General features: G+C 39.4%; 10 protein-coding genes and 1 non-coding gene across 15 annotated transcripts in view; 10 read left to right on the top strand and 1 right to left on the bottom strand.

Annotated features, from left to right (window-relative positions):
* Positions 1–244: 244 nt before the first annotated feature.
* LOC148719193 (uncharacterized) lies at positions 245–2,712 on the top strand. The gene is made up of 5 exons (XM_088740528.1): positions 245–328; positions 760–834; positions 1,611–2,010; positions 2,372–2,465; positions 2,580–2,712. Exons 2-4 carry the CDS (start codon positions 765–767, stop codon positions 2,421–2,423), a joined length of 522 nt encoding a protein of 173 aa, XP_088596654.1. The 5' UTR covers positions 245–328; positions 760–764; the 3' UTR covers positions 2,424–2,465; positions 2,580–2,712.
* A 1,443-nt stretch (positions 2,713–4,155) lies between these two features.
* Positions 4,156–6,243, top strand: LOC148719192 (uncharacterized). Its single transcript, XM_088740530.1, has 3 exons — positions 4,156–4,239; positions 4,599–4,673; positions 5,756–6,243. The coding sequence occupies exons 2-3, from the start codon at positions 4,604–4,606 to the stop codon at positions 6,172–6,174; spliced, it is 489 nt and encodes a 162-aa protein (XP_088596656.1). The 5' UTR covers positions 4,156–4,239; positions 4,599–4,603; the 3' UTR covers positions 6,175–6,243.
* A 572-nt stretch (positions 6,244–6,815) lies between these two features.
* Positions 6,816–8,417, top strand: LOC148719191 (uncharacterized). The gene is made up of 3 exons (XM_088740536.1): positions 6,816–6,950; positions 7,057–7,149; positions 7,792–8,417. The coding sequence occupies exons 2-3, from the start codon at positions 7,071–7,073 to the stop codon at positions 8,088–8,090; spliced, it is 378 nt and encodes a 125-aa protein (XP_088596662.1). The 5' UTR covers positions 6,816–6,950; positions 7,057–7,070; the 3' UTR covers positions 8,091–8,417.
* Positions 8,418–9,427: 1,010 nt separating this feature from the next.
* LOC148719190 (uncharacterized) lies at positions 9,428–13,868 on the top strand. The gene is made up of 5 exons (XM_088740075.1): positions 9,428–9,481; positions 9,845–9,916; positions 10,529–10,854; positions 12,400–12,514; positions 13,503–13,868. Exons 2-5 carry the CDS (start codon positions 9,853–9,855, stop codon positions 13,682–13,684), a joined length of 687 nt encoding a protein of 228 aa, XP_088596201.1. The 5' UTR covers positions 9,428–9,481; positions 9,845–9,852; the 3' UTR covers positions 13,685–13,868.
* Positions 13,869–15,696: 1,828 nt separating this feature from the next.
* On the top strand, positions 15,697–20,367 carry LOC111340964 (uncharacterized). 2 transcript variants are annotated; one of them, XM_022947889.2, is made up of 7 exons: positions 15,697–15,847; positions 16,087–16,169; positions 17,013–17,033; positions 17,573–17,632; positions 17,957–18,004; positions 18,391–18,405; positions 19,399–20,367. In XM_022947889.2, exons 2-7 carry the CDS (start codon positions 16,091–16,093, stop codon positions 19,935–19,937), a joined length of 762 nt encoding a protein of 253 aa, XP_022803624.2. In that variant the 5' UTR covers positions 15,697–15,847; positions 16,087–16,090; the 3' UTR covers positions 19,938–20,367. The 2 variants fall into 2 exon arrangements, with proteins under 2 accessions (XP_022803624.2, XP_022803623.2); XM_022947888.2 differs by having other exon boundaries at positions 15,698–15,847; positions 17,013–17,075.
* A 1,539-nt stretch (positions 20,368–21,906) lies between these two features.
* On the top strand, positions 21,907–27,408 carry LOC111340972 (uncharacterized). Its single transcript, XM_022947899.2, has 7 exons — positions 21,907–22,198; positions 23,590–23,682; positions 24,095–24,151; positions 25,294–25,344; positions 25,704–26,018; positions 26,349–26,593; positions 26,857–27,408. Exons 1-7 carry the CDS (start codon positions 22,078–22,080, stop codon positions 27,265–27,267), a joined length of 1,293 nt encoding a protein of 430 aa, XP_022803634.2. The 5' UTR covers positions 21,907–22,077; the 3' UTR covers positions 27,268–27,408.
* Positions 27,409–29,100: 1,692 nt separating this feature from the next.
* On the top strand, positions 29,101–37,368 carry LOC111340966 (uncharacterized). Its single transcript, XM_088741177.1, has 8 exons — positions 29,101–29,374; positions 30,924–30,980; positions 31,116–31,172; positions 32,951–33,001; positions 33,564–33,671; positions 33,942–34,787; positions 35,171–35,688; positions 36,254–37,368. Exons 1-8 carry the CDS (start codon positions 29,266–29,268, stop codon positions 36,872–36,874), a joined length of 2,367 nt encoding a protein of 788 aa, XP_088597303.1. The 5' UTR covers positions 29,101–29,265; the 3' UTR covers positions 36,875–37,368.
* On the bottom strand, positions 33,390–33,462 carry Trnat-cgu (transfer RNA threonine (anticodon CGU)). The gene has a single exon. It is a non-coding gene; the product is annotated as a tRNA-Thr (tRNA).
* A 3,757-nt stretch (positions 37,369–41,125) lies between the features above and the next one.
* LOC111340974 (uncharacterized) lies at positions 41,126–47,039 on the top strand. The gene is made up of 8 exons (XM_022947902.2): positions 41,126–41,276; positions 41,681–41,765; positions 43,004–43,105; positions 44,168–44,233; positions 44,491–44,589; positions 44,902–44,949; positions 45,047–45,109; positions 45,390–47,039. Exons 2-8 carry the CDS (start codon positions 41,681–41,683, stop codon positions 46,076–46,078), a joined length of 1,152 nt encoding a protein of 383 aa, XP_022803637.2. The 5' UTR covers positions 41,126–41,276; the 3' UTR covers positions 46,079–47,039.
* A 1,124-nt stretch (positions 47,040–48,163) lies between these two features.
* Positions 48,164–54,221, top strand: LOC111340975 (uncharacterized). Of its 3 annotated transcripts, none has more exons than XM_088740283.1 (7): positions 48,164–48,308; positions 48,999–49,099; positions 49,407–49,427; positions 49,543–49,632; positions 50,007–50,063; positions 53,252–53,323; positions 53,605–54,221. In XM_088740283.1, exons 2-7 carry the CDS (start codon positions 49,012–49,014, stop codon positions 54,000–54,002), a joined length of 726 nt encoding a protein of 241 aa, XP_088596409.1. In that variant the 5' UTR covers positions 48,164–48,308; positions 48,999–49,011; the 3' UTR covers positions 54,003–54,221. The 3 variants fall into 3 exon arrangements, with proteins under 3 accessions (XP_088596409.1, XP_022803638.1, XP_088596411.1); XM_022947903.2 differs by having other exon boundaries at positions 48,206–48,308; positions 49,002–49,099; XM_088740285.1 differs by lacking the exon at positions 48,164–48,308 and adding an exon at positions 48,504–48,689.
* Positions 54,222–55,551: 1,330 nt separating this feature from the next.
* LOC111340965 (uncharacterized) overlaps positions 55,552–60,948 on the top strand; it is a 5,402-nt gene continuing 5 nt past the window's right edge. The window contains exons 1-6 of one of the 2 annotated variants that reach the window (XM_022947891.2): positions 55,552–55,699; positions 55,879–55,985; positions 57,288–57,386; positions 57,957–58,894; positions 59,048–59,126; positions 59,809–60,948. The exon at positions 59,809–60,948 is cut by the window's right edge and continues 5 nt beyond it. In XM_022947891.2, coding sequence (XP_022803626.2) covers positions 55,898–55,985; positions 57,288–57,386; positions 57,957–58,894; positions 59,048–59,126; positions 59,809–60,311 — 1,707 coding nt within the window. In that variant the 5' untranslated portion in view covers positions 55,552–55,699; positions 55,879–55,897 and the 3' untranslated portion in view covers positions 60,312–60,948. Of the gene's footprint in view, positions 55,700–55,878; positions 55,986–57,287; positions 57,720–57,956; positions 58,895–59,047; positions 59,127–59,808 lie in introns of both variants that reach the window. The other variant, XM_022947890.2, reaches the window with a different exon arrangement.

Here is a 60,948-nt window from a genome sequence, read left to right as displayed (position 1 = left end):
TCACATTTCCGTACTTAGATTTTTACAAACAAAACTATGACACTATCCATAATATCTAAAACAAAAATAAAATGGCGTACAATGGACTCAAGTCAAGCGTGAGAAAGTGGGCTTTACACATGACTATTCAAACCACTGCCCATCTAAGTGACACCAAATGACTTGTTTTACAACCTAACGTCACCCGCTAGTTATGAAGTGGTTGACCAATCAGAGCTCAACACCGACAAGTTAGCTATTTAAAATTAATCACTTTCATTTCGGTAAATACGACGAGCACAACAAAGAAAGTCACACTTTACTCGACTTTACAGGATTGGAAAAATCGGTGAGTCCTACTTTAATATGTTACATTGTTTTTAACCATAATATTCGTACGTTTGCTGAGAATTTTAAAAGATGTTTTCTATTAGGAAGACTAAGCTGTTTAAGAGTAGTCACAACATAAATGTTTTGTCTACGTTGTCTTATTGACTTTTTTTTAACAAGACCGCAATTCCATTTGATCTATGTTGTCTTATTGGTTGTTTTTTTTTTTTAAACAAGACCGTGGTTCCATTTGATCTATAAAATGATCGAATTCCCGAGATCGATTACGCTAAATCCAGCACTTTCAAAGTACAAAATGCTCCTTGTCGACCTTCTTTGATGCCTTTTAGATCTGCACCTCCGTGGCTCTTTTTACAAAATTTTTACCCCAAATCTATGAGAAATAGCTAGGGATACAGTCTTACTCCACATATTTTTTCATTATCCTAGGTAAGATGAATTCCAAGATAATATTTTTACTTGCCCTTGCCTTCGTGTGCTATGCACATGCTAGGTCGACAAAAGGTATGAGGTTTGATAGTTTACTTTGTTAAGTTTGAAATAGGTCAAACGTTTAACACATGATAGTTTTGATCAAAAACAATTAAGATGTTTATGTTAAGATAATTAACTTCTACCAAACTTTTCAAAGTCGAAGTCATCTTCTTTTGCAACATATTTTCGACCCAGGAATCACGAGTACGTAAGATTAAGTAAATAATTCCATTACTTTTCGGCAAACTGATTAATCTATTTCTGGACCTTCGTCTGAGATGATTGTCTGAGAAAAGTCACTTAATGAACACAACGTGCATCAGGTGGTATAGAATCGAAAAAGTCTAGGTCTATTAGCAAATGCAATCATAAATATTATTTAAGTTCGTTTCGCGTTGGTTTGATGAAGCTTTTTCGACCCCATGGTCTAAGCCAACGACGATTAATAATTTTGATGCAGTTGGTATAATTCATGATGACAAATTTTAGGAAAAAACTCCAACTTTAGAAAACGTTCACCAATCTCGGCACGATTTAATTTATCAAGATCATGACCATATTTCTTTAGCATCATAGACCATTTTTTCATCTTCTTTCGACGATTTAGAATATAAAATTAGTTGATACCCGCCTGTCATATGGAAAAGGTGTTAGCAGGTGGTGCTTTATTTAACACCCTCTTTGAATTGCGTCTATTGATTTCCATCTGTCTTTCCGAAACGAGTCAGTGAGTTAGAAAGGCAAGGTTAATTTTTCACGGTGCCTGGGTGAAAGGTAAATATTTTTTGTTTTCTATATTTTAACAGGCTCAAAACGTTGTTGCCCTTGTTGTCCACCTCCTCCTCCACCACCACCACCAGTTCAACAGGTCGCCGGACCTCAGGGACCACCCGGACAATCCGGATGTTCTGGTCCCCCAGGAGCCCCCGGATGCCCAGGATGGAAAGGATGCCCAGGACCTGTCGGACTCCCAGGACCTCCAGGTGCCCCTGGACCCCTCGGACCAGTTGGACCAATGGGACCTAAAGGATGCTCTGGAAGCCCAGGTCTGCCCGGTTGCCCTGGACTTAAAGGATGCCCAGGATGTGCCGGTCCACCAGGACCCCCAGGTGCTCCCGGACCTCAGGGACTTCCCGGAGCTGCTGCCCCTGTCCCATGCCCACCCCCACCACCTCCTCCATGCTGCCCTGCTCCCGCATGCTGCAAGTAAATGGCCTTCTTTTATTTGAAGGAAAAACGATCGTACATGAACTTTTAATAAACTTCACTTTTTAAATCATAACAAAAACTGTCAGTGCTTATTTCACCTTTTGGCAGACAACAACATTTCTAAAATTATGTCATCACTTGAAAGCCAACTATACCTCGGCTACCATGAAATGGAATGATAAGTGTGTGTGAGTTTCCCCCCCCCCCCCCCCGACAGAGATAAATATTGGACATGAACAAAATATATATCGTGCTGCTTTTTCCATTGAATCACGTTATGATCCGTTTGAGTGCAAAGAAATAGTCCATATTTCGCTCCAGAAAATTGAGTAACGCTTATTTTCATTTATTTCGTGAGGCACAAGAAGACACCAAAGGGGCTTGGGAAAAAACATCATTTGCGCAAGTAAACCAAGAGAAGCAACGACTAGGACAATTTCATTCAATAAAAGGTTGAACTTTCTTTAAGCTGTTGAATTATGAGATGAGCAAGTTTCCTTTTTCTTTTCCCTTTTTGCGAGCATAAACTCTTGGACTAACGGGCTTTTTTTTGTTTTACCTTTCAGTGTTTTACTAAAACACAGTTGAACAGCAGATGCATGCTGTAGAGCTTGAATTCTGGCGAAAAAACGCTGCAGAAAAAGATGTAAATCACGATGTCTGAACACAGTTGATAAATAAAAATAAATGAGACTTCGAGTTCGTCGTAATAAAAATCGATATGACAGCATTCATTAGTCAAAGGACTCAAAATTTACTTTGCTTCTAGATTCATATGCATACGAAAGTGCATCTCATATCTTTAATTTTCATAGCTCTTTGGCGTTTCAACATCGCCGTTGCAGGTATTTTCTTTCGCCTTAATGCATCGATTGTGTCACATTTCACCCCTGCAAGATGATCTAAAAGGGCATTCGAAAATTAGCAGGCTACATTGGAGACTTATTTTTCAAGTCAAGTCCACCTGTAGGTTTCATTAATAAGGCACCTGTGAAGTACGCCTTCGCCAACAAGCAATGATTTCTCTTCGCTGTGGACAGGGTCGGCTGAGTTCCGTTAATTCAGATTATCTTCCTCTGGTTTATGTTAGTGTAACCGCTGGACAAGACATGACAATACACAAATGCAACGGAACTAAAAAGAGCTTAGGCATTAAGTACTTTGCCATCGCAAAGATACTAAAGGACTTGACCAATTTTGGTAGTGACAAGACATTGTTATGATTTCGCTTTCAGTGAGTAATAAGCTTTTGTTTTGATTAGACATACAACGTAACTTGGATATGGAAGCCTACTCAGAGTTACGTACGAATGATTCCCCTTTTTCTCATCAAGTAACAGCTATGAGCCGGATAAAGATCATTCCCTTCCCAAAATATTTCCTGTGTTATAAGAAACAAATTATGAATTGATCAAGTTATATTACTTATTAATTGGTCCTTAAGTTCCTTTCAAAAATCAACGTTGGCGTTAAGATCTTCCCCTCATTGCTTAGTAAACCTCATTCAAAATATTAAATCATGAGCCATTGAAAAGCAGAATATCGAATCGGTGTCAAGATAAAAGTACCCAACGCAATTCACGTACTATTCTCTCCACCCCCTTCACCCTTGCGATTGAGAGCCGTCTTCTTAGAATTTTTATAACCGCACTTTCTAAAGTAGGTGCCTTAAGCGTTATCCAAAAGGAATGTAGAGATACGTGTTTGTGATTTTCTGACCATTATGCTTTACCTCACGAGGGGCTCTAATATTTACTTCAGTACTCCAGTTCAGAATTTATTCTGACTTGGGGTTGGATGGAGAAGTTATGGCTTAGAAATTTCCCAAAAGTATCCCTTTAAGTAGAAAGAAACATTTCTTGTAGCACATCGACCCAAGGTCTCATCGGAACCTTTCTACAGTCCTTACATGATTGGCTAAAAGACAAAATTCATGAATTTGCTAAACTAAACAGTTTGAATATTTCATCATCTGTAATTGATCCACAAGTTTATTCACTCGAAAATATGTTCAGTGCATTAACTACTATGGCAACCAAAATATTTCATCCTAGGAGTGACCTCTTGAGCCAATCAAAATTTTGTTAATTTTTTCGGTAATTGCTATTACGTAATCAAATTAAAGCAACAGCAAATACTTTTAACTCACCGAGGAAGTACTGATACAAGTCGCTGTTTACGTCGAAGCCAGTTGTTGTTCAGCCTTGGCAGGAGAAAGAGAAGCCGGTGAGTAAAATCTTTATATTTTTCTCTGTCTGACTACTTTTTCTATTACATTCAAATGAAATGTCTTAAGCAACAAAGAGAAGTATTCGGGATACACTTTTTCTTTCCTTTTAAAGTGTGCGATTTTCGAAACTAATCAACATGCTTATTTTCCTTCACCATAACACTGATCTGCAGTACGTTCGATTTCCCTTTATAGTCTACCAGCCTTCCACCACTATTCAAAACACTTTTTGTTGTTTGGTACAATTTTGAATGTGGGCATTCTTACTTTTTTTTGTCACCATTGAGTCTAAGAACAATTTCGATTTGGGAAGGGTTGTATCCCATACAAACAACAAATGGTTTTCTTTTTGCAGGTAAGATGAATTGCAAGTTACTGACTGTTTTAGTCGTTGCAGTAGTGGGCTGCGCACAAGCAAGATCAACTAAAAGTAGGAGTTCTATTTTTGAGTGTGTATTTCACGTTGTCAGCATGTTCTTGAAAGAAAACCATTAATCTGAAAAAAAAAACAGCCACTAGACAGGAACTGGAAAGCAATAATGACATTTTAGCAACAATAAGTTTACTATTAAAGGAAGAATATCTTAAAAAGCTTTCAAAATAGACATTAAGCTTCTCGAAATATTTACCAAGCAACAGGCTGTTGAACAAACTTATAACCGTCATATCTATGTGATGACGTTGACATGTGCCAATGTCGGATTCTCTTTTTTTTCAATATACTTCTGCTGATTTTAAACCAAAATTTTAACTTTCCTTCAACCCACATTTCCTACACTGGAATGAAAACAATCGCAATGCTTACATTAAATGTTTTCAAATTTTCCTTATCTAATATCAAAAATTCAAAAATCACTTGAAACTGATAAGGAAAACGTTCAAGGTTTCAGCTATCTTTTGGTATAATTGTTCCTGTGATTATAGAGATGCGTATGCTCTGATGGGTCGAGGATTGGGTCATATCTCGCCTAAGTATAACTGCTTCGGTGATTATAGAGATGAGCACGCTCTGATTGGTCTGATTGCGTCATATCTCGCTATAGTCACCTCGCGCGAGGTGATTATAGCAAGGGCGCTAAATTTCAAAATGGCTCAAAGGATAGATATGAAACTATTGCTGATTGAATTTAATGATCTTGTTAAGTTCTAGCGGAGACTGGCTGCTTATTTATCTCAATAGAAGTGTTCAAAACAATCGCAACGGAATGGTGTCAACAACAAAACGAATTTACGACAGCATTCGAAAGCACCTGTGCAATTTGATCAAAACCGGCTATTTACATCGACTTTGTCCTAAGGACTATTCAACAATATTCACTTCGCCCTGGGCGAATAACTATTAACTAATACGTCAGGGCTATCCATTTTGTTTTCCCTCGAATACAATCCAATTTTAAGTACGTACTCGGTCGAGAAAGATTTACTGTTGAAAACAAAATGGTCTTCACCAATTCTAATAACCACTGCCAAGCATCAGGCGAAAAGCTAATTCTCCAACCGATATTTTATCAGGCGCAAAAAGCTGTTGCCCGTGTTGTCCTCCCCCTCCACCGCCAATGATGCCACAGCTGCCGGCGCAAAGCGGATGTCGTGAGCCACCACGAGGTATCGGATGTGCACCACCCATGCAAGCCCCCTGCCCTCCTGGACCACCAATGGCAATGCCCCCAGCACTTCCAAGGCCCCCGTGCATGCCAGGCCCAGTGGCAGAACCAGTGGCACAACCGATGGGACTACCACTACAATTACCTATGGGACGAGCTGGTGGTTGTGCTGAGACTGGTAGTCTAGGATGTAACAGTCTCCCTCCTGCATCACCCCCATGCCCACCTCCACCTCGTGCACCACCAGCACCATGCCCACCCCCTCGTTCTTCTTCAAAATGCTGCCCTGCCCCGGCATGCTGCAAAAAATCGCTTCGATTACATTAACTTTATGTCACAAATCAATAATGTATCACGTATTTGACTTCTTGAAATAAATATAACATTTAAGCCAGACCAGGATTGGAATACTTAGAAGACTTAATCTTTGACCATTATTTTGGGGTTTCTACAACACTTAGCGCCATACTCTGGGGCCGGAACCAAAAAGGGTATAATCCTGACCGAAACACTAGGTACACTGGTAAATACAGTGGCAATTCCTCGCATTCCCCTTTTCCTTGAAAATGGACAACATTGGGTGTCCGGAATCAACTATTTTCTAAAGATCATGCATAGAATATCAACTTGCGCATTGCCCTATGGGATTTTGGGGAAAATCTTGGCGAATTTGTTTTTCCATTAGGAGAATATGAACGAGCTTACTCATTATACACGAGAAGGCCCACGGGAAGAGGAGCGTTCCCAAACGTTTAGGAAGAATTATTTCATTCGTATCTGCTGAATACATGACTCAAAACTAGTTGAAGTAGTGACTTAATCTAAGAGAGAGGGAAGTGAAAAATTGTGATTGTTTTTAAGTTAGGGAAGGGGTTGGTTCGCAGTTGCTTAGATACCGACATTGATACGGGAAGTTAATAAAAGCTTAAACGATGAGCTCTAAAGGACACCAGTTATGTTTATGCACAGAGGTGTTCAACAGATAGCGTCAGACTTTTCAATTTTCACTGACAGGTAAAACAATGCAAGGTGGTTGAAAAGGGTTATTTCACCTCTGTTAGCAAAACACATAGACTAAAGGAAGTTGGCAAACTTCCAGAAAGGTAAAACTATGATAATATACCGAGGCATTTCTTGAACTATTCTACTTTTTCTCTCTGCAGCTATCCCAAGGTAGCACTAATTATTGTTTCATCTTTCTTTGAACAGGCCGCTTAATCAAAATGGATATTAAAATTGTAGCTTTGGTGGTCCTGATATCAGTGGTTTGTGTTTCTGAAGCAAAACCCTATGAAGAATTCCGTAAGTTTTTTTTTTATTTTAAAAGAAGCACAATCGAGTCCAACTTCAAAGATATCGAAGATCCAGCAGTATCTTTCATCTCTTTCTTTCATGATATATCTTCTATCAAAGACGGTTTAGAAGGAATTCAAAATTACCTGTCACCTCTAGTGAATCTCACACTCAACCAGCTGATAAGAAAGAAACTTTATGTAAAATCAAAAATTGGTAGTTTTGAAGTCTCCAATTTTTAGGTAAAAACTTAACAAAGAGCAAAGATGTGTCCATTGCCTTGTGAGGTTCGGTAAGTCTTACTAATTGTCACTCATACTTAACAAAAACACCCGTTTGTAGCAATCATCGCGGGTTAAACTATTTTTCAGCTTTTCATTCAAAGTGGAGATGATTATATCAAAGTAGTCTGACCTTTTCCTCTATGTTCCCATTAGTCTCTAACTGCGAGAATGGTCTTCCTAATAAAATGCACCTCCAGATTCTGCAAAAGAAGAAAGCTGCTTTCGAATCAAACTTACTTTTCTCTGTCGTTCTACAGATTCTTACGCTTGGTTTAAATAAGTTTTTAAGTCAATCTGGATTGTATCTTTGTTTAACAAATTTACTTCTAAACCATAAAATTACGATACGTTCATTGCATTTTTTCAGTCAACAAAGTCTTAAGAAGTGCACCATTGTCTTGTTCTCGATCCTGTTGTGAAAAATGTTGCACAAACGTCTGCAGAAGAGGTTGTATATTTTCGTGTTGTGCAGCCCGTCCACTTGGCCCGTACCCACCTCCACCTGCACCGCCTCCCCCCTACCCAGCCCCGACACCACAGCTCATCCCAGGACCACCTGGATTCGAAGGAATTTGTGGATTGCCGGGACCAAATGGACCTAGGGGATGCCCTGGTTGCGTTGGACCACCTGGACCACCCGGACCACCGGGGCCCCCAGGACGCTAAGTCCTCAATATCGGAGGTCTGAATTCTACCAAGAACAACAGACCTGATTGAATGCCGATGGAATCACATATCACGGTCTTCTCGAAAAAAAAAGGGACTTCGTTTATTTTTTTTAAGTCGTTTCGTCGTTGCTTTCTGGGTTATAGTAATGTTTCATTTCCAGAATTTGTAATCATCGAACACCTGGTCGCCTGCTTAAGAAAAGACGTTCCTCATCAAGAAGCGCATTTCATAAATCTTTAGCCTGATATCTTGTTTCACCAAAATGGTGAGCAATATCGTGGATATCGTTCTTATAAAGACAACTCAATAAAACTTTGAAATTCGTTTTAGTGCAGTGATGTCTGTTTACCTATCTTGATTTTTTTGTTGTTTTTTTTGTTACTCTTTGCTATTTTGATTCCACGAGAGAAAATTTGGTGGGAAGAGCTTAAATTTCTAAGTTTTGTTTTTGGCCGTTATTTCAAAAAGCATAAGAGATCCCCTGTGATGATGATAAGACTAAATTCCCTAAACAGCTTACAAATCATGAAATAATTTTTAAAAAATGCGGTATTAAGTGAAAGAGAGAGTACTTTGACCAATATAATTTTAGAAAGTGCAAACCCGATTATCTTTCTATATAGCATTATAATTCCCCCCCTATATTTGCACGCAGAAAAGTGATCAAAACAAAAAAACGGTTCACAACCAACTTTCGTCAAATTCTAGTTAGCTAATAGTAAGGTCTACAAGCTCGCAAATGTTTAAAAGAGATAAAGTATTGTGGAGACAATAATCATTTTGACCCGAACGAAAACAAACTGACACAACCAACTGAAAGCGTACACGTAAGGGATCAAATGAAATATAACAACAACTCAGACGAAGCAACAGCTACGTTCACATCCGAACCCTCGCCGAGTCGATGGACTCGGAAGACTCAACCTCAGATAGAAATTCTGACTTGTCTATCAGATGCTTGGAACAACATCTACATGCATCATAGGTGCAAACAAATACCGGTGAGGCTTCGCATCAGTGTTTATATGACAAACTTGAAAAAGGCTCACAAGAGCATCTCATTACCTTACAAATATTGCCGTTATATCACTTATGCCCCTGAGAAAAGAAACCCTGCTTCAAAACAGATTTTCTCGTTGTCTTATTAACTACACCCCCACGTCTCAGCGGATTCAAAAAGAAGTTTATTAAAAATTGTGGAAAACCTGCTCTTTATCAAAATTTTGTTAACAATTTTCACTTCATAAACCTGCTGCACAAGAATGTAATCAAAACACGTAATAATAGAAAAATTTGATAACTCACCGCCGATTAAACTCATTAAATAGTAATAGAGGACTTCTTTGAAGGTTGCTTGCCTCTTCGTGATCGTTGGATAAGAACGCCAGGTAAGAAGTGACATTCTTCTCTAAACAGAAATACAGTAAAGATTGATTATTCTCGCCGAGGGCATGAAATTTATTTCACAAAAATACAACTATACGACTACAAAAGTAGCTTGGTACTGTCGTACATTGTCGTTCATTCACATGCCGACTTTCGTCAAAAGACATTTCAATTGCATTTTCAATGTGTAGATTATTTTTTTTCTTTGAGGATTATACCTAGACATCAAATACAAATTTAGCAAGGGATATAATTAAAAATATACAAATGGCTAAATGAGGGGCTGATTGAAATTAGGAGTTGGGACTGAAAGGTTGATTTCACATGGGTGCATCTAACGGCTCCTAATTTGTCTCTTCTTTCAGAACAAATCATGGATTATCGGCTGGCTGTACTGTTCACCCTGGGCCTGGCCTACACCGCCTCGTCAATGCACAGTAAGTACAAATACTTTTTGTATCGATTTGGTGCGAAAACTTGCGATAAAACTCAGATACCAACCTAAGTAACTTTAAACGATACCATAAAAAGTAGAGTAAGCTAGCAACTGAGATTAAAGAATGTCATGACGTAAAAACCGAATGTAAACTCCTCGGAATTTGATTTGATTTGGGCTCCCTAGGTGTTACCAAAAGTGTTCGTTACTTTTTCATATTTAAAAATGTCTATCTATACCACGGGACTACATTAAACACAACCAATTGCCTTGAGATAGCATGTAATTTCAGAGGATATCGCTAGCTCCCTCTCCTTCTAGGAAAATTTGCGTTCTGAGGTCCACGCAAATTAAAGTCTCAAATTCTCATATCATCTCACCAAATAATTTGCCATCTTACCAAAAATAACTAACTGGCTTACTAACCGACTGACTGGTCTGAATGACAAATCGATCATTTCACTTATTGACTGACCGACTGATTGGCTTACTGACTGACTGACTAACTGACTGACTGACTGACTGAATGGCAATCGAATTGTCAAACGACCCTTGACATTTTAGCAATTGAAATACCGTGTAAGCTAATTAGAATGAAACGCTTGGTTCACAGCAAAGCGTGCAGCTTTCCCATGCGGAGGTGGCTGTCTTCCACAGTGTGCCCCAAACTGTCTTGCAGACTGCTGCGGCAGTCCTCCACCAGCACCACCCGACCCACCTCTCCCAGCAGTTTCAGACATGATGAAACCTCAGCCAGCACCTATCGTTGGACCACAAGGACATCCTGGGTCACAGGGATCCCCAGGAGTTATGGGACCTGTAGGACCTCCAGGAATCAGTGGAGTTGCCGGACCTCCGGGACCACCCGGACCACCAGGACCTCCTGCCCCCCCTGCTCCACCTGCTCCTGCGTGTTGTGCAGTGCCGCCCCCAGGGAAGTAAATCTGATCGGGAATCGTGTATTGTTGTGGCGTATAACTATTACAACTCTTTTTTATTCTGTCCATGTACCACCTTACCAACTCGACATGATTTTCAGTCAAGAATTGTCATTTTTCTTTTGAGGTGATGTAACGGGTTTATGCACACCATTTTGTTTATATTTTAAGTGCACGTCTAATATTTACAATTTTAACAAGAATAGTACTATTAATAATGGTGATAATAATGGTGTAATACAATAATCAAATCAAAACAAATCTTTTTATCTCATTACTATGTTGTTTTGCGAGAGAAGTGCTGCACGGCTTGGTTAAAGTGAAGTTAGTAGTATAAAAGTTAATTCGAAAAAGGAACATTTTCCAACAAATATCATTTACATTATCTTGTAACATTGACTGGTGCAATGGATTTGTACTAAAGTGATGAAACAAATGCAAGAGCTAATAAAAAGTTTTAACAAATCAATTACAGTAGCCTTGAAACATTTGTTTCATAATCATTTTGTCTCTTGCACTTTGAATACTTTCCGTTCTTTTTCACAAGACACTTTTTCGCGTTTAAGAACGTTCCATTAACTCAAAAAATTAAACTTGGCAATGTACGCTAGTCAAGAATTGCATTATTTTTCTCTGCTTTAATAGACTTTGAGTATTGTGTTATTACCTATAACATATCACATTTGTTATATTCTCAAAGTTAAGAAAGAGCTTTCTCAGGCTCTTTGCTCCCACAAATTCTCCAGTCTATTGCTTTCGCGCTCGAGGACTGATTGACGTAGCGTGAATGATCTCTTCGAGTCCTTGAGCTTCAATCGCTCGCGCTAAGAAAATTTGTATCGCTACATCTTACAAGGGTGCCCTAATTTACTCCAATGAGTCGAAGAAAGAGCCAGTCTGTCTTCTCAACCGCAAAGTCCATTTGGTCAACTCAAGCGAAAATCAAACATGACAGAAGTAGAATTCAAACACCCGCAAAAAACTAAAACTGTGTTCACCAGTCGTTCCGCTTCAATGTTTTTCATTGTGGAGCAATTCGCATAAAACGCGCCTACAATCAATATGCCACCTTCAGTCCATTAAGGAAACTACATTTTAACTCTGCAAGTATTTCCCTTTTAGTTAAGAATGCAAAGAAAATCAAAGCAGGAAGTTACTCGCAATCAGCCCCGTTTCCCACTACCGCGCAAGTTGTTCCACTCTTGCGCATGAGCGCGCTGTCGGGTCGCCTGATAAACGTAAGCTCTCAAATATGTTTTGAATTACGTGCTTGAGAGGCTGAGATCACACAATAAAATCACTGAACTACAAAGCGTTAAGCAGTTTGTTTTGAAGGAGGGACTAGAAGGTAAGTCTGGTCATTGTTTGAAGCCGTGATTGTAATTATATACGCCACTGATGAAGTAGTTAAGCTAGAAAAGTTATCAATGAAAGCAGACCGCAAAAAGCCGTTTACATAGGATGCAAAGCCATGACTTAAATGACAAGAAGAAAATTTTTTCTAAGTAGAGTACGGATCAGTGATTCTGTCATACGTTTGTTCAAGTCATTTACAATTAATTTCGAGTTTGTTTTTGTTTACTTGAGACTAAACATGGACATCCGTGTTCTGTTGTTGATTGCCATTGGACTGGTGCTCTGTGCCGCTGATCCAATCAAGAGTAAGTAAAAAAAACTTATTAGCTTAGCTTACTGCCTTCTTCACAACAAAGCCCACTTGACTCTAAGAGAGTGCATTTTTCATGTGATGATTTTGATGTAACATTCCAGGGAAAAACTCGAACAACACAACCCTGGTCATTTTCGCTCACCATTTGTGCGTAACGAAGTTGCTATAGTTATATTTGCTCTCTAGAATCCAATGAAATCACTACGACTGTTTTGATAACTTGCTTTCTGCACTAAGAGATAGAGATAGAAGCTATTAAAAGTCCTTTTTTCCTCCCAAAATGACATTTCTTCTCAAAATTCAGATAGCTACGGGAACATCTCGTACTCAGAATTGTGCGATGTTTGGTTGTCCCATGAGTGCCGGAATGACTTCCTGTCAATTTGAACAGGGTGAAGAACGCTTGGTATAAAGAAAAGAAAATGTATTCGCAATATGTGGCCTTCCAAAGGCACTAGTTTAGATTGAAAGTGTTTTAATATGCTTTTGCAATTACCAGAATATTTTCTTTCTCTCTTTTGTTATCATTACTACTCGTCTGCCCTTTTCCTGCGAGAATTGTTCTTCTATGAATAACAGAAATATGCTACAAGAGGAAATATCTAAGTCACTTGTTGTCATATCCAAGAAATAACTCTCGGATTAGTCGAACAGGCACATACAGAACCTCTGGATATGAAGATTTGAGCAACAAAGTCATCCATACTCTGAGATGGAGTGATTATGACTGGATCAAGGGAAACTTGCAGAAATATCTTTGTTTAAATACTTCCAAGAAGTGATTAACAAGTGGCTTCCTCTGTAATCTCAACACTTAAAAATATCCAGAAATCAGGAACTGAAAGTAGATAAACTCTTACGTGTAAACGAGGGGGAGAGAAGTCGTCTTAATGAGACAATGAGTTTACTATCAGTTGAGGGGAGGAGGGGTAATTCCTAATGAGATCTAAAGCTAAAAGTTGATTTTGTTGACATTCCAGCCAAAAGGGATGCGCAATACAATTACATGTATCCAGGTTCCGAGGGATCCCAGGGCCCCCAAGGCCCTATTGGTAACGCGGGAAGACGGGGACCAACCGGAGATCCCGGCCCACCCGGCCCACCCGGACCACCCGGACCACCCGGACCCCCCGCTCCACCAGGTCCCGCCGGAAGAAGATAAATGAACTAGAATTAACTAAACGTGAATTAACCAAAATGAAACGTGCAAGAAATTTTGTAATTCTCTGCAATTCATTTAATGCTCGTCAGTTCATTTTGAAAAGAATAAACTGATTTGGGAGCCGCAAAAACAGCCATGTGAAATTTCAAGAAAAAAAATTGAATAAAAAAAACCATACTGCAAACTCTTGATCTCTTGGTACTTGATTTAACGAAATTATATTTTTTATGGTAACGGTAAAGCTTTGTTTTGTTCTGCTGTACCATTATAAAATTATAACATTTAATTGTCCGAAATCACACGGAAGGAAGGACCTTTGCTCTTGTTGCGTATGTATATTTTATGTGACTACGACTACTTCGTTAGCAAAAACATAGGTATTTTCCAGTTCTTTGCGACTTTACGTAAATTTATTTTCCTGGGCTGCCTGGTTTCTTGATTTCTGTCGATGTTGTTGTTTTTTGTTTGTTTGTTTGTTTGTTTTTTTTTGCTGGAAATCTTGAGATACCTAGCTTACACACGGTGTGCTTGCAGTTCTTTCCCTAGATCATCTTGTGATACCCGTATGAAAAAATACTGATTGAACGCTCTCAACCATAATAGAAACTGTCCACAATTGCATAATACCAACCAGTTTACTCAGACTAGAGTGAGATTACGACCATGTTCTATTTCCCGCCTTCACAAAAAGATACGAAAATGTTGAGATGTTTATCATTGTTTTTTTTTTTATGATAACAGAATGTGAAAGCTCAGATTATTTAGCCAATGCATTAAGAATATAACTATGATTTAAACATCGTTCGTTGAAAAAATTAAGCATGAAATGCTTATGTGAACACAGCTGCGCAAAGTTTCTCTAAATACTTCCCGAGTTAAGTCGTTCGAATTGCGATGTACTAATTCATATTTTAGGTTAGTTTTCTAAGGTAATCAAATAGGCCAATCAGATAAGAGGAAAATTTCACGCAAGCTACCTGAAGCGATTGACTGAATCACGATTGGTCTTAGTTTTGAGTCTGATTAGCTGAGAAAGTTGTGCGAGTTTTCTGGAACAATCACATCAAAGAAAATCAAAATCAAAGGAATCTCAGGTTACATTCGACAAACAATCGAAATTGCTCTAACGGACTCGATATCTTTTAAAAAGTTTTTCTGGCCCGGTAAAGAGATTTTGAAGGCAGCAAGGTTTTAAGTCATTTTGTACTCATAGAGCGAGCATGCAGTTTCTCTGAAAATAAAAATTAGTGTAGCCTGAATCTATATGAGCCTTATAGTATACGTTTCCACTGCTGTTAATACCGGTAAGAAATACCCACCAGCTAAACACCTCACGGGGTAAAATGTTTGCTTGGCAGTCTCCGGTTGCGAGCGGTCGATGAATCTATTTTATGGCCAGAATAGCCTACTGATTTTCCAAAACCCTCACTTCAGAAAAGACTAATTAGGATGCAAGAAGGAAGCTTTTACTTTGGCAAGTCTCAAAACAGCCCAGTTAAAAAATAATCTCGAAAATAAACAAGATATAAAATTAGAGTACCAAATCGAAGGCAATTTATTATTAATGGTCGAGAATCAACAATTGTCCTCCAGAGAGAAAGTGAATTTAGATATAGGTTTTCACGCATGCCATTATTAAGTCTCTGAAAGGCTTTTAACTGAATTAACTTGCGCTTAGTTTTAATTTCAAATCGCGGTAAGAAAACGAAAACGAAAATGAGAGGCCTTTCAGGCTTTTGTCACCAGTGCTGCCATACTTGCTCGACGTTATCTAATATTATCAACACCTTGGCAGACGTTGTTAGATCCACTTCCAACTATAATTCCGTCGTTTTTCTAGATTTCAACCCTTTCTACCTCTTCAATTCATTATCATGGGTGATTTATTTAATTCACCCGGAACGGCATTTGGCCTTCACTTGTTCGCGTCTCAATGTCAAAACTGATTGACGTTTTAGACCTTGCCTGGTTTCTATAAAAAATTGAACGGTTCAAAAGCTAAAGAACAATGGTTTGAACCGGTACCGTGAGGGGCAGGTCAATAACCCTTGCTTATTCTTACATCATGAGTAGATAACGAGGATTATTCCCTTCTATTTCCCCCTGTGGTAAAATAACAACAAACAGCATTTTCTCTTGGGAGGAAAAGGTTATCGGGAGAAGGTAAATACATGAAATTTAAGTGATCGAGTCCCTTTAATTCGCCTAAAGCGAGTTTATTGGGGGTTGTAATCTGTGACGCATTGGAAAGCACTTAAATTTTCTGGTTCGCCCAAGTTGTGCTCAGCTCTTCAAGTTGGTGAACCAGAACACTTCCGAGCCAAAACAGATACGGATTGCAAGTAGGTTTGAATTGAATTATTCCTCAAACAATAACGAGTTCTTTCTTTTATATCCTCCAGGAGAATGGGGATAAGATTCTTTGTAATTGTAGTCCTTTTTGGACTAATAACACTTTCTACATTAGACGCTAAGTCACTGAAAGGTAAGCGAATCTTTTCTAAAAATATTTCATGATTGTTTCAGTTGATATCAAAGAAAGCGTTCGCAAATTTCTGAAGTATCTTCTTTCTCTTTGAGATATATCTGGGAGCAAAGAATTCTGTAAATGCACTTCAGCGTCTGCAAAGTGTGCAATCTAAACTTGAACCACTTTTGAAGACCACGGCTGGATTACCTAAACAATTTAATATTTTATCGAATGCAATGTTTCACTCTTGATCAACTTAATAAGAGAGGTTTTTCAGCGTCGATCTCACCGATAGTGTTATGAATTTTAACACTGAATGTTTTTTAAGATTGTAGTTTAGTGTATAACACTGCAAAAGTTCGAGAAAAAGATCGTTGAATCAAGCTATTTATAATAAAATGTAAACCATCTTCGTTACAACCACTTTTACTTTAAATTTGGGAAATGGTTACTGAAGAGTAATTAATAGAAGATTTTAAACTTGCACGCTTGTCTACTTCTAAGTTTAGTCAAGTTTAGTTAAGGGGTTTTGATCTCTTCACGAGTATCTGATGATGAGGGTAAAAACATCCGAAGAAGACTGTCTGTTATCTGCGTCACTAATGACTTAACGAGCAAGGTTACTCGATACTCACAAAGCTCTTCACACAATGGCTATCGCAATTTCCCACAAGTCATTGGTGAAAAAGCTTACTTCCTCTGGGAAACAAAACATGGCCGATCCAAAATTAAGTAACGATTTATTCCGCGCACCTAACGATGGCATTTATTAAAGGAATAACGTATAAAAGTTATGGTTACATTGCTAACCTACTTTAATTTTGAAATAATTTTTTTCTCTTCTCTCCCCTATGCAAGGACACAAGAAATCCAAGCACGGTAAGCTCCTTAAAGCTCTCATTCATACGGAGCCCGCCAAAGGTAATCAATAAACACTCATTTGCATGCTCACTTTGCATGTAAATTGGACACCTTATGTAACGGCTGGTGCGGATGTACTATGGTTAACGTTACTAAGAAAATATAAGAACGGCAATTCCCTGATTCTTTACTCACTTTAGACCGCTGAAGCATTGCAGTGGTTCTATAACGGTTCGGGGATGCTTCCAAAATTTTTAAAAAAGAACACGACTATAATTGGAACACCTCACCAGATCACGAATGCACCTCTCAATTTTTATTGAAACGATTTAAGGCAGCCTGAATAATAAACTAAACGCTAATAATTACCTCCTAGATTATGTTTGCGTTATTATCCTGTACACCTAAACGGTCAAAGAAATCAAAATCACACTACTTTCAATAAGAGTGGCTTCCTTAGGAAATTCGCGATAGTTTCTGACTTTTTTCGATGCTTGCCAGAGAAAGACTATTTGTCTAATTTGCAGAATGTCGTAATTTATTCTTATTTGTCACAGACGAAGACAAAAAGAAGAATGATGAACCTGCTCCCGAAGAAGCCTCCGGAAGTGCTGCTGGTAAGTGGGTGGCCTTTGCACATTCAGGGCTTCAGCCTGTTATAGCATTTTTTTCACGTAGGCAATACGCATACCTAACGATAACATCTATGATCGGAAAATGGTCTCCACCAACACATTTTCGCCTAGAATGAACACCTGGCGAGCACGTCTTTGCACATCCGCCATTGCCTTGGAAAAATTAAAACCATGACAACGTTGGATAGAAAGTAAAACAATGCTCAATGCATCAGTCATGTTTTCGTTTACGCCACGCTCACCATTAGAGCTGCATTGTGTCTGTAATCAAGCTTAAACATTTTTCTCGTTTAAACGTAATTATAGGTGCATCTGCAGCCGGAAGTGGAGAAGAATCCGGCTCCGCCGAAGAAGGTAGGATTGTTTTTTTTTTCTCAGAATATCGTCCAGATAACTTTCTGCTTTATTGAAATACTACAAATCAAGGTAATCTGATGATCGCCATGAAGCAAAGCGGCAAATTGTTGAAATTACTTTGTTCAATTCTCGTCTGTCCTAAGAGACAAAAACATGAAATTGATCGTTAAGTTTCTAGCAAAGTGTTAGTTCCAACTGATTTTCGAGTGGATTTGAAGTACTCTTGGTGTGCAAAGGGGATTCTAGTTTTTGTTTTTAACTATTTCGGCTGGTGCTAGTTGATCCTGCAACTGGATTCACTTTCATTATATGAGTTGGTCCTTTTTTCTTGCAACAGCCTTTTGCAGAGATCTAATTTCGTTTTCCTTATTCTTTTCTGACAGCTCCCCCAACTGAAGGTGAAGGACCACCCCCTCTTATAGTCCCCACCCCTGCCCCTGAGCCCCGAATCTGCCCTGGTAACTGCCCCCAAGTGTGCGCACCAGCCTGTATGGAGAACTGTTGCCAAGCACCCCTGCCCCCACCATGCACACCACCTGCTCCCTGCCCCGCTCCCATGCCGGTACCAATGCCTGCCCCTTGTCCCTCAGTTTGCGCACCATTGAACCTCCCCTCTTGTTGCCAAGCTCCACCCCCTCCACCTCCACCCCCTCCCCCACCCCCACCTCCACCCGGCCCTCCAGTTGTTCTTTGTGGAACTACTTGTGTCGATGGATGCGGACCCACTTGCCCACCACAATGCTGCAAGCACCACAAGAGAGGACAACTAAAGAGAACGTCGCACAAACACTGAGACCTAATCCATAATCTCTCAGCTGTAAATAGAATTATGATGATACTCCTTGAATGTCCAGGGAATCACATAGCTGATTTAGAAATCGTTCCAAGAATGCTATAGTTAATATATCAATTGAACTTTGATAATCTGTGATTTTTCAACGAAAATGTAATTTAAATTTAGCCTGGTTTTCGGTTAGGACTGATTTTATAACGTGATTTGAAGGAATAAATTTGCTCTGAATAATGTTTCGACACAACTTTCTTGAGAATTCCATGTTCCTTTTCTTGAACTATAGGCAAGGCTTCCCATCTTTAACTTCTGGCTCAATTTTCTAAGCTTGCATGTTTGACAACTTATAGAAAGGAAAGAGAAAGCCCATTGTGAAAAGAAAATTAACCCAATTATTATTTTCTGCCACCGAGTTAAAGCTCGGGAGCCTTGATGCTTTTTAATTTTCATTAAAGTTCACACTTTTGGGTAGAATATATCTACCGCAAGTGCGATCTCTTTATACAAATCACTGTTTGGCAAAAACAAAATATAGGAAACCTAAAGTCTGATAGTTGTCAAAAATGTAAGCTAATCTTTTTTCTTTACTTTTCTTTCATAGCTGAGCCAACTCCGACGCCTAAACTACCATATAAGGTTGTAGGTCCTTTAGGAGGTCACCCACATCCGGGTCCTCCAGCTGCATACAATCCGTGTCCGCAGCCTCGATACTGTGACCCCGCCAGGTGCAAAGATCCAATTGGATGTGCTCCATCATGCTCTGAGACCTGCTGTGCCGATGTTCTTATTCCGCCACCTACCCCACCCGTCGGTTCTGGGGTAGGCCCATGCCCTGATACATGTGCGCCGACATATCAACCTTCGTGTTGCATGGGTGCTTCACCCCCTATGGCACCTCAGCCATTCCCTCAGCCCGTATATCCCCCTATGGGACCACAACCAGGATTTGCACCCCCAGCTGGTTATGGTCAACCTGCAGTCATGCCGCCGCCTCCACCCGGTGCATGTGGACAGGGCTGCTTAGCCACAAATTGTGCCCCACCCTGCCCCCCACAGTGCTGTCGAAGAAAGAAGTCAGTGATTCACCACCACGACCGCAAGACGAGATCTTTAACGTCGCGCTTTGCAATGTGCCACTAGTATCTCAAAAATAGATTACATAGAATTATCTTCAAGTCCTAACCAAACAGGGCAGACATCGTGGAAGACGAGGCAAGCATGTTTTAATATGCTTTTAGTAATCACTCAGAAACAAAAAGGCGTAAACACCCGTCTTTCCTAAAACATCTTCCCTGGCTAACTCTAAGATTTGGCTCAATGGAATAGCTAGAGAAGGCTATCAAAAAAATTAGAATTTAAGAAAAGAAAAGCCAGACATAAAGACACTTCAGAATTACTGTGGCTTTTGTTCATATTGATTATGTCCATTTCCAGTGTAAGTTTCTTGAGTGTTGGTAAAACGAAGGAAAATTTCTTTGTTGGGGTAGTACAAGTTATTCCCTCGTCATGGCCCATATAAAGATATCTCAAGTTGTGGTATTAAAGCGCCCAATAAACATCTATTTCTTAACATTAGTGTAGATTTATTGGGTCTTCCAGACTTTCTTTAAAGTCAAGAAGATTTATTTCTTCCTCTCCCCTTTTTCGAAGAATAAAAACGAGTTCATATTTCAGAAACTTGTATTGTAGTTCCTACTATAAAAGAAAAACTTGAAATGTAGATCTTAACAATAGACTAGCACATGAGTTGCAAAGCACTTAACTTACTACGGGTAGATTGAGTAATTTAAGCGACAGTTACAGTCAAATATCATCCCTTATCCTAAACTATTATTAGGCGCGGCCTCATATGCGATTGGTGTTGTTGCAGTTGACTTGGTGGCTCAGGAATGCCTAGAGAAATTATGGATATTGAATTACCCATCGAGAAAAAGCCGGTTTTACATTTTAGACTGGATATAAAGCAAAGACTGCAAGGGTATCATCATCTGCTGTCAAGGGGATTTATAGCTTTGACTTTGAATTGAGGAAATGTACGATTTATTCAAAAATTTCGATCGTATACAACCACTCTTTAAGCTAAATATTTTCATTTATTGAAATCCTCATTTCTATCACCACTGTTCGGATATCTTACTTCATCTTCACCCAAAAAATTGAATTCTGCAGATTTTTGTCTTCGTCAGCGATGACCTTCTGAGGATTTGAAAAACTTCTTTACTAAATAGAAATGCAGCATCCCCTATGAACCTCTGCGACTCTCAGCTTATTTACCTTGGTGCAAATTAAAACTTACCCCCAAAAAGTGGCCATCTACCTCATCTTAAATCCTAGCTGTAACTACATGGTCTCTCTATGGTCAACTTCGCTTTTAGATACATTGTCTGCCGGTGTTACGAAACTTTTAAGTCTTCAGCGGGCTGGAAAAATGAGGAAATTTAAAGCAGAGATCTACTCAACCAAGAGACCATTGACACCTCTCGAGGGAGTATAACGCTCCCAAATTTTACATAAGTTAAAAAATTTTGTAAGTTTACAATTCTTGGAAACTCACAGAATTTCGCTTATCTGTTGTTAAGAAGATTTAAGTGTCGCAGGCAGGTAAAATGAAGATATCTCAAAAGTACATTCAAACTGGCCGGTACCCGCTTCACTTGCATTTACCTTACAACCGAGAGAATCGCAAAAAAGTCTCCTCGCCCCTCAAAATTTTCCAACTGTTTTGGCGTGTCTTGAATTAACGTGATCTCGGGTAGTGAAGGATAATAAAAATTATGCTGGCGATTCCCAATCAATTATATAAAGTTTTTCTTCTACAGCTTTTTCCGCTCAAATCTCGCACTCTAGGCGACACCTCGATTAATGCCTGCAACTGAATGTTAGAAATTCTTGATCAATATCTGATATAATGCAATAGGAACGTTCGAGACTGTGTCCTATATACATCGCCAAGGCACGAGCCAAGACATAGTATTTGGCAGAGGTCAATAATTTACTTATTGACTAGCAAGTTTGCTTCTTTTGAGTCAACTGTGTGTTCTCATTGGATAACAAGAACTTGCGACATAACGGGTATCTTCGAACAAATTTGGTAGTTAATTATTCATGAAGAAGACCTTTGTGGTAGAGCAATTGAAGTGTCTTTGTTTGATTTTGAAAAAAACGCTTCAACATATTTCTGACATGATTATCTAAACCTTGAAAAGATTTGTTTCTTCCATAGCCATACCAAAATCAAATTGCTTCTTTGTCGTTTTATTTAAAAGTAAAAGAGGCCAGAATGAAAAGATCTGTTCTTTATTTGCTGGTTGTGCTCTGTTGTTCAAGCTTTGCACTGAGTGCCCTTGTGGAGGACTCTGATTTTATAGACGAAAGAGGAAAAGCGCTGAAATACTTGAAGGGTGAGTAAAACTGTACTTTATCTCTTCCCTAGCACTCTTTACGCCTTGTCATTTTTAATAAGGATGAAACACGATTGCTCTGTCAGTGGTAGAAAACACAAACTTGCTCTTGTGGAGTCATTTCACCTGCAGGTCAATGAGGCAATCCGAGTAACCGCGGGGCACTATTCTCCTTCTAAACAGAAGAGCGTTCTTTCTTGTTTTGCATCGTCAAATTAGGGGAAAAAATTCAGCAAAAGCAAGAAGTCAGTAAATAAAAGCACTACTTAGAACAATGTCAAGTAATCAAAGCAAATAAGTCGTTTTATTGACGTGAACGTCTCCAACAATTACAGCCCGCCATATGATTGTGCTTCACCAATTGTTCTTAATCCGTTGTCTTCCATCTCAATTTAAAGTTATGTGGTGGACATATTTAGAACTTTGGCGCTATGAAATGTCCGCCAATCAAAATGTGTGGAAGTTGTAAGTTTAAGGTGTGAGTTGATTATCGATCATTGTCAACAATATGAAAATAAATCCTTAACGATTCCCCATGGATCGTACCACGATTAAACAAGTGTATGCCAAAACGTACCTGAGTAACCTAGAACACCAGTTAACTATCATGATGCGAAGTGTTGGATTCATAACACTTGGCTTCTGAAGACTCAGAATGCCTGTAGTGATCGCATGATTTTATTTCTACATTTAAGCAAGTTTTCGCCACCCAACATTATAAGGTAAGCACCAATTTAGCGCTTGAGTCCAGTGAGAGTTATTCAGGTTAGAGCCCTCTGCGGGTCATTGCATTATGTTCATGGGCAGATACTTTACTCCTTGCGTTAAAATCAAATAGAGGTTTTGCACAGCAGCCATGTTGGATGGCAGGAACAATAGATTATTTTTCCCATGGGAAAAAAATTCTTTCTCATGCAAAATATTTTCATTGTTCCTGCCATCCAACATGGCTGCTGTGCAAAACCTCTATAGTCATGAAACTTAGCGAATTGATAGGGGCTTCCTACAAGTATTACCATTACATTTAAGTGGATGAACAACTTTCCAGATAAATCAACGGCTAAAGTCATGCTTCACAAACAGATACGCTCTAGCACTAATATGCAACCAGATTCGCAAGATTCAATATGCTGTCGGCCAACTTTGGAAATTGACGCAAAACAAGCAAAAGTCAGATATTTTGCCATCAACTGACTCGAGCTGACTTTGCTTTGTTTGAAAGAGCAAATTATTGAGCATGAATTGAAAATGGCGATTTGAAGAGATTCTGCGCCATTTACCAACGAGGGTTCTGAAATTGACAGATTCATAAAAGCCAACTTGCTTTCTGCCTATTTTACTTTAAATCAGCTGTCTCACTAGTGATTAATTCTTCATTTTATTTCGTGCAGTGGTCCCTGGCTCAAGAAGAAACAAAGTAGAATACCATGACATAGAACAAGAGGCAGGGAAAGCTGTTCTTAAATTGCTTGACGCCAAAATAGGTACGTCTGTGTTGATACAACACCTATTTCGGCTCACCTGCTCGTATCAGAGACCAACGGCGCTTGCAACCTCTGCAGTCTGCGCTGATATGCATTTTGTTCAAAACCTAACAACTATTCACGAAACTGGAGGCGGCTAGTGGTGGATATTTACCAAACTAGCCACCGACACTGAAGGGTATATACTAAAACAGTGAGATAGTATTATAGCTCAAAAAGATGAATTTAACTCATTCATGCAGGCAACAATTTCAATATTTTCAAGCGCAAATCCAGCACGCGTTGGAGGTGAATAGCAAAGATATTCGGAGTTTGAGTAGCCAATCAGAGCGCGCCATCGACACTATCCACTGTTTTAGTATAAACAACGGAACTACTAATCATTGTAACTTTTATATCTCGCCATCTCTAGGAAAGAAGGTTAATGACGCCGCAAAAGAGGTCACAGATTTCCTAAACGACGCAGTTGGTGAGAATTAAACACGCTTTTCATTTGTTACTTGATTTCAGTCACTTTGTAAGGACACGCGCCTCACACATTCCCACGGCTATTACACGACGAGTTGACCCTTTGACCCTAAGAGAGACTAGCATGTAGTATATTCTTACGCTATCACCCCTGATTCAAATATCAAGCTCAAGAAACTCTTGACTGTTAAAAACATTTTCCTTGAAAGCACCCTAGGAAATGTATAGAGAACAGTATGGAGAATATGGACACTGATGTTAGGGTGCACAAGGTTAAGTTTTGTAAGGAAGTTAATAGGCACGTAGTCAATGAGTAAAACAAGTACTTTCGTGTTCTGTGCTAGTTAGCCTCATTCACAACTGCTTCACGCAGCAAAATCTTCATGTTATTCTTGACATATATCTTATTAACCAAGCGCGAGGGCCGTACTGGAGAATATCGGCCCGAGGTCTTGACAGTACAGACCGAGCGCAGCGAGGTCCGTACAAAAAAGACCGAGGGCCGATATTCTTCCTTTACGGTCCCGAGCAAGCTTGGTTAATAAGAGATTTATTATACGACTGAAGTTCAAAGGGACACAAGTGCGGTATCATTTGGGACCATTTGGGACAATGCCCGGTCCAATACTTAGAGAATATTGGACCGGCAATAGAGCATTTTGATTGGTTGATTTTAGTTATTGGCCCTCTGACTGCCCGAGTCGTGTAATAAAAGGTATTAACATGCACAGTAGCATCTGTTTCTTAACACGCAAGCGTATTTAATGTCGTGCGTGTGGCAAAACCCATTTCTCGCGAGAATTAAAATTTTAAAAAATGTCAGTCGAATCTTACCTTGAACTTCAGTCAAATAAGACATAACTCCGTCATAAGTTATCTGACACAAATAATATTTTGTGCCAAAAGGACACAAAATATTATTTGTGTCAAAACACCCTCATACGAAGCGTCGCTATCATTTTATATTTGTCCAGACTTTCGTGAGTCTACTTAGAAAACGCTTTTAAGCCAGACTCAGGAGACTCAAGAAACAACTCCTCCTTTTTTCGAAGTGAAAACCACAGGGTTCGATATAAGTTTAACTGACTGATGTATCAACGTTCTGGTCTAACACTTTACCCAAAATGGTGATCATGTCCACAGGTCATCATGCCCAACAAAGGACCAAAGATATACAATCCGACAAGCAAAAAGGTAACGAAAATATCAATATGCCTAATATCATATTAATGAAAATGAAAAACCTGCCGCAAAAATATTTACTCACAAACTTACTTCTTAAATGCTCTTCAAATTAAATTACTCACAAAATTCTTAAATTACTCACAAACTTACTTCTTCAAATGCTCTCACTAATTTCCTTGCCTCGCAAGTTGAAGATTGATGGTTTGACTGTCGGCATTTTTCTATTTTAAAATTCATGGTTGAGGTTCTGTGGTTGGAATTATCAGTATGTTATCTCTTTACACCTTCGAAGAAAAATGTTTTAGGTGAAAATATACTGTTATCTTGTTATCAACATATTTTTTGTGCGTGTGCATCCTCATAAACAGAAATGTCGCTTCTTCACCTTGGGGCCAAGAAAGTTCTTGACAACAAAGATGAGGACAACAAGCCTAAAAAGAATAAGGATGGTTCCTTTCTTGTGCATTTTAAAGTCCCATATATTGTGACACCTGTCAATGAGAAGAAGAAAACTAAACCAAAGAAGTATCATCACAAACACGCGAAAAAGCCGCATTTGAAGAAATACCACCACCGCATTTTGCATCACGGACATCATCACCACCACCATCATCACCAGGCTCACGTAGCAGATGCAAGCAAACTTGCGCCACAAACTCCACAAGTCCCGTACAATCCACAAGGTGAGAGAGCGATGTTAGCACCGAGTGTTCAAAACAATTTTGATTATAATGGTTGCATGGTTTCACTCGTTGCATGGCAGCAATCACTGCATGCTTGCATATTAGCCAATCTTCCATGATTACATGGATGAATTAATGCAAAGTTCCTGGTTGCATTGTTGTATGGTTGCATGATTGCTTTGATTCATGTTTGCAGTTAAACGTTAAATCTTTGAAATGAGATCGTTGTAAGACTGAAAAGCACCATGTTGCAACAAAAAGGTGTCTCAGAGGTCTATGTCACTCGGTAACATCACCAAAACCTACAAATATATTTTTATTCCCTAACAGCACCTCAGACGCCACCCCCGCAACCCAACTACAATGCTATCGATTTAAGCTTTAACGGATATAACTGGACTTACCAGTATAGTAATGACACCAGCTCGGACATGGTCCCCTGTCAGGGAAACTGCATGGATCCTTGCACAACACAATGTTCCATGAGGCAAGATTGCTGCTGCTGTGATCCCAACATGATGGCTCAGACCCAGGCCCAAGCACCCGTTCCGCCTGCTGCCCCAGTGTACCCTCCTGTAAGTACCCTGAAGAAAAACAAGCACGAAGAGCTCACGCAAGCTCACTGTTTTTTTTGTTTTTGTTTTGTTTTGTTTTGGTCTTTTTGGTTTTTGGTCATATTACGGTAATCCTTGGTTTTGACTGGCTAATGCCGACGTTAAAAGGTACATCGTATTTGGCGCGTTATGACGAGTAGAGTTTTAGCTACGAAAGACAAGAGAAACATTGCAAAGTAGCTGTTAAAAAATGATAAGATAAAAAGTACTAAATCACTTTTTAGGTTCAGCCAATGGACCCTATGGCTCCACCTCCTTTCCAGCCTCCTCCTATGCCAGCGTTCCCCCAATCGCAGTGTCCCTCGGCGTGCAAAAGAAACTGTTTTACTTACTGTCCGCGTGATTGCTGCGGAGTAGCAGGAAAAAGAGACAAGGTTACAAAGAAAGGAGCATCTGACAGCGAAGGGAAAACCATCGACCAAGCGGAGAGTGAGCGGGATGACGAAGCGAGTGGTGACGAGAGAGTATCTGAAGAAGAGACCGAACGACAGCATAAGGTAGAGGATGATATCAAACGTATAGAGGAGAAAAATGATGAACAAGGAGACAGTGGAAAGGGAAAAGAACAAGCAGATAACAAAGAAACCTTAGAAGGAAGCTCGGAGAGCAAAGATGACAACGAAAATGACGATTAAGTTTCGAAAATGGTGGCCATACATAAAATGATTTTGTCAGGAGTGACTCGACTTCATGTACTTGAGAGTCGTCAAATTTTCGGAAAGGATCAGAACGAGCAATGTTTAAAACAGTTTAAACATACTTTTTTCGTTCCGTAAACTTTACATTCTTCGTTTATAACCCCAAACTTGAAACACTTCTCTAAGCGGCGTCTAAGGTTGTTCCCGTACGACAGATAATTAGACATGCACTGGCTTTTATAAAGCGTTAAGCATTTATCGATGATGATATTTCTTTCAAAGTGTATAAGAATCTCTCAAAATACCTGGACCGATAAGATATTTATATGAGAAGTACCTCAGTAAAAGAATTTATTATTTCATAACGATCCTCTACTTTCAACCATAGTTGGTTTTTAAGGTATTTGAAAAACTTAAAACCTACAGTGCGCTCAATGCCTCCAGATCAATGCATTACTGACTGTATAGATTATCCTTCAAAGGAGAAAGTTCCCATAGTAACGTGACCCTGTAATAGTCTATGAGAGAGGTGTGGATGTTGATAAAATAGCTAAAATGAAAATGAAGAATATGTTCAAATAGGGAAATATAAAAGAGGATGTGTGTTTTGATCCATTTGTATAAAGATACTTATTTGACTTAATTAAACATTAAAAAGGACATTTATTTCTCTCAGTTATTTCAGTTTTCTCGAATACTTTTCTAGGCAGCATCAAAAACTTGGAAAGAGGACTTTCAAAGTAATCACAAAGAATAACGTTACTTCTCTATCGTGTCACAAAATTGTGTTTTAGCTGGAACCTTACAAGTTTTACTGAATGCTGTACGCACAGGTTTGTTGAGATTTATAAATATTCTCAATTTGAACGTACTTCAATGGTACGATTCTGGTTGACTTATGTTGAATAACTTTCCCTCGCAAACTGGATCAAATGTTTTGATTATGATACGCGGTAAGCTTTCACACACGTTAATGAGTCCATTTTCAACCGAGGAGGGGAGGAGAAGGCAATCGATATTTTTCATTTCTAAATTTTAGGGAAAAGGTTACATTTTAGAAAAAGACAAAATCGATGACAAAAAAATGAGCGGTTTAATCGTCGACATGAGGTCAAAAAGTGCAAAAAGAATATCACATTTCGGGTAAAACTAATGCACGAAACCTTAAACAGCAAAACATCTCCCGGTTAAAGAAAGCCGAGCTATAGCGATTCTTTTCGCGTTCGCAGAAACTGACCTAACCTACCATCTTTGTAACGAAACAGATCAATGAAAAGGAGATGATGTTCTGTTGGTCTATTTTGGCAGTTATTTACCAGTCTGACATCAGGAAATAACCATGCTGCATAGGTTGTGTTTTGAAGTTATCGACCTGTAAACTGCGCGGTTCAGTGAGCTCATAGAGCGTGCTCTTCGCGAATCATCTTCAGTCGAAACCGGTGAAAACTTTTAGTGCGTTTTTCATATCTGCAAAGGAAATCTAAACTGATATAAAAAGCTGTAAATAACAAATTTAATTTCTCACAGAAATTTTTTACTTCTAAAACGTCCCAGTGATATGCAACTGGTGGCAATTTTTTTATTTGTTTTGCTTTCGTACTCTAAACAAAATATCAAAGTTTTTTCGAGTTCATCTTCTTTCCTACACACGCTTGGTAATTCATGGTCCCTGTGATTTGGTGCACGTGGTTCTTGTGTGAAAGCCTATGACCCCAGTCTACACCACAAGCAAAGTTTCCTTAACTTGTTACCCAAAGCCGTTAGCCGTGCAACTTTGACTCTGTTTACTTGCTTGGTTAACTTATCTCCTAATTTATTAATACTACTCAAAGACGACGAGTCTCCGTACGCGCATCAGTCTCGATAAGCTACCAAGTTTTTTCAAAGCGCGTTGAAGTCCAACGAGGGCCAATTTGGCCATGATTGTATAGTTTTTGACAATTTTTGTATCATCTATCAAATAACGTTCCGTGGAGGATCATCTAGTCTAATATTATGAAGTCACACAGTTGTTTTGCTGTTCCACTTCTTCTGTGTCATTTTATATGGATATGTGTCAGCAAAGAAACAACGCAAAGGCCCGAGAAGCGATTTGACATCAGAGGTAAGCTTCAGCGGCTATCCAATACTACCTTGCTAATAGCATCACTCTAGTTAACCTTATAGCGAAACTCAAACGTACGCTCTCAACTACAGTCATCCTTTGAAAGCAAGTTATAAATATTCATATAATGCAATCCATTTTACTACATATGATTACTCAGATCTCGCCGGTTGCTGTTAAGGAGTACCTTTGTGTCTCATATACGTCTACTGAATTTATCGAGAAATCTTCCAACGTGAATGAAGATAGTTTACGCTAAAGATCAAACGTCTTGTTTACTCTCTGCGACAAAACATTTCAGTAATTCAACCGGTATTGACAGGTATTCCGTAAGTCATCTAAGTGATTGACTCCCAAAATCTTGGTCCCCTGTATCTGCAAGCTTACAATTTATAAACATCTGGCTATTTCTCGTCCTTTGAACTGCTTCAGTCACCTAATTTAATGTTGGTTGCAGATATAAATCTTCTATCACGTCGAAAATGTTTACCTTGAGCCCGGAATTAATTTCTCTTGGGTGGTAAATCATCCGAATTATTTGTCATTCTGTTTAAACAAGGCTATTTTGTATTCTATGAAGCTGTGAAGTGAATGGTTTTCCTTCTCAATTTATGAGAATTTTCGCCTGAAAACTTGTTCACGACAAAAGAATTGAAAGTCTCTTCATATGGAAACTAAGGAAAGACTTCATTACTTTAAGCAAAAAAACAGTCTTTATCACGATGAAATTTTCTTGCATTCCTTCTTCTCTTGCGCAAAAAAATCTGACCATTTTCATTGTCCATTCAACAACTAAAAATTCTGGAGGAACTTTGGAGTGAAGTACTCCATGCCATGTTTCCGACCAACGTGCATCTTCCCCATTCAAAGAAACACCAGCAAGAATATTGTTGTCGCACTCACGGCTGAACTGTTAGCCAACAATCACAATTCTTGACTTTCGGACACTAACATCATACTTTGATTAATGATATCTTATAAGCTTAAAAATTTAATCAGTTAGATTACCATTAACACAAATGATAAATGAATCAATCTCTCTTTGCTCCGTGATTGATTGGTGACGAATTTATCCAAACAAGAAAACAGCGGGTACTACAGAATTGCAAAAAAAAAAAAGAACCCTGCCTCTTACACGGTCCAGGGTCTTCTACCAATTTAGCCACAACTTCTGATGTTAGAGCAAACAACCTTAACATAGAGTCACACTTAGATAGAATTTGCAGTTACAAAAGGAAATGTCACAAAATCTTAAGGATTCGACACATGGCAAACTATTCATGTAACTTAACTAAGCTTACTCAAATTTAACTCCAGTAAGGTAAATCACGTGGTAGACTGCAAAAGTGTATCATACACCGAATGCAAATATGGCGTCCAATTTGAATTGCCATTGTTCTGGACTCACTAGCCTCGTCTTCACGTGGAAATACAAAAGGATTAGTACATGTGTGAGAGGCTAGTCAGTCCAGAACAATGGCAACTTAGATTGGACGCCATATTTGCATTCGGTGTATATTACTGATAATTTCTTTTCTCATTCTTTTAGGAAAGGAATGGGTCGCAGCACAAAAAATTATCAACAAACTGGTCGATGAGAGTATCGGTAAGGTCGTAACCATTGTTGTTGTCATGTGTGTCGTTGTTGTTACTTTTTGGCCTAAGAACAAACAAACTTAATTAGTGACTTAGATTTCAGTCTTACCAAGTTTGCATTAATATTTGTTTATTCATGATAAAGCGAACAGAGTTTCAGAGGCAGAGCATGATGTTGAGCGTTTATTGGAGTCCAATATTGGTAAGCGAAAACTTTGGTTTTCAACCCTTAATTCATTAGTTATTCTTATAGGCCTGTGCTAATCACCCCTTAACGACAACAGACAATATAAAGAAGTGTTCTGGTAGAAGATAATATATAGAGTAAGCTACGGCTAAAAGCATTGCACCAGTTGGTACATCATACCTAGATGTCAGTGTTCGAATTGACATAGAACATCGCGGTTCAGTGAAAACGAATCATTAAGAAAGTATTACCTCTCAGGAAAAGCTGATGCGTCTTTTTTGCCTACGAAATACTCGTTTTTGAAATTTAACGGCTCCACAAGGATGTAAAATCCTCAAAACCGAGAGAGGTATGGAGCGAAACATCAACCGCCATTTTGTTTACTTTAACATCGAATACCGCGTGCACATTAGTCAGTGGTTGACACTTGCTACATGTAAATCAGACATCAAATTAATGGCGTTTGAGAGTGACAATATTTTGCAGCTTTAGACGACTAGCAAATGCTCTAATGAATACTAATGAGTACATACCGATGGTTAAAAAGCGACTAAGATAGCGCTCGATTTCACAAAACCGCAACAGGAAAGAATCGGCTTCCGTTGGAAAAACAGTAAAACTTAAAGCGGACACCCTGCGTTAATGGACCCTTTCAAGGTTAACGCCGCCATTTTGCCGGGGGTGCAAAACTGCTGGGGCGAACGCAAAATGTACAGTGAATGTATGGGAAAAGTTGAAAAATGATGCTCGATAATTTGAGGAAGGTTGACATCGTGCAATTTCTATGAATCACAAACTAAAGATACCAGACCTACCAGTTTACCGATCAAATTTGAGAAATGAAGTCTCGCGAAAAAAGCCGCAAATTAAGATTTTGATTTTCCATATATTTGTCTCTAACACCAAACCGCCGTTTCCGGGAAAATTTAAAAGCATTTGTATGAAAAACTAAAAATAAGATTTCTCACTTCTCAGTGAGCCTGAGCCCTTCACATTTAATCGGCAACATCCCGGTTAGCTCAATTGGAAGAGCGCCGGACTGTTGTGCGGGAGGTCGTGAGTTCAAATCCGGTCGGACCAACACTCAGGGTCTTTAAATAACTGAGAAGAAAGTTCTGCCTGTAATAATATCTGCAAATGGTTAGACTTTCTAGTCTTCTCGGATAGGGACGATAAATGGAGGTCCCGTCTCCTGCAGGGTTGGGGTAGGAGACGTTAATTTCCTACACACGAGATTACTGTGTGATGGATGTCCTCCCCAGGGTGGGATGGGTGGGTAAAAAAGGGGTTAGGTGTCAATTGGAACGAAACTTCTGTTCCTTTCTCCTGCCATTCCTGTGGCGAATGAAGTAAACTTACACTTAAACTTTTGCTAGGTATCTTTACTTCGTAATTCATAGAAATTGCAGAATGTCAACCTTCCTCAGATTATCGAGCATCAATCTCCCGACTTTTTCCATACATTCACTGCACATTTTGCGCTTGCCCCCAGCAGTTTTGCACCCCCGGAAAAATGGCGGCGTTAACCTTGAAAGGGTCTATTGAGCAAAATAATTGTCAAGTCCCAGATTTTTCATTTCACGTTTACTGTAACATGGAACCGTAACCGGCAGACCCATATCAATCCGGCAGTAGCACCTAAGCACTTTGGTTTCATGTTTCAGCGAACAACTGCATGAGAAAAATTTTCAGATTATAATATCAGATTGCAACTCGAACAGGCTAGAATTGAAATACTGTGGACTTGATTAATTAAAATAGACCAAAATAATCTTCATTGTGTTTCATTTCAGCCGATCACATCAAGAAAACTGGTAAAACGCTCCTACGAAAGTTACCAAGAGGTGAGGAAAACTATGCTTATAGAAATAGGGACACAAACACTGGTTCTTACTGCCACTATTGAGATTTATTTTCCGTGCACTTCAACAATGTAGGTCACATTAAGCCAGGTATGAAAATAAATAATCAGTGTCTAATTATAGAATTATTGTTGAATGTCAAATTTTTTTTTTTTTTTTTTTTTTTTAATACAGCATTGTTTATTACACTTACACATGTACTTACACTATAATTACTTTTTACACCATGTTTAAACTACATTAACTTACACTACTTACAATACATATATAACAATACAGTTACAAAAATAAAGAGCTCATGAAGTTCAGTTCTAAATGATAACAAAACATTTACCATTTTGAAAGAAATACGATAAATGAAATGTTATTTAGCCTCGTGAAAGATTTGAACTCTCGACCCCTGGTTTACGAGACCAGTGCTCTAACCTCTGAGCTAACGAGGCCATCTACAACAATATAGTTACAAAAACAAAAATCATATGAGAGATCGACTGATTGGAAATATGCTTGAATGTAAGTGTTCCCAAATAAATTCTGTTCACAGAATGTACAGATAAAATTGAACACTGCTCCGCTCTCGCCAAGTCTGGAGTCTGCAAGACATCACCAAAGGCCATGCATCAACATTGTGCAAAAACCTGTAACTTATGTGGTAGGTCATGAATTAACGATTGAAACTGAAAAGCTAAACTAATTTTGAGCCATGATACCTTTACTAAATTGACCACTACATAACGTGAATTATTTCAAACGACAAATTTATCCACTATTTCTAAGTAATATGTGGATATAAATCTATTGAAAGTGTAAACTTTGTGTGAAAGCTTGTGAGAGTGAGGAATTCGTGGCCCCATTTGATAGTTTGAATCAGTTATATAGGCCAGATATCAATGGTTAACTTATGGCTATCTCTGTTTTTAAGAGGACAATTTCTTTGATGCCACACCCCACATCAGCGTGGCCCTCAAGAAAGATCCTGAGAAATTCTTAAAGAAACAACCAATTGCCCTGGCCCAAAAAAAGACTTATCACATTCCTTTGAAGGACAAAGTAGTGCCAGAGAAACCAAAAACTGAGCAGTCTTCAAGGAAGCATGAATTAACTGGAGAGGGATTTATCCCAGCTGATACGATCAAAATCCTTCACTCTATAGAGCCACTTTTGTCACAGCAATCCAAAGGGGTTATGAAATTCCATGAAAATGACCTGAGCCCAGAAAACGAGAAGATCCGTGATGCACAGAAGCTACTGGAGTATGTAAAAGTTCTGAACCCGCCGAAGAAGATGGCCATCCTTGAAGCAAAGGTTTCCTTGGCCAACGATAAGAAAAAGTCTACCACTAAGAAACCCAAAAAGATCGTCGCACACGAAGATAAAGAAAAAGAAGAGGACAGTGAACAAAAAGACGAGGTGAAGAAAGAAAATAAATCAAAACCCAACCACGCCGCCAAATCAAAAGTTGCCAACAATAAAAAGCTTAAAGTTAAGGGAACACCGCTGACAAGTTTATCAAAGACAGTGACTTACAAGAATCACAAATACAAGATCACGCCAGTCGTGGACTGGGAACGAATCTCTAAAATGCTGGAAAGTCTTGGCTACAAGGCTGTTCACATTGTGGGCGTGAAGGACAAAAGTATCCACAAGGATCTTACGGAACATCTTAAAAAGCACGGAGTTGACAATGTTTTGTCACATAAGATAAAAGGGAAGGCCGCTGCGGAAACGTTTGTGTCAGCGGTTCATCGGGAAAAATCTTGGCATAATGGTGAGTTATTTAATGAGCTATGAGATTGTTTATCCTTTGGTGTTTTTTTTTTGCTATATTGATGAACGCTGTGTAAATAAAGGGGACCTACAGGTACTTTTAACACTGTTAGACTAACAAGTCATTAGGTTATTAACGTAACGATAAAGTAATAAAATACCCTACGTAACATAATAATAAACAATAATTAATGTTATAAATAATAATAATTAATAATAATATCTGTAAAATTTAACCCCTTACTGGCTGTCGCTGTGTTCTCAAAAAGTGCGTTATTAGCGGTTATCATTCGGAATGTGAAGTGCAATCAGCAATCGATCAGTGTGGTTTCTTCGGGTATAAACCATAATCAAACCTAAACAAGAGCGCCGTTCATTTTGTAGATGAATATTTTAAGACTCACTGCCATCCAAAGTGCCTCACGAGCTGCGTTTCCTCTTGTATGCCGGGGTGTTGTCGCGAGCACGACAAGGTGTCAATCAAGACAGGTCTCGCTAAACATTGCCATGCATCCTGTTTGACGAACTGCCTGCCATCTTGTGGTAGCGGCTGCTGCTCGGCTGACGAAGAACGAAAGAGGGGACATCACTTTTTACATTACCAGAGGATAAAAGACTATCACAAGGCTAAGGATGAAGCGGCTGAAAAACAGCACGACCAACCCAAGAAAACTACTAAAAAGCAGGAAGACAAGGTGAATCCCAAATGCCATCCACAATGTAAAGAAACTTGTATATCTTCCTGTGGAAAAGGCTGTTGCACAGACGAAGGCGAAAGGATAAGGGACGAGAATGAGAGAAAGGAGAAAGATCAACAAGAAAAATATAGGAAGGAGAAACAGAAGAAGCTGCAGGAAATGTACAAACCGCAGCCAAGACTCTGTCCGGCACCGTGCCCTCGGGTAAATGAGTTGAAATACTTTTTCCATGATACTGATTTTAAAAATTGAAACTAAGAGACTTTAAAAATTCTTCATTGTTTCCTGGTATAAAGGGAATGAATTAGTCCTGTATGAGATTTAATCTCGACCCCTGGTTTCAGAACCAGTCGTCTTTCCACTGATCTTTTAAGGCCACACCGCTGTGATAGTTTTGTTATGAACTTCAACATGGAGGTATAGTGATGATTAAAGCGTTCGACTTTCTCCAAAAAATTTTGTCCATTGAAAAGAAAGAAAAACGTCTGTCGAAAGAGGGTCCTTCTATAAAAAAAATAACAGACCGCCACTGAAATCTGTGATGTTTTATACAAAGACATCAAATTGTTTTGCAGTTGTTGTCGATGTTATTGCTGATGCGCTTGTTCAGTGGTCATATTAGCTATTGTTGTAGTTACTCTGCCTGATCCTCAACGCTGTTGTTGTTACTGCTCTTGGTGCTGATGGTGCACTTACCACTGTTTCTGCTGAGAAAGTCTTTATTTTATATCTTTTCTTCAATTTTTTATCTTTCACTCTCTCCTCTTAGGTCTGTGCTCCGGCTTGTGCTGACGACTGTTGTGCCTTCGGAAAATATGCGTCACCACCAGCACCAGGAATACCTGTAAGTGATCAACCCCACCCTGGTCTAACTCCGAACGTTCCATATCCCCACTCCAAAGTCATTCCGCTCGAGGCCTATGCTTGCAAAGAGACGTGCAAGTTCTCTTGCACTTACGACTGCCCCCGCGACTGCTGTCAACCAGAAGAGCTGGCCCAGGAAGTAGCTCACGAAGCTGCTGCTCTTGCACCTTCCGCTTTTTCATCTCCCGCCATAGGTTCTCCGACCACAATAGGAGCACCACAAGCTATGGCTTATCAAGACCTTGCTCCCGAAATGGGGACATGCCCGAGTCCCTGTCCTGGTGGCTGCTACCCTTCATGCACAGTGGCTTGTTGTACGTCGGCTCTAGGTCTTCCCCAAGAAAATCAAGCAGAGTTGAGTCCAGAGGCACGTTCTTCCACTAAACGAGTGCTGCATATTACTCACCTGGTACGACCAATGACGAGTTTAAATGGTTGCGCACTTTCCTGTGCCACACACTGTACGCCAGCATGCGCAAGATCCGGCTGCTGCGATTCGTCGAAAAGAAAGAAAAGATCTAACTGAATGGTGCGAGACGTAAAAAAGAAAAAACAATGCTTTAGAATCCATTCATCTTAAACATTTCTGCAGTGTGAATTATCGGGATTGATAATGTTAATGTTATTCAGCGGAAATTCATCAATAAGATGCAGAACTATCAAAAGTAGCGCATCGTAATACCAAGGAGAGTGTATGAGAAAAGATAGCTTCTGCATTCTAATCGTGCTTCCTTTAACCCTTTTTTCTTCATCAAAAAGCCTGCTTTGAGGGTTTGGAACAAAAGAATAAGATTCTATTTAGATTTAAAAATGTAAATGTCGGTTGAGTACAAATTTAGAGCTTTAAAATTGAAAGACCTTTGAACTGAGAAAGCTTTACGCATTTTAGGTGTGTTTGCCGATATTTAAAGGCATTTAAATCTGTATGTCAAACGTATTCTATTCTTGTACATTACCGTCAACGGTTGCATCCATCGATACGATATTTCTTTAAAAAATAAACTCTTTATATCATGACAACTCTCTTTTGACAACGTTCTCTTTGTTGATGCGATCTCTCTACTCCAATACCGTATGCTGGACTCGGAATGTTGAGTTTTAGTTCTATGTCCCTGCCGAGGAATTCAGCTTTGACTACTTAGGCGATACGCTATTCCCCCACAGTACTCCTCGCCACGAATGAAAGTAATGACTACACCGGTGCGTTGTCGTGGAAACCTGAGTGAAGTATGAAAAAACATTTCGCGCCTCAACCCCAATCAACCAATCAAGTTTATTGTCTTTACGTGAACCATGGTTACCCAATTACCCGAGCCAGAGGCTCGAGTATAAAACGTAAGATTAATTTAATTGATTAAATCATGTCTGGATGTGTTCATTTTGAATAAGGATGGTATTCAGTATTCTGTTTTGGCTGGTACTTATGTTGGTAAATAGAGTGATCTGATCGTTTGGTTGAGAGTAGCCTTGAAAAGGACAATTGTCGGTAGGTTTGACTGGCCTTTCGACAACCTGGGTGACATTCATCATCGGATTCAAGTAAGGATCAAATTTCACAGTTTTCTTGAATCCAGTCAATGGGTCTTGATAGATGAGTTGAATCATAGAATCCATGGTGGATGATAGAATCCCTTTTGGATGGTAGAATCTCTGTTGGATGATAAAATCCCTTTTGGATGATAGAATCCTTGTTGAATGATAGAATCCCTGATGGTATTAATAAAGCGCTTTTCGAAGGCTAATCGAATTATCACGAGAAGCCTATGAGAGCTCAAAGTAAACTCATCCCATCAGCCTCAACCGCGACAAAAGCCGCACGTGATCAAATCACCCATGGCCAAGTAATGCTTGGTTCAAAAGAAGGAATTGATTTTCAAACCAAAACAAAAGCAGTAAAAACTGGATTCTTTTGACACTCAGTGCAAATTTACTAAACGCATATTTTTTTAACTCGAGAGAAAATCAGGATTAGTAGTTTTTGCTTTGATTTTGGCTCCGTTTCCAGGCCCTTTTACACTTCTTAAGTTTTGTTTTGTTTTACAAATGTAGTTATGTCTAGTACACATTGATTACGACGAGCAATCTGGAAACTTTCGTAATTTTGATAAAGCGTTACCGGCATTAAACATTAAACTATATTTCCATAGTAAATATTGACAATTAACAGTTGACAGTTGACAGTTGACAGTTGACAGACAGAACGAAGTGGAGGACTACAGTGAAGGAAGGAACTGTTGTGCTCGAAAATAGCCTCAGGAACAACCAGATTGAGAAACGTCAGCGATGAAAGGAAAACAACAGCAATGCAGAACACGGCGGCATCTCCCTGGTATGCAAATACTGTAGCAGAAGCTGTGGTTCCAACATCGGAAGAGTCAGCCTTGGAAGAAGCTGCAAGCAAAGGACTTTCTAGGGCTTATCAGGAAATGACCCTTTTAAGCTTAACAGACCGTCTGCATACAAGAAAAGTGTCATACATACATTTCCGCAGAATTCGGTAGCGTTCAAACGAAAACCAATTATGAGCAGTTTGAAATGATCACTCTCAATGTTGTATCGTTGCTTGTAGTAAGGGGAAAGGTGAAGGTATTTTTCTTCGAAACACTTGAGAGAAGAATACTTAAAAGGCTATTCCATGATTACTCGCGGCCCGTCAGAAACCATCTTTATTCAAATCGTGAAAGTACTTCAGAACCAATTAACTGCTTGGTCGTCTGTCACCGAGATAGAAAATTCAATAATGTCGCACTCACCGACAGTCACATGTCCAGTGCATCCTAAGCTATAAAGGTCTCACATACTAGCGTACGCGCACAGACAGAAATTTTTGTGGTGAAGATAATCCTTGATGCTGCATTCAAGGGAAAAGAGTTTAATAAGCAAAACTGTATGTTACATATTCCTCCCACTTTACCTTCAGAGGCGACGATGCTTGTTGAAAAAAGCTACGTATCAGTAATTGTAGCATAACAGGCCAGTGACTGTGGCGCTTATCTCGTAATCATGGTAGGTAACTATCTTTCTCAATTTAAGGTGGCTCGTACCGGTTTTCATCTTTTTGATGGTTTGTAACTTTGAAAGAATACAACAGAAAGACTAACGAAGGCCAGTTGAACACTTTTACGGGGTTGAATTATATTTGACCGCCGCCTGGTTAGCTCAATTGGGAGAGCGCCGGACTTCTGTGCGGGAGGTCGAGAGTTCAATACCGGCCGGACCAACACTCAGGGTCTTAAAATTAACTGAGAAGAATATGCTTCCTTTCTTTAACATCAAGAAATGGTTAGATATTCTAGTCTTCTCGGATAGGGACGAATAAATGGAGGTCCCGTCTCCTGCAGGGTTAGGGGCAGGAGACGTTAATTTCCCACGCACGAGATTACTGTGTGATGGATGTCCTCCCCTGGGGTGGGAGGGGTGGGTAACAGGACCCCCGTTGATACCAGTGTTTACTACACTGAAGGGGCTATCCTGTATAAATATAAGATGTCTGTCTGTCTGTCATAATAATTGGTTATGCAAAAATAGGTGTCATTTCGTCACTAGCAGTTTCCATGGCAACGCTTTCATAGGCGTATTAAGACGCAATTTTTAGCTTGTGGCTTAAATAATTCGAAAACTAACCCGGTGACCCCGTGATTTTTTTCAGTGATTGCTTTTAGCACTTGAAAAGGAAAATGCACAAAGATTTTTAACAAATTCTACGGAGCGGAATTTCAGAAAATTTAAAAAAAGGCAATTTTCACGCATCGCAAATTTCCTTCCGTAGAATTTTCTATTTAAATTTCTGATGATTCCTTTCGACGTTATTATCATATTGGAACAATAAAAAGAGGGGGTCACCGGACTTGTTTTCATGCAATAGCTTTCGTGAGTTTAGCAATTTCCACGCGCGTTCTCGCGCATTTAAAAATCTGGATTCTATAAGATTGGCATTTGCTCTTGATCTGTTTTAGCTACCGCTGACAATTGCGTGTGCTCGCGCGAGCACCTGCGATCTGATGTTTACAGACGTTTACTGCTAAGAAAATCATTTAACAGCCGTCAAAGCCAGCCTCCCAGGCTCATCTTAAAAACCCTACACATGACTTCTGGCTATATCATATTATTTTCCTTGAAGTTTCAAAGTCTTCCTCCACTTTAGGTAGATTATCCTTCACTTGAGTTCTTCTTTTTTCGCCGTCGCAAGATTTCATACCGGTTGAATATTTCTTTTAAATGTGAAGTGAAGCAACCTTTACTTCTCCGAAAATAGTGTTCTTTATTTTAGTTTCTATCTCCTGCATTCACAGTGGCCGCTCAACACATCAAATACAAGCTCTTAGGTAAACTTCTCACATAAGTAGAAAAAAATCCTCGCGCCGCCATCTTTATTTTAAATTTTCGTCTTTTAATCTCGCGCTTCTTTCGCACGTTTCTCTCGCGCGTGACGCAAGAGTTATCTGTTCCCCGCGCAAGGAAACTAATACGAGCCACCTTAAGTGCACGATTGCAAAATTGGCGTAAACCTTGGATATCTTTAGTTATGAACACAATATGGTTTGAAAACACAAAAATTTGCTGCAAAAAATAGTCGTATGCCGTGTCCTTTTGATCTCCTTGCACGCAACAAAAACGATTGGGCGAACCAAATACGTTTTTGCGTCGTTTATATAAAAGTTCTTCTACGCTTTTGTGATTATGTCGCGATATCTAACCGAATCAACTCTATGAACATTGTTTACGCTCGTTTGAAAAACTCCCCGTCCCTCTCGGTCGTTTATCGCTTAAACACCCGTTAGAACAAATAGCATTTCTTTATCACCGAGAACAATGGCTCGTAAATAACTTATGAGTTATCTTGAACAAAGGATCACAAAGGACTACTATAGCTTTCGTGTTGGCAACATCAAGTGGCTTTAGGAAAGGAAATTACCGAAAGCCAAAAGGTAAGATCGAGGAAGATCTATTGTCTTACTGAAAAAAAAAATTATAAAAAACGTTCCTCAACCAGATTGACTGATATTTGACTGGACTGAGGAATGCTTTCTAAAGCGTTCCTCAACGACCTCGCTCGGACGGTTCAGACCAAAAGTTAACTGATGCTATTTTGCGCTAGAAATTTCGAATATAATACAAGTAGTGAATCCTTTTTTGAATGTCTTCGTTTTATAATAAAAGGCCATGCGTGAATTTTAGTTTTTATTCGACTCTGTTTCACAGGCAATACTTTAACCACTCAACTTTAGATTTAAATGAAACACAACATTCAGGAAGAAAATTACACATTCTCTAATCAATTTTTTTTTTGGTGAAAAGTAAACTCATTCGAGGTAGTTGCTCTTTTCTTCAGATGGATAAGAGATTGCTGAGTATTGGGCTTCTTCTTGCACTGGTTTTCATCCTCTCGACATGGACTTCTGAAGCGAAACATCACAGTAAGTTGAATGCTTGATTTCCATATGAACTTTTACAGGTTGGACCTTAATCTTGAATTTTGTCAAAGAAGGAAAAAATTGAATTTCTCGCTTACCAACCGTTTTTCTCAACTCGTCTTGGAGTTGACTTCTCCTAGGTATCTGATTAGTCGAATTGATTTATTACCGAGCTGATAATTTTGATAAATAAGCAGATGCCATTGTAATTGGCCACACACCTAGGTCAGTAACAAGGCATTGCAAGAGCTGAACCATAACATTTCTCTCAATTGATTAACTTTTTGCCTTTTGGCCTATCATTGAGCCAGAAAATCTGATCACTGAACCAAATGATCTTTTGATAAGATACCGACCTAAGGAAGATAATAATAATTACTTGTACTGCTGGGACATTTGTCATAAATGAACACCTATTTTCTGACCCGAGACACTTAAAGGTTTATCCTTCATTAACAAACCCAATTCAAAGTTCCATCGGATAATTAACCATAACTGTATGGTAAACATGATAATTCTAATGATAAAATTTCGCTTTAAAAGTGCCTGAAAATTAATATAGTTACCCTAAGCAAGAAACTAAATAAACTAAATGAATTATTAATTTGCAGATACTATTTTTCGTTTTGGTGCTCTATTGAAAAGGCTTTTATAACGGTCTCAGAACTTTACATGGTTTGAACAAGCATTGTTTCGCAGTTCTGTAAAGGAAATTGGAGAGATCGTTGCCATAAATAACAAGTAGTTTTATAGCGATTCGATCGATAAAAATTTGAAGTTACTCGAAATTAGTTGACTGAAGATATTACGATGACAAACCTTGTGCCTCAACATCATAAACATTTAAAATGTATCTGCTTACATGTGATGAAATATCGCAAAAGAACATGATTTTGTAAAAGCCTCCAGCAATAGCCGAACACATTCTGGAATTTAGTATGCAGTTTGATTGCAGACCAGGGAAAAGTAAAAATTCAGACCAAGTTTGGCTATGAGAACGTAATTCAAATAATAATGATAAGGATGCAGAGAGCGCATATTGTAAAAAATGCAGTCTTCTCTCCATAGACCATTTTGGTTTTTATTGATAGCTGTCTCCCTTAATTCAAATAAATTAATAAGGCTACAGAGAGAGCAATATTGTGAAAAAATTCAGGCTCCCCTCGATCGACCATTCTGGTTCTAATTGGTAATTGTCTCGCAAAAGTTAAGCTTCATGCCCCATTCTATATCTTTCATAGGACATCACCATCTTAAAAACATACTTCGACACAAAATACAAAAACACGAAACGGACAAGAAAGTAAAAGACAAAGCAGAAGATAAAACAGAGGATAAACCAGGTGGGAATTAAAAATAAACAGAGCCTTCTTTTACATTTTTTTTTAAAAAAGATCACAATGAAAAATCAATTCGACTCCTTCACCTTCAAAGTTGATAATTTTTTACAGTAATGATTTGATTCATTCAGATGTGCTTAAAACGAACAAAAATCACCATTGACTTTTTATTCATTAAAGATTTTTATTCACCAATACCCATTTATCTCCCGGGAAGATAAATTCGAACATACAGAGAAAGGGAAGAAGCTTGATGTTCAAAACATACAGAGAAAGGGAAGAAGCTTGATGTTCAAAACACAAATATTGCACTGACATCAGGACTTTAATAAGAGGGCTCCCACGCGCGCTTTACGCGCGTGGGGCAGAGCCCCATACCTATGGAATATGATCAACCTCTTTTCGTTTGGTTGTCACGTGACTGACCAAGCGTACATACGTACGTGCCTTCAGATTGCACGGGTAGGGTAGGGGAGACTATCAAAACGAAGGGAGGGGTGACTCAGGCGAGTCTTGGCAAATCCACATATTTTATGTTATCATTAATATTACGAACTTGGGAGCTCCGCTTTTAGGCTTGGCTAAATATGTATATTCTCCGCAGTTAAGCGGGCCAACCACTGGTTGGTTGGTTGAGCAACCAAGACAGAATTTCTCCCTACAATATCAGCACGAAATCAAGTAGAAAAAAGGAGAATGAAGAAAAGTATCATTTAGGGGATTATAAGTTGATCCAATACCAAATTCTCGGAACTAACATCATAAGAATTGTATGGAAGACGGTGAGGAGAAGTGCTAGTTGGATATTGGGAGTAAAAGGGTTGGCGATCTTCCATCTTATGATGGCTGAATGGTTATTACACCGCACAGCATCAAGGAGTGTGACTGGGTTCCTTTGAATCTCCTAGGAAACCTAACTAAATGTTAGGATTGAACTGGAATGGACTACCATAACATCTAGGCTTCGCTTCAATATTTAAAAATAATGAACTGAAAAGCTCGCCTACATCTGAAGTTTTAAGTATTGCAAATGTAACTAAACAACTCATATATGTATCTATATAGAAGAAGATGCGAGTGGAAGTGGAATCGAAAAGGATAGCGCGCCTGATTCTGAAGAAGATGATAAAGGTGAGTAAATGGGCTACTTAAAAAAAAAAAAAAGATTAATTTTTCAGTAAGTAGGGAACAATATTGAAAAATCGATAGGTATAAATGCTCCTTTCATTGGATGCATCATCGTTTGCTGAAGAGGTCACAGTTATGTTCTTTGTTCTGGGCTGTTCTTTCGTGGCTCAGTGGCTTCTAACGAAGAGGAACAACTGATTACATGAACTTGTGGAATTTTTTTATTATTTTATCATCTGATTCAACTGTAACTTTAACAGACGATGAAGAGACCAGAGAAGAGAACTTGAGAGATGAAGAAGAAGCCAAAGAAAGGGAAGAATCAGAGAAAAGGTCCAGGAAGAAATTGCACGATGAAGGTAATTTATCAAAGTTTCTTTTTATTCTTTCTTTCTACGGAAATTGGTTATATGTGGCAAAGAGAAGACCAGAAGGTCCAGCCTGACAAAAAATACATGAGCCATCCGAAGAGCGGAAAAATGCAACTGAACATGTCGCGATAGCTGTACTACTTTTGCATGTAATTGGTCGAGGGTAGCGCGAAAATTAAGACTGAAACGTTAGATATTGACTCGGGCTCTCTTTAGGGAAATCAGTCTCTTAACTTCATTATGTCTCAATTTCAAAATCTTCTAAGGTAACTCACCAAATGAGTACTATGTTATTTGCAGTCGAAGCGGACAAAGGATCTCTCAGAGAACTTCTAGACTCAAGCATAGGTATATTTTTTCAGTTCTGCATGGAATTTAGCTTTGTAATTTTTACAACGTTCGCTATAAATAGCCAGTCAATTGAACTTGTATCTTTCTCTTACAGAAAACCTTGCCAAAGCAGGAAAAGCAATTCAGGCTATCTTGGACGCTACAGGAAAAAATAAAGGTGATTGCCACGAGTTGTACAATTACTGAGGCCGTTTTTGTCTCATTCTCATTTTTTTCTTCCATCCTTTAAATTAACATTTAGACTGGATGTTGACAATGGAACTGCTTTCGTAAGGCAATACAACTAAGTGACGGGTTGCTTATATTTCAAGTTTGCCCCGAGCCCAAAAGTTTAGAGTTTATTTTCTACCCTTCCCGTTGTTTGTACGATCCCAAAGCTTCCCGTTTTTTCTCAAAAATACCAATTCACCGCTCTCGTGAACTGTTTTATTTTCTAGTAAGCCAGACTTGTCCTGGAACATGCCCGGATGTATGTGCACCCGGATGTATCTCGACCTGTTGCAATCCACCAGCAAATCCCGTGGCCCAAGCCGCGGGCCAAGCTCCGTACCCTAGTGCTTATCAACCTGATCCATATCAATATGCAGCAGCTCAACAACAGTACAGCCAGTATGGTCAGCTACCTCAGGCTGCACAAGCTGCACAGGTTCCTCAGGCACTCCCAGCTCCCCAGACACCCCAGTACCCTCAGCAACCAGCAGCGCAGCAATGTCCACAGCAGTGCTCTGTGATCCCTTGTCCTAGCGCCTGCCCACAAAGCTGCTGTAGTGCACAACCACAGTATCCCCCGCCCGTGCAACCGGCGATGAGTGCACCAAATTTCCTGGTCCTTCCTCCCGCTCCAAAGAAACCAAACAACACGCAGTCGTCCAGCTGTGCTTCACCATGCGCTCAATCGTGTGCTCCTGCCTGTCTCCCAAGTTGCTGTTCCCCCTCCATGGGCATGCAAATGGGAATGCCTTATCCACAGCAACCACCAATGATGCCCCAAATGCCTCCGATGTCTCAGATACAACAACAAATGCCACAGCAAGCATGCCCACAGGCGTGCCAGCCTGCTGTACCTGGCGGATGTGCACCACAAGCTCAATGCCCTCAGCAATGTTGCCCTAAAGGGCGCAGATGAATTTCCGTTTAACTTCAACAATATTCGCTCATGATAAGTAATAGGATGAAAAAGAAATCAAAAATATTTCTAGGAAAGGTATACTGTTGGATCTTGGGATAATGTCTAACGAGTTTATAGAAGGTGTAGCTGTGGGAACATCTGTCTAGACTTATGGCCTGTGTTCATAGGTACGTGATGAACTATAGAAACACTTTGCTTTGAGAGTTATTTTATCGTTAGAATGCTTTATGCGATATTAGATGAGTTAGTTTAAGCATGCAATTTATGCAGAAACGGCAAACACCAAAAGGAACTCCGAAAGTACAAAGTCCCCACTTGTCCCAGTTGTCCCCAGCATTTGTATCAAAATCTCAAATTCTCAGTTCATGCAATCCTTTTGAATCAAATGTGTACAAACAGCTGATTCAGAAATAAGACTATCAGAAGTTCAATTTTTGCCACTCACCATTTCCTGTCTGACGAAAGAGTCGTGGTCTTTCTCTCTCACGGGCTGATTGCTCTTCACATAATTACTGAATATAGAAAAACTGGTAGACGTCTATAGAAATTGAAATTGGTACAACCAGTAAAATGCTAACATTTAGACCCGTTTGTGTAAAGAATGCCGTCATGACAAGATGAAATTAAAAGTTACGAGCATCTTTACGAGGCTCTTTCTCACATTCGTAAAGTGTCAGAAATTGTAATCGGGTAATACATCAATTAACATCACTTACTTTTCAAAGTTATGCATTTATTTTTAGGTCTCGCCTTACATTTTTTGTTTTGTATTATTCTCAGAAATGAGTAAAAGTTTTCAGAGCCTTGTGTCAATGAAGCTAAAGGCGCCATAAAAACAATGTTTAGAAAGTGTACACCAAATAAATCGTCGTGAACAGACCATGACCCCTGTTGAGGGAAAATATCACAACTTTAATTTTAAACAGACGATGTTTTAATAAACAGTGTTTCAGTCAAATCTGAGTCATTTTTTCCTAGCACAGTTTTCTGACCAACTGAAACTGAAAAGAGATTGGCCTCAAAAATACCTGCCAACCACTTAAAACAAGCTAAAAACCAATCCTGAGACTTAGTCGTCCTCATTTTCCCGCGTATCTGGTAATTTGAATTGGAGTTCTAATCAGGTCTCTGTTATATTTTCGTTTCTGAACTCGTTTTGGATTTTTCATACGTAGAAGAGAGTTTCGCTTGATTTTTAAGGTATTTTATTTACTTGCTCTGGGGTGGGGGGGGGGGGGGAGGAGAAGATATGCTGTAAGTCCGGCATTCAGCACCATTATCGCCATTGTTATCCTTTTGTCTTTCTCCAAATATCGCATATATCAAACAATAATTTGTATTCCAACTGAGAAAAAGAAAGTTCATTGCCTCTCGGGCTCTCCTTCAGTCAGATCCTCTACTTTTAAAGATCCCTTTTTTATATACTACATTCTATGTTTTCCAATGCGTCATTGGGTGGAGCTTTTGCCAAATAACACGAGTTTCCGAAAGCATTGCATGCACATTAAACTCTTATATAACAACACGAACTAAATTGGCGGTGCAATGCGTTACTAAGGAAAATTGTTGCACAATAAGAGCATCAAAACAATAGTGTGTCCAATCACATTTTGCACATTTTAACCCTTTAGCTCGCACCATTTTACTAAAATGTGACATCTTCTTTCAGTATCTGAATTATCTAGCGAGAACTGAGGTGATAAAAATAGGTCAACTTATAATCGAAAGGATATCTTCTCGACGTAACGCCAATTTCTCGTTACTAAATTACAATGAAATGTGTGGAAGCTAGAAAGGAGAATCTCTGTTCTTATCTTGGGAGCGTAAAGCTCGAAACACATCCATATATGGCTGGCACAAGAGTCAACATGGCAATATAAGTGAGACAATGATCACTTCTTTCCCAAATGCGGAGTCAAGTAGAGTTCATTTTGAATTTGAATTTTTCTTCATTTTTTTTTTAACTTTGAAGTGATGGTCATAAACTTATTTCAACATATTTGGCAGGAAATTATCCAGGAGGTCGAGAAACGAGATCACATTCTCATTCAGTCAATGATCTTATCGTCAGATGACTCACAAGGTCAATGCGCACGCGTAGTTTACAGAGAGCGGGGCAAGTACCAGCTGAGCGGAATAAATAATTCAGCGAAAAAAGGATTTTTCGGAAAAGTGATTTCGTTAACAACTCTCCTTCCCTCTTTATTGCTGGACTAAAAGGGGAAAGGTATGATGTTTTTATTCTTATTTCTTCATTCTAGGCGCGTTTATGTGCTATGTCCCAATGCAACTCACTTATGGTACCGTACGAGGCGATTTAGACAAAGAGCCACACGGTTTAATGGTCCGTCATATAAATACTAGTCTTGAAGTCAATAACAAAACGTTTAATAACGGAGATCACTCCGCAAGACTCCGTGAACAAGCGCTGCTCTCTTCGCCCAGAAAGTCCATCGAAGAAATGTCTTATGAACCAAAAACGCTGGATCACTAGTTTTACTGATGCGGGGTGTTAAATTTAACTTTGTTGGCTATTCAATGTCTCCACATGTTAGACGAAGAAATTAAAAATCACCTGTTGGCGAGCCTGACTTGATTTTATTCGCCTGTAAGCGTTTAATTCTAAGTCTCCTTTATTTCATAAGCTACAACTCTAAAAACCAGCGTCAGACATACTGCTATACCTCATTGTAGTTTTCAATTCTTTTTTTTTTTTTAGAATTCGCCACAATATTTTCCGTTTGATATCTTTACAAAATCTTCTAAGCGTTCGGAATGACAATGTACTCTCTTTATGAGGAGATTTTGGATCCTGAACATTCTAGGAAATCGTCTTATGATTGTAACTTATGCCAGTCGATAGAATAAAAAACTGAATAGGCTGGTTTTGAATGAGTCTTCTTTTTGTCGTATTTAGCAGGGTGACGAGTATGAATATCAAATTCACGAGCGCGCTCCTAGCCGCTCTAATCTGCCTGTCAATCACCAGCCACCTCGTGAGGGCAAGAAGTTTGAAAGGTAAGTCTTGATATTAACACTCATCCTGTAAATTTGCATGTTATTAGGGAGAACGCTATGGTTCTCTTCGTATCAGTGAAGGAGTCAGATTTATGCTGCACGATATATTTGATATGTGTTTGAAGATTGAATTTGATCTCACCACCCGTAGAGTAAGACAAGGACAAAATATTTGCAAGAATATTGGTCTCACTATTTTCAAGCGATTTTTGTCGACATTCTGCCCTGCCAAGCCAATTAAACTGAATGTTAGACTTGCTTGGTAAAATACATACTAAGTCATAGTTTTTTATTTATCTCTTCCTAGATTTAGCAAGTATTACCAAAGGTAAGAAACTCAGCGTTCATTTCTGGACGCATGGAATCTTAAAGGATATTTTGACACTTCAGCGCTTTTTTGGCATCGAAGATGGAGTAAAAATGTTCAGTTTTTCTTTCTTTAGACGAAGGTATCGATAGCGAGGCTCAGGACGACGGTGACGAGGCTACAGACACAGCTGTGGATGAAGAGGACCCGGAAAACTTAGACACAGGTATGATAGCAGAGGTACAGACTGCTTTCCAACTACATGCACAGCATGTCAACGTAGACTTTTACGGCATCATTTCTGCAGTAGAAAATCTGCCCATGTTGTACGTTTGAATAGCTGTCATCTCTTGCTCAGCAAAGCTAATGCGCGCCGTATGCGCGCTAGCGGAGCCTCACACCTAAAGAAAAGGTCACTGAATTAATCCGGGAAAATCTGATTGTCAAGTGGAGGCCAGCTATCTGAGCAGGCAAACGCAGAACTATTTTTGACAATCCAAGACTGAGTTATAAACAAAGCTTCTGACAGAAGACATCTGAAAATATTCGCTTTTACAAAGCTCAGCTAAAACTATCAAATCTTAAACCTTTTACTTGTAGATGACAATGAATCGGCGGTGAAAAGAGGCCACTTAACTAACGAGGATGATTACGAGGGTAAGAAAGCGTGTTGAACTTGTCATTCATTGGAAAACATTCCTATCACATCAAACACTGAGCTAAACATGTAAACAACATCTTGACAAAGCAAAATAAAAGCTACCTGGGAAGAATTCAGGGAACATCTAATGATGAGGTAGAAATTTTATGGCCTCATATGAAAGGTTTTGTATGAGACAGGTAATATAACAAAATTAGATCTCCCCCGATAAGAATGAAAATCTCATCAGTATTCTCATTGTAAGATGGATGGAGGTTTTTTGAAAGAAAGGGTTGCGTATGGTATCATATCATTTCTTTTCAACCACAATGAAAAGTCAGAAGTCACCTGATATACAAACCGAACGAAAATGAACTAGAAATCACGAAAGGTTGATTAAAAAATTGTGAGTGGAAAATAAGGCCATGGAAAAAACGTGCGAACGTGGGCTTTTTGCTGTGGTAAAATAAACATGCGTTAGTTAATGGTAACCTAAGCGTTATTATACGTTCATGATTTGTAAAACTTTCTTCTGTGCACTTGTTGCAAGAAAAAGAACATCACGAAAGAGAGATGTTGCCTTACATTACACCCACTTCTAATTAACGTATAACCGAAAGTACTTCTAAAGAATGAACCTCTCAGATGTTACCAAAATAATTTTTAATTTTTGGTTAGCCTTTTTTTGGAATTTTTATGTAAAGATTTAAAATGCTTTGGCCAACTTCAGTTGAGTTAGTAACTCTAAATGATACTCATTGTCCGATATCAGGTGATTATGTCTCTTTAGTGATGTTCACACAAATTAGGTGTACCTTGATCAACCCTTACGGTTTTATCTATGAACCCATTGCTTCACTACATTTATTCACAATCCAGTTGGGGAAACACATTTCAAGGTATATTTGGTATACTTATCTAACAAATGCTAACTGGGGATATCACCATCAATGAATGTCACCTAAAGATAACACTTAACGAGGGCTCGCAAAGGTTTTTGGGGGCAGCTTGTGGGTTTGCTTGCTATTTTGATAATTAGTCGGAGAGGGACTATACGTAAATAGATAATTTGAATATATCAAAAAAGTTGAAATGGTAAATTGGCCACCGTTACAATTATAAAAGCTGACGTTTCGAGCGTTAGCCCTTCGTCGGAGCGAATGACGAAGGGCTAACGCTCGAAACGTCAGCTTTTATAATTGTAACGGTGGCCAATTTACCATTTCAACTTTGTTGATATATTCAAATTATTTCGTTATCCCCACCGACGCAGCCCTAAAAAGTTTCTTTAGAAACTATCAGCCTTTATACGTAAAAAAGATGTCTTCACCTTTTCAAAATGTCATTACCTTGTAGCATGTCATGACTAAAAAAATCTAACAATTACTGAAGCTCCGTAAAGCAAAATGCTTACGATATCAATGATGACTCAAATGGCACCAAACCTATGAAGACCATCATAAGATCATCACATGACATTACCACCAGAGTTCCTACCGCTTTTTAAAGAGACAAAACATCGGTCACATCGACATATGGCTTTGTGGGTTTGTAACCCTTTTTCTCTCTTCTTGTTTACTCTCATCTCTTTCTTATTTTCTCTTTTTCTTCAACCATAAACAGAAAGGAAAGATAGATTCTCAGAAAATACACATTTTGCGAAAGCTTTCGTTGGTTTCTTTGGCTCAGTTTACGTATTGTTTGGGTAAGAAAAATTTCTGGAAATAGCATAATGTGGATATCGAACAATCTTTTACATAAGTATCAACTTTTGCTTTTCTCGCCTAAAAAGCTAATTGATAGCAGCCTAACATTGTACCCAGACCCCAATGTATGATTCTTCCGCTTGCATGGCTGTAAGAAGTGTCGGTACGAAACTAATTATAGCCATGTAGATATGGAAATATAAACATTTATCAGGCTCGTGAAATGATCTCGTTCTTTCCTTGTTACATTCTGCCTGGTCACTGTGATAATCTAAATTATTACACGACTCGGGCAGTCAGAGGGCCAATAACTAAAGTCAGCCAATCAAAATGCTCTATTGCCGGTCAATATTCTCTCAGTATTGGACCGGGCACTGTCGCGAATAGTCCCGAATGATACCGCACTTGTGTCCCTTTGAACTTCAGTCGTATAATAAATCTCTTATTAACCAAGCTTGCACGGGACCATACTTGAAGTATATCGGTTCTCGGTCTTTTTCGTACGGACCTCGCTGCGCTCGGTCCGTACTGTCAAGACCTTGGGCTGATATTCTCCCAGTACGGCCCTCGCGCTTGGTTAATAAGATATATTTATTCCAGAGATGATAATGAAATAAACTACGTTTCCAAAATCCTATCGCTTGCTAACCAGCTTAACCAAGTTAAGTGAGCACCACTTTTAATTTCGAAAACGCCATTATGACTGAAGTCAACAGCATTAAAGCAGTAAGGTTTGGGTGTAAAATTTAGCGGCAAACACCGCGATCTATCTTTAATAGAAAAGAAATAAATCTCTCAATTTCAAAAAATGATCAATCATTTGAACATTAGCTTTTAAGCGATCAAGATGTTATTCAAAATGAAAAAAAAAATGTCTCATTAAAATTTTCTTTGCCTCTCTATGCCTGTCCAATCTTTCTTATTCCAGGTTTTCAAACTTTTTCCCCGAAGCCATATGTAGTGTGTTTTGTCATAAGACCGAGACGAGTCACTTCCACCAAAAAGCGTGCAGCACGCCCAACAAAATCACCAACAGGTACACCAATGCACACCTAACATACTCATTTTATGGTGGTGACGGCAGAGGTATATGGGGCAAGATTTAGAAGAACTTTGATGTTGGTGAAGAACAAATCCTTTCTCTATTAGAAACTGCTTTCCCAATGCTCTTTGGAAGCAGACGCACGGAAAAGAGGTGTTTGAGGCGTGAACTTGCGTGGAAATCTACCGTGTCCCATGCAGAATGGAACGGGCAAAGCACTGCATTACATTTATGGGCCACAAATTATCCTCTCTGGATAAAACCAAAAAAACCTGGAGGCGAAGTGTAATAAAAAAGTCGCAGTGTAGCAAATTAAGTTATTCTAAACTAAGATGAACTTTTATTTTGTTTCTGAAAGCAGAAATCTAAATTAGAATAGGCATCTTGAAGAAAACTGCTTCTAAGTAAAAAATTCTTAAACGGTAGTGCAACTGACACAGAATCATTTGATTTGCAGATGAATCTGCAGAATCAGGAAGTACTGCAGAAGAAAGCGGAAGTGGAGGTGAAGAGGAAGCAGCCCCAGCGAGTAAGACATGTGTTAAAGTCGTCTCATTTATTAAATTATTGCCTATTATTCGATCCCATTTCTGATTAACATAGAGATGATGTATAAGAAGGAAATTCCACTTAGGACGAACCTCCTCCGAATGATGTTGCAATCGGATGTTTTGATGGGGTTTTCATCCGGCTTTGAACTTTGCAAAACTTAAAAAAGAAGCAATCTATCCACTGAAAAAATATCACTTTAACTTCTAAATTGTTTAAATAGCACAAATCTAACTAATTTGGTTTCCCCTTGATATACAGCTGAACCACTGTGTCCTCCACCATGCGTCCGTCCTCCTGGCCCAGAGCACTGGGTACCACGACCCCGTTACGAACCCGGCCCAGCCATTCCTCCCCCACCACTTGAGCCACCCCCACCCCCTCCTCCCTGCCCACCAACATGCATGCAAGTGTGCGCTCCCACCTGTGACCCAAGCTGCTGTGGAACACCCGTAGCCATGCCCCCACCCCCACCAATGCCAGCTTGCCAACCATCCTGTGCGCCGACTTGTTGCCCAATACCACCCCCGCCACCACCTCCACCACCACCACCACCACCTCCACCCCCACCCCCACCACCAATGATTTGTCCTCCAACATGTCAGCCCAGCACCTGCGCACCAGCCTGCCCTCCAATATGCTGCAAGAGAGGAGACTAATCACTAGGCAAGCTACCTTCAACCAAACTAGAGCTTCACGATCGTGATGGTTCACGCGATGGTGGAACGCAACTCGACTTTCTCGTTTTATTGTCCCGAAAATGGTATTTTCTGTACATACAGTGACGTTTTAAGGTCTTTTGCTTTGTATCTGAGAGCATATTTTAACAAATTTCTGTTTCAAGTATCGTTACTGGTTCAATAAAGTATTCGAGTTTATGTGGTTGTCTGGCCATATGTGGTAATGTATTAATCATTACGAAAAAGGAGAGAGGCACTTGAAAAGTATTTTCCTTCACAAATCCTCACCATTCCTTTTCTTATATTGAAAATGTTAGGCTAAAATCATTTGGCCACGATCACCCCGTATTTTCCAACTTGGTCGTTCAACCAATGTCAATTATCTTAAAACAGGAGCCATAACCCCGTATATTAGAAGTAATGCCCTGTTAAGTAACCAATCTGTACGGGAAAAAAATATATCAGGACACAATTGTGCAGCCAAGAATACCCTTAGCAAGTTCCTTGTAAAATAATTTAGAAGGCAAGCGTCGAATGATTTTTATTTCTTCCCAACGCAGTACTTTTTTTTAAATTTACGGAGGACGTTAACTTGGCTGGCTTCTCCTTTGGTATGTATTAGAACATTGCCAAGATGAAAGTACCAACTGTATAAAAAGAATGCGCTCTCCAATTTGAGGACCACTAATTTTGGAATCTGCCATAATGACCGCGGATAGAAGATGTTTCTTTGCATTATATAAAATCTTGCCTCACCGATGTTCGAGAATCCAATTTTCATCTGCCATGTCTACTCTATTTATTTCAGAACTCAAACATTAATTTTCTTAATTTTTTAATTGCGCACTTAAATAAGCCAGTTTGATTTATTCGTAGTTGTTACTGGGTAAAGAAGATATAGAGTAGCTGCGACGGTACAGTCAAAACAGGGCAATCAGCTCTTTAGAAATACCTTGTCTGATAAGAAAAGATAAACACACTAGGTAAACGCACTATCAATTAAGTTTTAGCGATTCTCTATAACTGTTAAAACTAGGTTGTCCAACTTACCCTCCCGATCCAGGGGATAGGGACGTAAACCCTTCCCCAGGAATCAATGGTTTGAAAATCCAAGATGGTAGCAAGGGAAATAAGTGAACTTTATATTTGACTCGTTTATGCTCAAAACGTATTATTTTACGTAATATAGCGGGCCAGACTTAAGGGAACTTTTGAATTGAATCGAAGATTCTTTTGGAAAACTGTCGACGACACTAAATGGAACTCACTGACAACTGAAAACTATATTGGGGTATTTCAAAGGAGAGGAGAAGACATCTTATAAAACGAACTTTTCGCTACATCATTGTATCACAGGGCTTTTCTTTCCATTCAAGTCAATCGAGGCGCACTTTCCTTTACTGTTTCGTTGGATTTTTTTCACGACCCTTCCGGCCAAAACTACCAGTCGGTTCGACACTGGGCAAATTAATATTTAATGTTGAAACACAAACAACCCGTAAGTTTCCTCTTTAGACCCGTTTCAGCTCAGATTATGTGTCCGGTGCACAAATGCCAAACAAACCACAGCAGCCATTCTAAGGGTGATGTAATGCAGTCAAGTCAAAGTCACTCAACCGTGACAGATATTTTTTATCTTTTATTTTCGTGACAAGAATAAAAGAAACATACTGCTGGTAAGTTTTAGGATTTTCCCCCCGTTATTTTGATTCTTAGAGAAAGATTCTGACTTATTGAAACGTGTTGGCACTTTTTGCGATTGACCTTCCATTGAAGCGGACAAGAGTTTTTATTTGGTACCCGTCGATTTGTCGATTTCACACCTGCATGGTCGAATTTTATTTCTTTGCTTCAGATGTTCTGTTCTTAACAAGATGACAAGGTTGTGGCTTGCTTCAGCGACTCTGCTTTGCTTCGCGGTCACGGTCCTGAAGTGTGAAAAGCTAAACAGTTACGAACCAGGTATGCGTAATTAGTCACTCATCATCCGTGAATAACACAGTAATGTTTGTTAAGACCATGCCGGAGGATATGTCTATGCTCCTAAATAAAACTGAGGTCGTTAAAAAAATTTTTAGTTAATATCGTTTGGACACTAGGAATGACTAGGACAAAAGTATAAGAGCTGCAATTCGCAAAGGCCGACTTAATGGACAAATCAGCACTACTGGGAGTGAGCACAGAAATGTATGGGTTAAAATTTGGAGTTTCGAATCGTCGTTGTTCAGAGGTGAAAGGAAAATCGAATTTAAGAAAATTTCCCAAGAACAGCTGCTGCTTAAGCAAACTTTGGTGCTTGATTCACCGGGGTCAATTAGAGGTCGATGTTATAAAAGACATGAATTTATTTTCCATGTAATAAACGTCAGCAATCTCACTTAAAACCAAACAGGTCCAGTGCGCCAGAGATACAATATAGCTCAACTTGAATAAGAATTTTAAGTCGAGGATCAACTTTGCAACTTTCTCCTAGTGCCGAAAGGCTATTTCATCAAAAATAAAATAAAACAGACTGGCAGAAAAAGTCTCTTTCCCTTCAGGATATCTCTCTGTTCTACTCGGAGTTTCCAAAGATGGTTGTCAACGAGTTCATATGAATAATAAAACACGTTCAGAACAGTAATAAGATACATTGGCAACTTTTGGAACCTGTCATTGCTGCCTGAAAAAATGCCATGTTATATTGTAACCACATCCAAGATATCACTCCGACGAAGGGCTAACGCTCGAAACGTCAGCTCTTGTAATCGTTACGGTGGCCAATTTACCATTTCAACTTTGTTGATATATCCAAATTACATCCAAGATAGTTCGCCAATAATTTTTTTTTTAGGTTTTTGAATAAAAACTTGGAACATATTCCTCTTATTTGATTTATGCGAGTAATAATTTGTTGTTTTGTGATAACGGTCGAGTCCCCAGTGTTCCCATTGTTCCCAGGGCTTCACCTTACTCGCCCGATTCCCGAGGAAAGTGCATATAAACAAAGTTGAGTTCCCTTGGTTTCCTAGTTTGTTATTACATCATATTAATAGAAAATATAAAAGCGCCAAAATGTTAACTACGACACCTATTCTTCTGTGACTGTAAGACCGTCCGAACACCAGTTTAAGATATTTTGACATAACCGATCCGTCAACGCTTCCTTTCTTCAAGCCCCTGTACTCTAAGCCATGGAAATTAGTTAGCTCCTCAGGAGATTCTAGGAGCGTTTAAAAAGTTAGCTCTCGACCTAACATTTCGACTATATGTTATCTTTTTCAGGAAGACCAGCCAGAAGTGTACCAGCTTTGCAACAAATCTCTCGTCTGGATGATCTTAGGAGTCAAATCGCAAAGCCCAACAAGGGACAAGAAAAAAAGGGTAAAAATAATAAAGTTAATGATCACAGTGATGATGACAAAAAGGGAGACAATAAACAAGAAGTTAAAATCGATGATAGAAAGGAAGACAAAAATGAAGCAAAAAAAGTTATCAAAGAAGATAAACACGAAGAGCTGAAGAGTAAACAAGAGAAGCAAGATGACAAACAAGAAAATAAAAATGAGGACAAAAGTGATAGAACAGATGATAAAAGCAAAGACAAATCAGAGAAAAGCGATGACAAAAAAGAAGAAAATGCCAAAGACAAACACGAAGAGAGCGACGTCAATGACAAGATGAAAGATGAGAAAAAGAAAGACAGTAAAAATTCCGGTAAAAGCTGAATTGTTTTGGTCGCTGCTCATCTCTCTCTGCTAAAACTCAAATAAAAACTAACAAATTAAAAACTAAAGTAAAATAACATTCCTCATAACCATTGTTCTAATGAAACACTGATCAGATGCTAATTCTAACCCTAAATAACCTTTTAACGTTTGGGCTATTTTTAGGCTAAGCTAATATCGATAGATTTTGGAAATTTTCCGCTTTGGTGTTGATTTTTTATTCCAGCTGGCATACCCAAGAAAGACAAAGCCAAACCGAGCCTTAAAAAGCACCAGGATAACCCAGCGACCACTCCAGCTAAAAAGCCTGCGCCAGTCGCAAGACCTCCCATGCCCCCACGAACTGCCTATCCGCAACCAGGTTACCAATCTTATCAGCAACCTTACAAAGCGTTTCAGTCCCCAATGTCTCCTATGTCTGCCACAGGTGGAGCATGTTTGGCGCAATGCTGGAAGAAATGCACACCCATCTGTATTCAGCACAGGTGTTGCTTACCTGGAATGAACTATTATCCAATGCCTGTTCCTCCACCTCCCCCTATTTATCGTCCACCCCCACCCCCTTCTCCCCCACCCATGATGATGTATCCTCCACCTCCCCCTATGCCTCCAGTTTACCCTCAAATGACCTGCCAGCCTTCTTGTGCTCCGGCCTGCTGCATGCCACCGATACCTGCTCCTCCTCCTCCTCCTCCTCCGCCGCCACCGCCACCGCCCCCTCCTCCACCTCCACCACCACCTCCTCCGCCAAGACCAGTCATGCCCCTTCCCAATCCATCATGTAACCCAGTGTGTGCTCCTCAATGCTGCCTGCCAATATCATACCCAGCACCTCATCCTGCACCGATGCCTTACCCCGCCCCTTCGCCCCCAACTGTAATGACCATGGGATGTTCATATCCTGGTTATCCTGGATATCCTTGCGTAAGCAGTCCTGGAACAGTATCACCCGTAGTGACTCCGAAACCTGCCACACCAAAGAAACTTTGTAAGCCGATCTGTCTCAAGTTCTGTCTGACTGTCTGCCCTCAGGATTGCTGCAGTGCTAAGGTGACCGGCGTGCAAGTTGTCAAACCGTCATCTTCCGTTACTGCAGTAGCTACACCATCCACTTCTTCATGCCCAGCGAGCTGTACTCAAATTTGTGCAACTCCGTGTCCTCAGGTGCGTCCAAAATGCTTCTATTGCTGTTAAATTGTTTCAGCAAAAACCACGTACGTCCAGTTTGATTTAAGAGGGAGTTTAAAATATCTCACAAGCCGAAAGGTTAGAACCGCACGAGGAAAAAAACTAACAAAGATACTTTTTTTTAAACAGAGCTGTTGCTCATCCACGGGCAAACCCGCCAGCACAGCAGCACCAGGCTCCACTAAGCCAGCTTCTTCCACAGTCACAGGTGTGGCAATTGTATAACACTCACAGACTCTCGCTGTGAGAGTCTTAGTCCTGCCGTTAGAAATCATGGGCTGTCTAGGTCATTGTTCCTCATAAAAGGATAGTATACAAAATTCAGAACACTAAATAGTACTATGAAAGAAGGGAGATTTGGACTACTGAGTATCGCAATTGACTATTAACCATTTTAGCCCAACAGTCTGCCATAATTGAGGATTTGACCAAAACTAGTATCTAGTTGTTATCAAGGGAACAAGAGCTCAGATCAGTTCATGTTGTGCTAAAGAGGGCGGAGGACAGACGCCAAACTTTTAATGCAGATAAGCTTGCCAAAAGCAGGGCGTAATAAAAAGAATGAAAAGTTAGGTAAGAACTCACAAGATCTTGATAAACTAGGGAGAGAGTGTCTTCAAGAACTCAACCTATTTTTCTGGATAGCTGGGGCTTTTTATATAGTGTCGTAAACCAACATCAGCGAAAGGCCAAGTACCCAGATACTAGAGGAACCAAATAAGTGCACATTCTGGGCTTGTTCTAAATACAGATAAACGGCCACATGTGGGCAACTCGAGATTAGTTTTTGTTTTAAATCTTATGGTCCGAGAGGATAGCGCTTTTGTTTTGTTTTGCTTTGTTTCTTTTTTATCAACACTGAGATGAAAATAAACGTTGTCACTCTTTAGCCCGGCCAACGTCAGCTGTCCCAACGTCAAAGAAACCAAAGCCTGTTTCGTGCCTGGCGCCTGCCTGTTCCCCTCAGACGTGCTTGCCACCGTGTCCCAAACCATGCTGTACTAAGAAACGCTTTCATGATATGGAACTAGTTGCTGGATGTCCTCGTGTGTGCTTTTCGAGCTGTAAACAAGTGTGTCCCAGGCGCTGCTGTGGTCCTCATCCACCAATCAAAGCTGCCGTCGACCAGAGGCCCAAAATCAATGACATCCCTCAGTCCCCAAGGTGCCCAAAGATCTGTGCTGATGTATGCGCTCTAGAGTGTCCCCACAGGTGCTGCGGCCCCGGCTCCATGAGGAGGTCCTTTATCTCAAGACCGTTACCTCGTTTGGCTTACATGAAAAATCAGTATGCATATAATCAGAAAAGATACCAAGTACCTGTGTCACGATACAATAATCTGCGACGGTTTGGACTGAAGAAGAAACGAAACACCACCCACCAACAGACATAGATTGCTGGCTTGCCTGAAGTGAACCTCAGTGGTACGGTTTGAAGATGGCTTTGGCTAAGGGAACAAAGAGAAGAGAAAGAACCTGGACAGAAAAAGGTGTAAAGTTCATTGACTGAAAAGACAGTGGAAGAGGTCTTGTACAATGACTTTATATGCGGATACGACCACTTCTGCTGAGATTGGTTTCTAGGGATAAGGAAATATCTTGGGGATACAGAGTAATGACAATTTTCTTACTAATTTTGGATTATAGCATTGTTAGATATTATAATAATATAACACCAGCCATACATATATTATGCTATCTTGGGGTATAGGCTTTATCAAGCACTTATCGCGTCATATATTATTACGAAGCATATATTATGCCATACATATATTTCACTAATGTCTACATGTTTTCTCGTGTACACACTTAAATGGTTCGTGTAAGAAGCGTTTACTTTAATTGCTAACGTTGGTTTGCAGCAAACTGTAACAATTTTTGTTTTTCTGGCTCGTTTAAAAACAGTTAGAATTGACGGGCAACCTGGGGAAAAAGAGACACATCAAATTCACACTTTGAAGTAGACGTAGCTACGCTTCAGACTGTAAATTAATGCGGAGAGAAATCAAATATTAAAGATGGTATTTTTCA

The sequence above is a fragment of the Stylophora pistillata genome, chromosome 12 (assembly GCF_964205215.1).
Source record: "Stylophora pistillata chromosome 12, jaStyPist1.2, whole genome shotgun sequence".
Taxonomy (NCBI): domain Eukaryota; kingdom Metazoa; phylum Cnidaria; class Anthozoa; order Scleractinia; family Pocilloporidae; genus Stylophora; species Stylophora pistillata.
Note: the sequence above shows the minus strand (reverse complement) of the source record. Positions and strands in the feature narration are given on the sequence as shown.

Coding starts and splice junctions, on each gene's coding strand:
- LOC111340975 (XM_088740283.1), top strand. CDS start 49,012: ATGAATATCAAATTCACGAGCGCGCTCCTAGCCGCTCTAATCTGCCTG. Junction 49,100..49,406: donor GAGGGCAAGAAGTTTGAAAG/GTAAGTCTTGAT, acceptor ATCTCTTCCTAG/ATTTAGCAAGTATTACCAAA. Junction 50,064..53,251: donor TAACGAGGATGATTACGAGG/GTAAGAAAGCGT, acceptor TTTGATTTGCAG/ATGAATCTGCAGAATCAGGA.
- LOC148719190 (XM_088740075.1), top strand. CDS start 9,853: ATGGATTATCGGCTGGCTGTACTGTTCACCCTGGGCCTGGCCTACACC. Junction 9,917..10,528: donor CACCGCCTCGTCAATGCACA/GTAAGTACAAAT, acceptor CTTGGTTCACAG/CAAAGCGTGCAGCTTTCCCA. Junction 10,855..12,399: donor CAGTGCCGCCCCCAGGGAAG/TAAATCTGATCG, acceptor CGTTTGTTCAAG/TCATTTACAATTAATTTCGA.
- LOC111340974 (XM_022947902.2), top strand. CDS start 41,681: ATGGATAAGAGATTGCTGAGTATTGGGCTTCTTCTTGCACTGGTTTTC. Junction 41,766..43,003: donor TTCTGAAGCGAAACATCACA/GTAAGTTGAATG, acceptor TATCTTTCATAG/GACATCACCATCTTAAAAAC. Junction 44,950..45,046: donor ACTTCTAGACTCAAGCATAG/GTATATTTTTTC, acceptor TTTCTCTTACAG/AAAACCTTGCCAAAGCAGGA.
- LOC111340972 (XM_022947899.2), top strand. CDS start 22,078: ATGAAAAGATCTGTTCTTTATTTGCTGGTTGTGCTCTGTTGTTCAAGC. Junction 24,152..25,293: donor TTTCCTAAACGACGCAGTTG/GTGAGAATTAAA, acceptor TCATGTCCACAG/GTCATCATGCCCAACAAAGG. Junction 26,019..26,348: donor AGTCCCGTACAATCCACAAG/GTGAGAGAGCGA, acceptor ATTCCCTAACAG/CACCTCAGACGCCACCCCCG.
- LOC148719192 (XM_088740530.1), top strand. CDS start 4,604: ATGAATTGCAAGTTACTGACTGTTTTAGTCGTTGCAGTAGTGGGCTGC. Junction 4,674..5,755: donor ACAAGCAAGATCAACTAAAA/GTAGGAGTTCTA, acceptor ATATTTTATCAG/GCGCAAAAAGCTGTTGCCCG.
- LOC111340966 (XM_088741177.1), top strand. CDS start 29,266: ATGAAGTCACACAGTTGTTTTGCTGTTCCACTTCTTCTGTGTCATTTT. Junction 30,981..31,115: donor ACTGGTCGATGAGAGTATCG/GTAAGGTCGTAA, acceptor TTCATGATAAAG/CGAACAGAGTTTCAGAGGCA. Junction 31,173..32,950: donor TTTATTGGAGTCCAATATTG/GTAAGCGAAAAC, acceptor GTTTCATTTCAG/CCGATCACATCAAGAAAACT.
- LOC111340964 (XM_022947888.2), top strand. CDS start 16,091: ATGGGGATAAGATTCTTTGTAATTGTAGTCCTTTTTGGACTAATAACA. Junction 16,170..17,012: donor AGACGCTAAGTCACTGAAAG/GTAAGCGAATCT, acceptor CCCCTATGCAAG/GACACAAGAAATCCAAGCAC. Junction 17,076..17,572: donor TCATACGGAGCCCGCCAAAG/GTAATCAATAAA, acceptor TATTTGTCACAG/ACGAAGACAAAAAGAAGAAT.
- LOC148719191 (XM_088740536.1), top strand. CDS start 7,071: ATGGATATTAAAATTGTAGCTTTGGTGGTCCTGATATCAGTGGTTTGT. Junction 7,150..7,791: donor AAAACCCTATGAAGAATTCC/GTAAGTTTTTTT, acceptor GCATTTTTTCAG/TCAACAAAGTCTTAAGAAGT.
- LOC148719193 (XM_088740528.1), top strand. CDS start 765: ATGAATTCCAAGATAATATTTTTACTTGCCCTTGCCTTCGTGTGCTAT. Junction 835..1,610: donor ACATGCTAGGTCGACAAAAG/GTATGAGGTTTG, acceptor ATATTTTAACAG/GCTCAAAACGTTGTTGCCCT. Junction 2,011..2,371: donor CCTGCTCCCGCATGCTGCAA/GTAAATGGCCTT, acceptor TTATTTCGTGAG/GCACAAGAAGACACCAAAGG.